At 39.8% G+C, this 72,089-nt stretch overlaps 2 protein-coding genes across 2 annotated transcripts; both read left to right on the forward strand.

The window, feature by feature from the left end:
• Positions 1-11,303: 11,303 nt before the first annotated feature.
• LOC149817665 (hydroxymethylglutaryl-CoA synthase-like) lies at positions 11,304-31,902 on the forward strand. Its single transcript, XM_089986523.1, has 13 exons — positions 11,304-11,451; positions 11,570-11,649; positions 11,723-11,825; positions 14,983-15,115; positions 15,330-15,473; positions 18,502-18,660; positions 19,879-19,952; positions 20,097-20,172; positions 20,299-20,354; positions 27,846-27,933; positions 28,074-28,214; positions 28,302-28,451; positions 31,537-31,902. Exons 2-13 carry the CDS (start codon positions 11,571-11,573, stop codon positions 31,756-31,758), a joined length of 1,425 nt encoding a protein of 474 aa, XP_089842649.1. The 5' UTR covers positions 11,304-11,451; position 11,570; the 3' UTR covers positions 31,759-31,902.
• A 23,709-nt stretch (positions 31,903-55,611) lies between these two features.
• Positions 55,612-58,406, forward strand: LOC149817666 (peroxisome biogenesis protein 16-like). The gene is made up of 8 exons (XM_089984519.1): positions 55,612-55,876; positions 55,995-56,052; positions 56,177-56,390; positions 56,604-56,905; positions 57,116-57,381; positions 57,603-57,670; positions 57,753-57,814; positions 57,949-58,406. Exons 1-8 carry the CDS (start codon positions 55,808-55,810, stop codon positions 58,008-58,010), a joined length of 1,101 nt encoding a protein of 366 aa, XP_089840645.1. The 5' UTR covers positions 55,612-55,807; the 3' UTR covers positions 58,011-58,406.
• The last annotated feature ends 13,683 nt before the right edge of the window (positions 58,407-72,089 follow it).

A 72,089-nucleotide genomic window follows, 5' to 3' on the forward strand; every position in this document is an offset into this window, starting at 1 on the left:
GTACGTATTTAACTCAAGGTCATTGTTTTGCGTATTCTTGACTCATTTAAATTACACTATTTAGTTTGCCATCGCGCTATTATGTGCACATGTTCCTGCTTAATATATATGTATTATACATACATATATAATATTTAGAATACACAATTTTGTGTATTCTTGTCTTATTTAAATTATGACTTATTTCAAGTACACAGTTTTGTGTACTTTTACATTATTTATGATGACCTTTTGGCGGATGCTACTTTTTATATATATATATATTTAGAGAACACAGTTTTGCGTACTCTTGCTCTATCTTAATTATGCACACATTTATTTAAAGTACACAGTTTTGCATACTCCTACTTACTTTAAATTACACAAGTATTTATTTAAAATTACTGATTTGTGTAGCTCTGCTTTAATTCAATTTTAAAAGAGTTTTCATGTAAGATTTCAAGATTGTATGCCCCTAATGTTTCATAAAATAGAACAAGGGTTTTACGTTCGTACATTCATGATATTTGGCGTACATATGCAATGCTTATCCTATAAACAAAATAATGCTCGCATGCATCAAAGTTGTTGCGTCTATTTTGATCGGACAATTCTTAAGCGTTAAGAGTATTATTCGAAACACCATTCCAACTTATTTCAAACTTAAAATAAGTTTAGATTGACATGACTCAGGTGTTCACAACTGAGTCTTCTCTTTGAACCAATACAATGCAAAGACTTCGACTATGGAGACTTTAGTCATACTTACATCAGGTCCTTCCTTTCTACATTCGGAATGACCCGGATATGCCCCGAGCCTAAGGTGCAAGAACTTGTGATTTTTTAGAGTTGTAATTGATCTTCTTTCTGAGAAACAAATATTGTTCTCATCGTTGATGTACTATCAGACATGCTTGTACGAAGATGAATAGTTTTGAGGTTTATGACAAACCTTATTATGCGATAATGCATCGTATTATAAAAAAATCACCTAAACATATATGATTGTCTTCACAGGCAAGATGCTCGATTTAGTTTGAAAGACCATAGCATATTGAATGAGTTGTTGGATAAAAGAAGACTCAACACACCCATTCATCCTTTAGTTTTGTCAAGATAGTGGATATGAGGTACAAACTCTGATAGACAATGTTGTTAAGAACTGGGCTCCTCGAGTGGCAATGACTCAGCGTCTCCAGGCATCGAAGTTAGGAGACAAAGCTACTAAATATTATCCTATGTGGTAGATCCTATAAACTTCTTCAAAATTTTGGATGCATCCCCAGTTTATTCCTGCCTCTAAAAATTTTTCTCTCAATATCTGAAAACATCCCCATTGGTGTAGACTCAGCTAGTCATTAGAGTTATAAATTTGCATAAAATAATAAACCCCTCGAACAATATCAGTTGTTTTTACGTTTTGTCCTGTGAGTACCCACAAATTAATAATTATCGAAACAAGATGATGATGTTCACTTTACTTCTTTTAAAAATTGAATGTTGTGAAATACGACAATGCATATGTTAGTTTTGTTCTCTGGTCTGTTGTTGCACCTAATAGACTTTCACGAGTCTGACTTGTTTTAGAAGATACAGGTGATGAATAGATGGATGTTGCAGATGATGGCACAATGATGCAATGAAATAAAAAATTCACTCTCTCTGTTGTTCGCTCCTGAGCATATTTTGTAATTTTATATAAAAACTTTTGTATATAACTATTTCTATCTAAAACCTTGTTTTGAATCTTTATGGTTTTGAATGGATGTATGAAAATATGGACCCAAATTTGAGACATTTAGGGACCCAATTTGTTGGTTGAAAATTTCGCCTGTAATCCGCTTAAGGTTTGTGGACATGTTTTTTTTCAAATATTGTTTCTGTTGAACGATTATTTTAACTTTGAAAAAGGATTAGTTATTAAAATTTCAAAATTTTCCAAAAATTCACAAGTTCAGGATTTTGGAGTGTTACAATTATGCTCCGAGGATACAATCAAGATTCGTCTACTTGTGAAATATTGGACCACACCCTACACTGGGTGAGCCCGATAACCTCGACATGAAACACCTTGAACAACCTCTGGATTATGAATCTTGGGTCTAGATAACTTTGGTTATTCAGATCTAGGCTAAACGGATTTGGGTCAAACTAACTGATTCTAGATCTGGGCAGAATAAGATCAGGATCTCTCTAAGAGGATTGGATTGCTACCTAGATTTGGGTCTAAGACAAGAGAAAGAGAATAAAAATCGAGAGAGAGAAGGGTCAGAGCTCAAGATAGAGAGGAGAAGAGAGCAGTGAGGGATGATAAATGAGGAGGTGTTGGGTTTATTGGCCCCATGCCCCCATTAAAGGGCCATTAAGTGGACCAAAGAGTCTACCATAAATGTTAAAATGGTCCAGCAGGTAAGGTCAAAAATCTTAAATAAAAAGGGTATTGGTTGTGTCCAAAATGACCCTGCAGACCCTTAATTGTTCCTAGACTAGTCAAAGTCAATAGTCAACAGGTCGAGGGATAACAACAGTGGATCTTGGAACGTTTGGGTCTTAATAGCCATGCAAATCAGTTTAGATAAAATTTAAACATATTCAAATGGGATAATTGCATAATTTTATAGTTTGGTCAACAGACATATATAGACTTGAGGTCAAAACCGTTTAAGTGCCAAAAGGGTCAAAACCTAGCCAAACTAGACCAGACCAAACCGAGTCGCGTCAAGCCGAGTCAGGTCCGAGTCTGAATCCGAATCTAAATCCAAAACTGCACACTAATCGAAATCGAAATCCAAATATAAATATAAACATACATATAATGTTTATGATTCAAGATCCAATTGTAGGTTTATAGGTTTGTTTAAGCTCAAAATCTAATGCTCTTGAGGTTCATGCCCTCTAATGCCCCAAAGTTCACTGGACCTATTACCTTAATTGAAAATCTCCATCGTATCAACCTAAGCCTATGTCTTGCTTTTATTACGTGGTGACAAAAAATTTTCAGTGGACCCACATGGATAATGTCATTGTACCTTTCCATGCTTACCCTATGATGCATCAATGGCACACTTGAACCATTGAGGATAAAATTGACACTAGAGCTATCATGAGTTGGGCTGGACAAGAACCTCCACTAGTCGGCTCCAAAAAACTTATTAAGGTGAGGTTGGATAAAATCCAGGACCTGTAAATGTGTCCAAACCAAATTTCGGTCCAACATATAGTAAGAAAGACCAAATCTCTGTCATGCAATTGGTTCCGTATCTCAACCCAGTTCTTTTTTTACCTAAACCGTATCCAATTAACCAGAAAAGGATTTGAACCTAAACCACCTGCCTAACAGCCTAGGTCCCATCCCACTATGCCAAACCCCTTTGGGGCTTACAAGATTTATCCACTCTCAAGACTTTGATTCTCTGAACATTTATTTAGCCAAATCTAGGGGAGCATATTTTTTTTTTTCATTATTTTTTGTTTTAATTTGTTTATTTTTACTATGGCTAACTAACTAAATACATGAAATTTATCTAAACATGGTATTCAGTAAATTAGTAAAATTTTAACCTTTTTTGTAACCGTTTAAACTCCTAATCACCTTTCCCATTTGATTTGGATCCCTCCTATATGGAGGGACCATTTCAATTTGGCTGGCAATTGAAATTGAAGGCTCATTTATTCTGGACATGTTTGGTAGTAGTTGAGGCTTTGGCCCATAATATGCATATCTTTTGATGCCAATTGAAATGAAGGCTCTCATTTATTCTGGTCATGTTTGATAGCAGTTGGGGCTTTGATTTCAGTAACTGCATATCTCTTGCTCCACAAAGGTCTGAAATCATTAGATTTTTGAAGAATGATCAACACTCATCTGGTATGAATAACAGTGTTGTTGGTATCGGATTCGTAAGAAAATCAAATATGAAACTGACCTGAACCGGCGAATTTTTCAAAAAAAAATGGTCAAAATAGTTTTTTTATACTATTTTGACACGTGTCTTTCTGTGGTTAAAAGTTAGGCGATTCAGATCAATTCAGGCCCCAATCCGAGTCGCCTGATTCACCTGAATCGTTGGCCTACCGATTCTATGACTCGAACAACATTGATGAAAAATAATGAATCCCACTAGCAGGCATTTATTCAATGGTTGCTGAAGCTGGTTTTCTCGATGATGTCCGTATCAGTATCTGTATATATAGGCCAAAAAATAATTAAAAATTATTACGTGACTTGCTAAAGTCATTAAAATAATTTTAGAAAATAATTTTAAGTATTTTTTACATTTATTAAAAATAGCCGATTCAGGGGTAAAAGGTATCGATTTAAAGCCGATACGCACCCATACTGTTTTTTGCCGTTATCCAACAAAAAAAATTAGTTGCTCTGAAAGATGTTTTATATCTTATGGTGAATTAATAACCTGCAGGCCCCATAAGCGCAAGTTGGGTGCAATATCACTATTTAAAGAGATAGTCATGGACCATTCACGTGCATGACAGCATCTGTGATGCTAATTTGCCATTTATTTCACGCTAAAAACAAATCCCCTCAAACCCTAAAAAAAATAGAAATAATATTGGAATTTGTGTCAAGTATCATACTTGTAAATTACTTTGATACAAGTGTTATTGTTATTTCCTACGATATGAACAGACGACAAATGTCCAAGAGAGAGAGAGAGAGAGAGAATACGTAGGGATGTAAACTGTTCGGATTTGGGTCGGATCTAGGTATTATTAAGTCTTACTTAATCGGCTTTGGATTTGGATGAAAAAAAAGATAAAACCAAACTCTGATCTGACTAAATTAAAAACCGGTATTTGCACTTAATCGGGTTGGGATTTTAGTCGGGTTCGGGTTTGAATGCAAAACTTAATATCAAACCTGGATTTGATTATGAATCAGATCCAGATTTGGTTACCAAGTTCGCTTAATGAACTCGGATTTGGGTCAGGTATCGGGTTGCACCTGAGCGGTTTATCTCCCTATGCATATGTGTACTAGCTTGCCATAATCTTTTGCAGATCTAGTGATGGAACCCAAGCACTTTACATTTTACAAAGTAGGGAGCCACACAAAACACAGAAAATTGCTGCACTTGTAGTAGATCTCTCTCACCATGCCAGTATGCCACTTGAGGCTTGATGCAAGAGCAGAGTTGGATCTGATAAATCCAAATAGAAGAAAGGCAAGAAGAAGCTGGAAGATTAATATCTTTATGATTCAGTTTAAGTTTATTAGTTTTAGGTTGTATTTGGATTTTTAGATTTATCCAAAATTCAACTTAGGGCTAGGCTTTTTCTTTTCAAGTATAAATATGTTATTTTGAGATATTTGTAATTAGCTTCATTGATTAATTATTCTAAACTTGGTTTCTACTCTCTTTTCTTTCTTCCAACTCTAGTTTCTACTTTTAGTAGCTTAGATCTTCACGAATCAAACAACTGATTTGCATCACAGTAAATGAGTGGTTGATCATTGATTGGTCCGACCATGCATTCAATTCTTAACAACATCCATCCATACATACAAATGTCTAAACAGACGATGAAAATTTAATGCTTCTGAGATAGTTGCAACGCTGAAATTTTAATGCTTCAGAGATAGTTGCAAAAGGGGTTATATAGTCGTTCATCTTTTTCTACCTTCTTTTTTTTGTTTATTTTAAAGACAAGTTTGTTTTTTACTTATCGCATAATAAACAAATATATCCTATTAGAATTGCTGAGTCAAGCAAACATAAACTAGAGATGCAAATGAATCGGATCGGGAACAGCTAAATACATGGGAAAGTCGGACCCGGTCCAATCCGAAACAGTAAAAAAATTGCAAAATCTCCATCGTGGATCCGACCCATTTGCATCCTTAGTAAACCAAGACCTACTCGATCGGCAGACTTTGGGAGAGACTACAAGTATATATTTCTAAAGTAGGCTTCACAGCAGAAGAACTCATCTGGACTCCCACATAACTCAGCTGCACTAAATAGCGAAACAAGTCGCTTGACGTGGTTGTGTGTTCTGTCCGAACACTTGGACAAGTGTTCTACCTTCTAAGAGGAGGGGGGGCAGTGTTCTGCCCAGATCACTGGATCTGCTTCCGTGAGATTGCACATAAGATTTGAACAAAGAATGACGTGTGTGTGTGTGTGTGTGGGGGGGGGGGGGTGTTAGTAAAGAAATATTATTTTTAATATTTGGTTTGAAAAGGTTTATTTTGCCTATTTTACTGCACAATCACGCCCATTTAGTGATTTTTATTATATAACTCATGGTTAACCTGTGCTACTCCAACTGGAGTCTCTGTTTGACAGAGCAGGTAAAAGTTAGGTCCTGCAATGTCCCTTCAAAAAACATGAGACTCTGTTTTGAATATCAGGCAAATGGCCACACTCTATATGAAAATTTCTCCATAATTCTCTCTTTGGTATGATGCATAAAACCTGATACCATTAACATAAATTTTTCTTAAATTTTTTTTTTGAGAAAAAAAGCACGCCATCTTTGAATGATAGGTGAATTCTTTTCGTGTGTAGTAGTTTAGGTAGGAGGCATAAACTTGGCATGCAAGATAAAAATTGGTGTACAAGTAGGTGAAAGAAAAATAACTTCTTCTTTTTTTAATTTGAGAGATCTAGCTTTATTTAGGTGGTTGTTGCTAGATGACTGACCAACACCACGTGAAACCAAAGAAGTAGCCATGCAAATTTCAGATGGACGGCTGACAAAGAGTTGGTGTCTTTGGATGTTATGATAAATGTCAATGAAACAGGTAAATATACCTTAATATGACCTGTTTTGAGAGTTTTACTTTGCTTGGAGGCCTGAATTGGAGGATGAGAGTGGAAATGAAAATGGGTGATGTGAGTGGAGTTGTCAACTGCATCTCTGTTTGGAAACTGGTAGTCCAAGGGAGCTTATGCTTATGCATTTGGAAAAGTGGTAGCTGCCAAATCTACTCTTTAGTGCAAAAAAAAAAGAAAAGGAGACAATCTCACTTCCTCTCTCAAATGCAAAAACTCGATCTCATCCCCAACTACCAGGTTCCAAACACCCACTCACATCCCAGTTGCCACTTTCCAAACAGAGAGTTCAAAAGGAGAGATAGGAGACCACCTCCACTCTCATCTCAACTTCCATCTTTCAAATCCCGACTCGCAAACAGCGACCATACTCTGTTAATCTCCATCTAAAATCCGACTTCCAAACAGAGCCTAGAGTTGATAGAAACGTTTCTATTTTCTAATGATCTCATTAACAGAAACCTTGAATCTCACTACCTTGTTGCAGCCTACACTCGCCATATAATTTGTCATAGAATGTGATGATTGTGATCAAAGGCCAAAAGCCATTGAACCTTCTTCAACCACAAAGGGTCAAATGCATCATCACACTGTAGGCCTCCCTTTTAATGGATTTAATTAGGTTTAGTTGTAAATGCTCTCACCATCCCCAACAGGCCCATATGGTCCATGGTCCCACTACCATACGTCTCAACACCGATCGACCCTGTTAATGATCAGGGGCAGAGCCATATTGTGGGGAGGGCCAACTGACAAATATCGCGAGATTTATGAAAATCTCGGCGATAATATCGCGAGAAATTGCCTGAAAGTTTAAAATGGCAATTTCTCGCGAGATTTATGAAAAAACATAAATACCGTTATTTAAACACGATATTTACGTTTTGAACGGCTATTTATCACGAAAAAATGTGTATTTTTATTTTAAAATAAATTTTATTAATATTTTCTTATAAAAAATAAATTATATATTTTTTAATTTAGTTTTTTATTGCCGAGAACTTGCCAAAAAAATGCAAGATTTATGAAAATTTTTCAATTTCTCACAAGTTTTTGAAAAACGAGAAATTGCCGTTTAAAACTTTTGTCACTATGGGGGAGGGTGGGCACGTGCCCACCCTGACCCACAAAAGCTGGTGCCCACCCTGACGCATATTTTATGTGGGTAGTGCCCACCCTGAACTGGGTCTATGTGTTGTCAATGCGGGAGTTGGGGGTCTAAGTGTTGTCTTATGACAGAACCTGGTTATTTTGGGTTTTCAAATGACATCAATATCTATGTTATTTTTTTCAATCAACGTTACATGATTTCATGAATGCATTCCTGATTTTGGTTAGAATTTTGTAAGGTTTTTTGCTTTTTTTTAATAGCATATCTATAAATGATATTTGTTAGGATTTAAGGTTTTAATTTGGGTTTTGTAGAATGACATTAATGTTTAGCTATGGTTTTAGCCTTTTAGTTTTTTTTGTGTTTTGTTTTCTAATTGCTATTAGTCGTGAATCCATTAATAATGAATACTTTATTTTGGTTAAAATATTAAGTTTTTTTTATCAAATAGCTTAAGTGTTTTAGGAATTAGGGTTTCGATTTGTTTTTTTTTTAAATGGCATTAATGTAATTATGGTTTTAGGATTTGTAAGTGTTTTGATTTTTTTAATTAGTATTAATCATGAAAATTAATGTTTAATATTAATATTTTTTTTATCAATTAGCATAGATGAAAGATCTATGATTTTTGTTAGGATTTAGGTTATTGATTTGCATTATTTCAAATGATATAAATGTCTAATTAGGGTTTTGATCGTTTTCTCTATTTTTTTTCTTTTCAATTAGCAATAATAATCATTCTATATTTGATTTCTATTAAGATTTTAGGATTTTCTTTGTATGTTTTGCAATTAGCATTAATCATGATCATTTTATTATAATTTTAGGTTTGTTGTGTTTTTTTTTGCATGATTTTTTTTATTATGCGTTTGTGCCAACCCTAATTTAAATTCCTGGCCCTGTTAATTATCATAAACTGTTTTGGCTATCTAATAGTGACCGAAAAACCAATCAAGTTCTAGAAATTATGCAGATATTTTGAGACTAGCGACTTTTAAACATTCAAGTAGGCCTGGGTCAACACAAGGCACCAGTCTTTTGGATTTGTCCGTACCGGTCTAAGTAATTATGGTGTTTGACTAGGGTTCGGCCTCACGTTGTTTGTACCAGTGCAACTAATTTCCGGGTGTAGGTAGGTTTGGATGGAGTGATGGTTGGTTGGTTCCAGTTATTCCTGTCCGAATCAAGTCAAATCCGTTTTTTTTATATGCTTGTGTTATTATAGCTAAGAAGTCAAAAGTTGTCATCATCTCAAGATTTTTTTTTTTAAGGTAAGCTGGGGTATCCCTACCAGTAATACAACTATATCATTGGGTTTTGAATCTGCAATGTCTCAATACAAGGTGACGTGCACTAGCTACTCCTACCAGACAAGCGGAGTCCCTATTGGTTGTCATCATCCCAAAGAGTGAAAGCAAACACTTGAAGGGCATGTTTGCTTGATATCTCCTTTGATTTAAAATCACATGTGATTCCATCTCATGATTCAAAAACACAGATTCATAGGGTGGAGGACATGATATAGAATCATGCATGTTTGCAATTTTTATAATCTCCTATGATTCTTGGATTTTCTCGAGACCATGTGACTGTAAATCGCAATCGCAACACTTTCTCAAAGTCGGTGAAACATGAGAAAGTGCAAGTCATGATATAGAATCATGCATGTTTGCAATTTTTACAATCTCCTATGATTCTTGGATTTTCTCGAGACCATGTGACTGTAAATCGCAATCGCAACACTTTCTCAAAGTCGGTGAAACATGAGAAAGTGCAAGTCATGATTGTGATTTCCAGCTGTGATTATTTCTGCCTTAAAACTTGTGAAAGTTGGTCATGACTCGCAAGGTTTACCTTAAGACCAACAATCCCAGCTTCAACTTTCTCAGCTGTGATTGTTCATTGTACTCGTCCCAAGGGATTTAGAGAGTTCAAGTCTTATTGGATTCAAGTTTTAAACAATTATTTATTTTGTAAAATGAACTGATCAGTGTTTGGACTCAGTAGGTTTAGGGTCCAAACTCTATTATTTTCAACCCCGTTCAGTTAGCTTACCAGCTCTAGATTTAAGTCAATGTTACCAAATACTAAATCAATCCATTTTCCTATGTTACTATGACACAGACATTGACACTAATCAGACACACTATGACACGATTATTTTGATTTTAAATAATTTTAATATTATTTTAGTAAAATTATATTTTATATTTCAAAAATTACAAAGCAGTTTTTTATAGAATAAAAAAAATATTTGCCCTCATATTTCAAGTTCTTTAGCAGATGGATCATTGTCACGCCATCAAACGGGAAGATTTCCGTCATTTTCTTTTCCTTAAAGAGAGAGAGAGAGAGAGAGAGAGCTGTCAACGAATAGCATAACAATGTCCTCCAAACCAGTATCGAATTGGAGCTGTATGTTTGGCCAACCGATTCAGGTGGATCCGATTCTCAAGTGGATCGTTATGAATAGGCTAAAAAATAATTAAAAATTATTGTGTCAATCATACCATGACACGTGTTAAAGCCATTAAAATAATATTTAAAATTAATTATAAGCTATTTTTTATATTTATTAAAAAATAGCCAATTCAGGTCAGTATCGTATCGATTTTGTGATGATATGATAGGTATCGGTTGACTCAGGCCGATACACACCCATACTGACAACACTGCTCCAAACTAGGTGTGTTAACTGGTTGGGTTTTCCCGGACCTCACCCAAAGCAAACCCGAACCAAACCCTATAGGGTTCGGGTATGATGACAAATAGAAAGACCTGATTAAGACCCTGGTCCGGACCATAAAGGTCCGATTAATACATGGATTCATGTATAGTTTGTGAAATTTTATACCAGACCCGGGCCCGACTCGAGTTCTGATTAAGACCAACAAATTTTCAATGTAAAAATGATACAAAATATTATTTTATTGGGTATGGTCCGGGTGTGGTTTATGCAGTTCTTATTGGGTTCAGGTATGATTTCTCTTATAGTAGACTCGAGTTCGAACACCATACCATACCCGGAAATCTGGTCTAAGTCCACTTTCACCTAGGTCCGAACCAAACCTGACCCGCTACTCCAAACCCGCCCAAACAACAAAGCGTTGAGTTCAGCTTTTGCCGGGTCATGATAATGAAATCTCAAACTAGAATCCATGTAATTTCAAAAGTTCATTTTTACTTAAGATCCATATAAAACATTCAAGTCGGGTCGGCTTGTCGAATACTTGGGAAAAAAAAAACTGAGTTAGGTACCCCCACAAAAATCACAACCCAAACCCAACCTGAATGTTATTCGAATCGGCCGGTTCGGCACCTTTTGCGCTTACATGGATAATTCGGCTTCATGTCGGATCAGGATACAAACCCGACCCGTTGACGAGGCCTTTGGTAGATGGGTGGGTGGGTACTCCGAACGCGCGGGCTGCCACTCCTCTTTTTAAGGACAGCCCCAACCGCACTGTGTGTTCTCTCTCTCTCTGACCTCACTCCGCCGCTTTGAGGGAGATAACGTTTGAAGAAGAAGTGAGAGAGAGGGAGAGACCCCCAAGGTCTTCCCGGGTAATTCCCTGCACACAATCTCTCTCTCTCTCTCTCTTTTTCTCTATACCTTCCTTCTTTCTCTCCTCTTTTCTTTTTGCTTCTCTTTTTATTTTTGCGTCTGAATATCTGGAGGAAGAATGGAGTCGCAGCAGAGGCAGAATGTGGGGATCCTCGCTATGGACATATACTTCCCTCCTTCCTGCGTTCATCAGGCACGTCTCTCTCTCTCTCTCGCTTGTGTATTGAGATTTCTTGATGATAATCCGACGGATGGACGGTGTACAGGAAGCTCTGGAGGCGTACGATGGGGCGAGCAAGGGCAAGTACACGATTGGGCTGGGCCAGGACGTCATGGCATTTTGCACCGAGCTGGAGGATGTCATTTCCATGAGGTTTTTTTTTTTTAACACCTTCTCTCCTTTCTTGCTTTTCATATAGGATCTGTTGTTCATTGAGTGAAATGAAAAGGATGGAGAAGAAAAAAATGTTTTTTTTTAGTTTGGTATATGTAAAGCAAATTTGCCTTGGCTTTGAAGATCGAGTTTGGTGTATGTCGCTACTGCAAAATAATAATTACTATTATTTTGTTTCCATCATTTTCTTGTTACTTAATGTATGAATACATGTCGTTTCATGTGCCTTTTCTTTTTTTTCATTCCCTCAAGTGTTTTGATTCGGTTGATATCTGCGTTACGACTCTAGAATTGGGAATTTTGGGACTAGCTTTGATGCTCTTCCAGTTCAGGAGTGCATGTTTTGAATATTGAACTTGGATCGTTCATATCAAGGATTCACATCTTCATTATACTCTTGGAGGTTGAAAACTGGTGTCTAACTTGATGGCTGTTGGTATCAGTGTGCCATTCCGTGAAGTTGGTCTTTGATCATTTAAATTTTGAAGCTCTATTTATAATCAGTTTACCTTTTTTTTTAAAAATTTCTTTTGAGAAATTTCAGTCTAAATCTTCTCAAATGTAATTAATTCAACATCTTTTGATTATAATTTTAAACTGAAAGGGTTAACAATCGGTTCAGGTCCTGGGAAAGGAAAAAAAAGGTTAAACAGTCATGGATTACTTCATGCCAATAATTTAGCTGGCTCTTGGTTTGTTAGGTGGATTAAATTGGTTATTGTTCTGTCCATGGGTACGGTTTGAATCACTGTCAGAGATATGACCGATACTTTGAAAATATCACTATTTTATCGCCGTTTTCAGCTAGGCAGATAATATCGCAAAATATCATGATGTTTTCCAAATATAGCCAAAATGAAAATATCACGATATTTCTGTGATATTTTTAAAAAATGCTTATTTTTATATATTTTAAGTTCAGTTTTTCTATTTTTTTGGTTTCTTTTGTATTTTAAAATTTTACAACTTTTTCTTTGAATTTTTTCTAGAAAAATAATCGAAAACCTATTATTCTCATATCTTTCTTATTATTATTTATATTTTTAAAATTTTTAAGGCTTTCATGATTTTCCCAAGAAAAATCACTTTTTGAAAATATCTCTGAGAAAACCCTCACCGAGAAATTACCTTGAATGATACAGGTGACTATGGTTTGAATTATTCACATATAATGGGTTAGTTAGATCCAATATCTGTGCCATTTCCTTAATTAGTTTATTTTGAGGTTCTAAATGCTTGCTTCTAGTTGCCATCTTGTAAACCTAACTTAGTCTATACTTTTATCAATCTTTTTCCTCATCTGTTGCATATTCCTCAAATGAGTTCTACACTTGAATTGATGTCTTTCAGAGGATCTTGTCCTCCTATTCCTGTTCAGCTTTGAAATTTATAAACAGCCAAGTCTCTTGTGCCATCGGTATTTAGTTTGTTTCTTGAAATTTACGGTATTCCATATTGTGATATTGGTCATTGTTCTGCATAGCATTTTTAATGTTTTAATCACATGATTTTGTTTCTGAAACTGTTCACTGAACTAAATGTCCACTTGGGCATCACAAAAGCATGTCCACGATGTGGACTCTAGTGTCTCCACTGTCCACTACGTTGTTCATATCTTCTTGATCATTGGACATACTTTAATTGCCTATTTCTTCCATTGAATCAAAGTGATTCCGTGTAAGGAGTTAGGTCTATTCTTGGTCATGCTGCATTGCTTGGTACTGCAAAATCCAGTGGTACCAAGATTTCCTATTAACGAGGAAGACACTCATAAAATACTAAAAGGAATGCCCTCTCCATGAGTCCATTCCACGTGTCATTCATGCTTGAATAGGTTTTTTCCTAGACCTGGTTCACCAGAATGCTGATCAGGATCCATTGTTAGATCCATGTGGGCCTAGAGTTGGAACCAAACCCAGGAACATAATTTGACCCAAACCTGGAACTGGAGCTGGACATGTACCTGTTTCACAGAATCCCCATGACCTTTAGCCAAATCTGGGTGTGAACCCTTACATGTGTGAAGTTAGACCAATTTCTGCATTTATATGTTGATCTGGGTTTTCTTCAGATCATGATGCAGTTCTGGGCTCATATCTAAGTGATCCTGGGTCAAATCACCAGGACCCTGATCTGTATGTATGAGAGCCTGGGTTAAACCACCAGGAGCCTGATCAGTGATCAGGAATCATCAAGACCTCTTTGGAGTCTGGAGCCACTAGGATTACATTTGCACCGGCTAGGATTCAGACATGAGGCCAAAATCGAGGAGGGCCCCAGTTGACATAGATGGCCCACAAAGACCTAACTAGAGCCAGGAATTGGACACATACCCAGTTTACTACTTCATGAACTCTGACCATGATCCAAGCCCATTGTGCGGATTTTGTTCTCAGGTTTTTCTCAGTCTTGGAAAAGCTTGCAAAAAAAAATATCATACTTTTGGGAAAATATTGGGAAATCTTGGTATATGTAATTTTTAAAAGTATAATAAAAATAAGACATATACAAACACAGAAACTCGAATGATATTGCAATAAAATCACCATAATATCACAATATGTTTGATATAGGCAGATTTTGAATATCTCAGATTCTCATGACATTGTTGGTTTTTTCATGGTTTTGTGCATTTCACATGATATTATTGCATGAATTTCAACATCTCAGTGATATTTGTTACATAGCCTAAACCCATCTGTGTGCTAAAACCTTGATATTGATATACTCTCAGACCTAGTTTTGGTACAAATATGCGTGGATTGCTAAACTCATTCCAGTTCTAGGACCATATCTAGGGCTACATTGGAACTAATTGTCCTGGAGCCAATACAGATATAAGGTAGGTCTAGCTTTAATTTAATTTCTTAGTTTTAGATTGAGAACCTTTTCTGTCAACTAAAAACAGAATTGTACTTCAGGGGTATGGAATCCACAGCATGTGGATTCTTTGAAAGGACAAATTCCTACCACCAGTGTTTAAGATTTTGTAATTAAATAAGCTGCAAGAAACTGCTTTCAGTGTTATTATTTTATCATCTTAGTCTTAACATTGTCCATTGGTTAGTATGTTTTTAGTTATTTTCTTCCAAACTTAATGCATGTTGATTTCTAACTGCAACACAACCATTTTCAGCTTGACAGTTGTCACATCTCTTCTTCAGAAGTATGGGGTTGATCCTAGACAAATTGGCCGTCTAGAGGTAGGCAGTGAAACTGTGATAGACAAGAGCAAATCTATCAAAACCTGGCTTATGCGCATATTTGAGGTTGGATCTCAATCCCTTTGCAAGTGTCTCTATCTATCCTCAATATCCTTTTCTCAATTTTGCATTCATGCAACAGAAGGTTACCTCTTTTGGGGCCATGTTGTACCTTATGCTTTGTTGACTACATTATGTTTGTACAAATATATGCTAACAAAACAAACATATGGTTTCAATTTTGGAGGCTAAGTGCTTATTATCCATATGAAATTGATAGGAATGTGGTAACAGCGATGTTGAAGGAGTTGACTCCACGAATGCATGTTATGGAGGAACTGCAGCTTTATTCAATTGTGTGAACTGGGTGGAGAGTAGCTCATGGGATGGACGCTATGGTCTTGTTGTTTGCACAGATAGTGCGGTATGAACTTTGTCTAACATGCGTATTCCTCTTAACTGATATTGCTTGTTGATCGAAAGCTTGTATACGAGTGTTCAATTTCAAAACATTCTGTCAATGGAAAAAGGGATCTGATGTTGCCTTTGTTTACTTTGTGGTATGCCATTTCTTGTCTATTGTAAGTTAAATGAAAATTTGTTAATGCAAGGTAAATATCCATTCATGCACGTAAGTAGAAATTTTTTCCAATGGAACTTGCATCATGCCAGCAGAAAAGAAGTTCAAGTTGAGGTGTAAGAATTAGAAAGACAAATGGGAAACACCTAAGAAGATAAACATGAAGAACTTTAACAGAAATTTATGCGAGTCACTTTATCTTTTTACTTTTAGTATTTAGAAATAAACAAGAAGCCACATGAACAGACTTATCTAAATAAGGTTGAGGTTGTTGATTATCTTATTCCATCAGAAGATTGTAACTTGTATGCATCATATGTTTTGGAACCTTTTGTTTCATTAGTTGTGCTCAATTCTAGCTTCCATTTTGTGTGTCTCAATAAATGTTGTAAAAGGCATAACATATTATGAATTATGTTAGGATATATTATTTTTTAGCAAAATGTGTCTAGTTTTAGGTGTGTATCGGTACCTTACTACATGTATTGTACCATGCACTATGATGCAGGATGTATCTTATGATATTGATGCTACCAGAACTTAAGTTTTCCAAAAGCATCTTCTACATTTTTTTCAAAGGTCTAGCCAGTTTTGACTGAACCTTTTTCACTTATAAGAGGCTATTTTTGACCCCAAACACAGCCTGTCATTTTGGGAGCATTGGGTGTGAGATATATTGTTTTTGCAAGAGCGATCATTTTTGGGGTTTGTAGGATTCCTCCTCTATTTTCACTTTAGCATGAACATGAGGTGGATTTATCAAAGCGAGAAGAGAGAAAACAAGAAAAAGCACATAGAGAGGAAACCCAAAAAGGAATCTGTATTCGGAAATGAAAGAGGTTACGACAATATAAGGGTCAACACCCCCTCACTAACTTCCTAATACAAAATGGATTAAAATGACTATCTACCTTTGATTTTTGCTGACATTACATTTGAATACTAGAATACCTCTATAAATAAGAGTATTTACATGAATGGGTATTACACAATATAGTAATACACTAATATTACAGTTCTCCACAGGATTTACATTCATTAATATGATTTGCACTATTTTTTATCTATTCTTTGAGTTAATAACGCCTCTCTTTTGCTTAGATCTATAAGGTATTTGAGTTAGGTCTATGATAAAAGGCAGGAAGTGGCAGAAGATATGAAAATGCTTCAGCATGGTGCTACTGCAATCTGGCTGAGTTTGCAAAGAGATTGCTTTGGTGTTGTTTCTGTGATCTTGTTATTCGTGTCAGACTACATTAGTTCAGATGTCATCTTGTAGCCAATGCAGCTAATCTTCACGTCTATAAAGGCATCTTTCTAGATATGTCATGCTGTAATAATCCTAATATTCTAGCTAATGTTTGTGCTGAGATTATTGCAAGGTTTGAAAAAATGGATACATGAAGGCACAAGTTGCACAAACACTGCCAGAAACTATCCCAGATTTTCAAGATGAAATATTTGATGAAGATGATCCATCTCTACCATTACCACCAACTTCAGAATTTGGCGAAAGTTTCCATTCTCATTAAGAAGCAATGAAGAGAATTAGGAATAAGAATTTGAAGATTTACATCCCAATCTTTTGGAAATAATTTAGTCTTGGCCTCTTGGGGAGTTTAGAGTTAGAGTTTAGAAAATTAAAATATTAAGATGTTAGATGAAATGTTTTATGCATAATATGACCTTTCACATCAACTTGAATATTAAGACCGTGTTTTAGTCATTTATAATTGCATTTGTTGACTCTACTCTGCTGTATATTTGTTTCATTATTTAGCTTCATTCGTAACAGTCATTATATGATTTTTTTTTCATTTTTTCATTTGTTAATTGTATATTATGACAATTTATGATTTTTACAACACATTATGGTATATTATGATATAATATTATCTTTTGGCAATTATGATTCTTATTTTATAAATATTGCTCTCAAGTTGGCCAAAGACATGAAGAGCAGATGTTGTGCACTCTATTAAGGGTCCTAAATTTTTTATTTTAATCTGCATTTGGCGACATAGATTCAACTGTTAAATGTATATATATAGCTATATATATACCTATATAATATGATTGTATATATATACATATAAATATGTATATATATTTTATGTATTTGTAATCGGCAATTCCCATTAGGGGTATTTTTGTCATTTCACATTACGTAATAGGTTATGCCCCATTAGGGGCACTTTAGACCTTTTCTTATTTTCTTTTTAGCTAAGGGCATTATAGTCTTTATAATGCCTTAGCTTTTGTAGTCGTTGGGAGCTCCCCAATGGCTATATTTATAGCTGTTGGGGGTGCTCCCAATGGCCTTTAGTGCCTTCCTTTGCCTATATAAAGGGGTTGAACCCCTCCTTGTATACTATGCTTTCTCAGGCATATTTGCTTCAATAAAAGTTATTATTTTTACTTGTGTTCTTGGCCCCTAAGTGTCTCTTGTGCATGTATCTTTGTATTGACCCATAAGTGGTCTTGTTGTTTGTGTTCTTATGTTCTTGCAAGCCCATAAGAGGCATCTACTTGCATTGTTTTTTTTTCCTCTTTCATTACACCAATCAATAGTGATCAATCTTCATGCCTTATGGTGACAGTTACACAATGCATTCACTAGTGCACTTATACATGAAAGTCTTCATGTGCCTGATTAAGAATGCTGTAACTTGACTAACTACTTTGATGTATGCAAGCATGCATGCGTGCTTGTATGTCTGAATTCATGTTCACAAGAAGGTATTCATTGGTTACTCACCTACTGATTGTTACTGCTTAGACTTATGTGGTCTGATGAGTGTTTATTTTAATTTTCTGTCGATTTTGGGTTATTTTAAACTTTTAAGCACTCAACAACAGTTCTATTTGGTAGGTTTATGCAGAAGGACCTGCCAGACCTACAGGAGGAGCTGCTACTGTTGCAATGTTAATTGGTCCCAATGCTCCTATTGCCTTTGAAAGTAAATTCAGGGGAACTCACATGGCTCATGTTTATGATTTTTACAAGCCCAATCTTGCAAGTGAATACCCAGTAAGCATCTCTGACTTTCATCTGTGTATTGTTAATTTTTGCTTGGCATATGTCTTCTGTTTGTGATTATGATTCTTCAAATACCTACCTGAAAATTGCCTTCTTTTGGCAATCAGAATATACTTACATACTTAGATTTAGGTTTAGCTTGTTCTATTCACCGGGGAAAGGACACCTTTTAAATCTACCAAGCATCATGTTGACTTCCATGATATCATGTCTTACCTTTTTTTATTTCTTGATGCTGATATGACACACCAAGTATATTTAATTTTCATGTTGTTGCGTCCATCCAAATGAGTCTGTTTGTTGTCAAGCCCATGTTACTGTTCTAGACATGGAGTGATTATGTTGGTTGGTAATTCCAACTGAGGGTTCACTGATGACACACTGGTTTTTCTTAATGGTTGCAAACGATCAGTGCAGGGCTTACTTATTAGACTTTCTTCGGCTTTATGAAACCTCCTCTGGACAGCGAGTGAATGCTTCAAAGAGTTACTTCCTGCTCTCCAAAAAAGCTCCTGAAAGAATCAGATTGATGATTCATTCTGTAATTACGAGTGCTTTGTACCTCGACATAGCACATGTCACTGTTGGGGGTACTCGCCTCCAGTGTTGGATGCTAACATAGTGATTATCATGGAATATAATTGAAAACTCAGGATATTATAGCACATCAATAATCTTAATGAAAGAATTTGACCATTATTGCATGTGGGGCATGGTGGTTGCTTTTGAAATTTTCACTGATTTTGTCCTTGACCTAACTCAACTTTAATTCAAATGTTGTCCTTGAGAGCTGATAAAGAACCCCTTGACTTTATATAGAGGGGTTCCCTCTCGATTTACAGGCATTTCTTATTCCAATGTAGCAATTTGAATGTATTTGATACTTCTTCATTTGCTTTAAACTAGTGAACTGTAGAAGTGTTTTGATATTTAACTAGCTAAATTATGGACAGTTAAACTAGGGAAGGATCAAGTATAGGTGTAACTCAAGCTGATACTTATTTAATTTTATTGAAAGATACACCATCCTCAATGGAGTATGGGTATAGATGGATTTTGTGAATGAATTTGCACCCATAATTTTGTTTTGTTGAATATGATGTTCCCATTTATCATCTATTGTTGTGTATGGAAGCTTCCGCTCCGTTCATTTATTCCACTGCTACTTAACAATGTCAAACAGATGTTAAATCCAAGCTTGTTGTGTAGGTTGTGGATGGGAAGCTTTCACAAACTTGCTACCTTATGGCACTTGACTCTTGTTATAAACGATTTTGTAACAAGTAAGCTAACTGAATACATATGGATTATTCTCTTTTTGGTTTCTTCCCTCATTTTTCTTAATTCTCTTTTGTGGAATCTTTTGTCTCATATTCAAGAGTTGATCATATTTCTAATTAATCATTTCTTGCTTGATTCTATGTCAGGTATGAGAAGTTGGAGGGAAAGCAATTTTCTGTTCTTGATGCAGATTATGTAGCCTTTCATTCTCCATACAATAAGGTGTCTTGTTGCTAATTTGAATGAAGTTCCCTGGCATGTTTCCTGCATTTATTTTTCTATTTTGTTTATTTATTGAAGAATTTTTTAATCTAATTCTATATTATTTGGGTTGAAATTGTAATGCAGCTTGTGCAGAAAAGCTTTGCCCGGATTTTGTTCAATGACTTTTTGCGGAATGCCAGGTTTTCACCATATATTACCTAGAGGCTAAAGTTTTATGATTATATACCCAGCTTACTCATCTATAGCCTGAAGGGTTGGTTGTCATGAGGATTCTTTCAATGTGCTCTAGCTTCTTAAATATCAACCTGATATTGAGCTAAAAATCAGAAACTATGTCACATAGGTGCGGGTGCGGATGCGGCGACGCAGAACATTAAAAAAAACATATATATTAACAGTTTTAAGTTAATACTAATGAAATCAAAATAATTATCATATCATCCGCACCCACACTGAGTTCACCAACAGGCCTGGGTTCGGCCCTTGCACAAAAAAGGGGAGGAGGATGTAAAAATGTCTACAAAGAGACAATACACATACAAGCACAAATACTTTGAAGAAGATGTGCACAAAGGCACTCACACAACACTTGAACAAACGTGCACAAAGGCATGTATCTATTGAAATAGGACAATGCTTGAGACTCTCAAGCTTAAGAATACAATGGGGAAACACCCCTATTTATACAAGAGCTAAAGGAACCACCTTAGGGCTCCCAAAGGAGTCATTGGGAGCCCCCAACAGTCACAATTGTTACCGTTGGGGGCCCCCAAAGACTCTATTGGGAGACCCCAAGGTGATGACAAAGACATAAAAAAAAAAGAAAAATAAAATAGAAAAAGAAAGGAAAAAATAAAGAATGAAAATACAATCATATTCCAAGTGGAATATGCATAAAACTGAAAATTATAGAAATATCCTTTTCGGGTATTATGATATATATATATATATATTTATATATATCTAGAGATATGTATACATATATATATATAATGTATGTATATGTCTCTCTCTCTCTCTCTATATATATAATGGGATCTTTGGGTTTTACATTTTAACACCCCCTCAAACTTATGGTGTGATGACCGCAAGTTTGCCAAGAAGAAAGTGAAATCTGGGTGAACAAAGAGCTTTAGTGAAGAAGTCCGCTAATTGATATTCATACGTCACATACGGGAGATCAATGATCTTCTTCAAGTATTCCTCCCTGACATAATGACAGTCCATCTTTATATATTTTGTTCGCTCATGGAAAGTGTGATTCTTGGCAATAGAAATTGCACTTTTGTTGTCACAGCATAACTTGTTGGTTCTTCAATGTAAATTCTCATATCTTCTAGAAGTCGCCGAATCCATACAATTTTCATGGTGGTAGACGCCATGACTCTATATTCAGTTTCGGTGGAGGACAGAAAGACCTTCTGTTGCTTTTTACATTTCCAAGAAATCAATGACTCACCTAGGAAAACACAGAAACCAGTGGTGTAGTGACGATTATTAGGGTCACCTCCTCAATCTGAGTCAACATAAGTAATTAACTTTAATTCAGAAGAGGAAGACAAAAATACTCTATTATTTATAATTCCCTTTAGATATCTGATGATACGAAGAACAACACTCATGCGAACCGTTGTGGGAGCATGCTGAAACTGACTGACAATGTGGATTGCATGAGATAAATCAGGCCGAGTGATGCTAAGATACATCAACGAGCCTACCAGTTGCCTGTAATGAGTAGGATCGGTCAGGGGAATCCCATCATCAATCTTCATTTTTGAGCCCACTATTTCAGGGGTTTCACAAATTTTGTCATAAGATATTCCTGACCTGTCAATAATCTCACAAGCAAGTTTAGTCTAAGATAGAAAATAACCACGTTGAGAATAAGTAACCTCAATTCCAATAAAATATATCAGAAAACCTAAGTCTGACATTTCAAATTTTGAAGTCAAGACAGATTTAATACCCTTAATTCCTTTGACATCATCACCTGTGATTAACATATCATCAACATAAAGTAATAATATCACAATCCCTGCATCAAATTTTCTAATGAATAATGCAGTATCAGTAAAACAGGAAGAAAATCTATTTTCTAACATTACATTGTTAAATCTATCATACCAGGCTTTGAGACCTCTTTTAATCCATAGAAAGCTTTCCCAAGGCAAAAAACTTTATCTTTAGGAATTTTCATACCTGGTGGGGCATCCATATACACTTTTTTATTAAGATCACCATTTAGAAAAATATTTTTTACTTCTATTTGACTGTAACCATTCGGGCTACGGGAGAAAATGTTTGTTCATAGTCAATGCCATATTCTTTCCCATACCCTTTTGCGACTAAGCGAGCTTTATACCTCTCCAGAGATCCATCACTCTTAATCTTAACTTTAAAAACCCAACGACAACCTATAGTTTTCTTTCCAACAAGTAGAGTTTGAAATTCCCATGTCTCAGCTTTCTTAAGAGCTTTGAGTTCATTTTCTATAGCTTCTTTCCATTCTACACATTTTTTGGCTTCCTCGAAGTTTCTAGGTTCAAAATAAAAATGGATGGCACTAAGACAATCCCTATATTTAGGTGAAAAAGAATCAAATGAAACAAATCGAGATGAAGGTCTCCTATTTCTTTCAGATCGTCTGTGATCATAAGTGGGAACAAACTCACCATACTGCTCAATAGCACTTCTGAAATTATCTCGATTTCTACGAGAGTAGGTTATTGAGTCATTTGAGGTTCTATCTCCTTGAACATTGGGTGAGTTAAATTCATTAATATCTATATCATTATCACTATCATGGTTTGATGATATTTTGTCATCACTAGACAAATCATCATTACTAGACAATAGGTCAAATAAGAAAGAATAATCCATATTTTCATGGTGAAAAGTATTTCTTTCAAAGTCATTTTCATTTTCTAAAAGCGACACATTTCTTGAAACATATAATTTATCGTTCTTAGAATCGTAACATCGAAACCCTTTTTGAGTCTCCGAATATCCAAGAAAAACACAAGGAATAACTTTAGGAAAAAGTTTATCATTCTTATCTGTAAGAACAAAACACTTACAACCAAAGACTCTTAATCTGCTATAATCAGACTCCCTTTTATATAACACTTCAAAAGGGGAGATTTTACCCAAGTTCCTAGATGGTAAACAATTGATAAGGTAAACAGAAGCAAGGGCCGCCTCGGCCCAAAAGTTTTTTGTAATATTTTGAAATATGAGGAGAGTTCAGGTGGTTTCAATGATATGCCTATGTTTTCTTTCAGTCAATCCATTTTGTTGAGGAGTTTTAGGACATGACTTTTGATGAACAATACCATTATCCTCAAGGTACATCTTGAATTCGTTGGAGAGATATTCTCCTCCAGAGTCACTTCTAAATATCTTTAGGTTACTATTAAATTGATTCTTAACCATCACATGAAACGATTTAAAACATGAAAAAACTTCATGCTTATGTCTAAGGAAATATATCCAAGAGTACCTAGAAAAGTCATCTACAAAAATTACATAATAGGAGAACCCTCTTTTTAAAACAACCGGTGCCGGTCCTCAAACATCTGAATGAACAATTTCGAAAGATTTAGAAGTAAACATGGATTTTTGTTCAAAAGGCATACTTATCATTTTTTCAAGAATACAATCATTACAGGAGAATGCATTTTTACAAAGTTTTTTAGCAAAATGCAAATAAGATAACTTGATGATGTTGGGATGACCAAGTCTTGTGTGCCAAACATTTATATCCTTATGTCGGACAACATTACAAAAAGAATTTTTAGGAACTTAAAGAGAGTCCATATAATATAAGTCTCCCTTTCTAGAGCCTTTCCCAATCAATTTCCCTGACCGGCGATCCTGTATTAAACATTTATCAGAAGAAAATTTAATATCACATCCATGGTCCGAGAGTTGAGAAACAGAGAGAAGGTTCAAGTTTAATTTTGGGAATAAAAAAATCTTGAGTTTCAAAATTACCAATACTTTTTATTTCGAGAGAAGTTCCATCCGCAGTAGAAATGAAAGATGTGAAAATATTTTTTGAATAATTGGAAAGAGAATGCATGTTTGGGGACATATGAAAAGACACACTCGAATCCAAAAGCCAAGAAATTTTACCTGGAGGAGAGAAGGTAGACACGGTGGCTCCCTTGAGGAGAGGTTGGAGAGCTTTCACTATTTGGTTTAGTGAAAGAGATCCACTTGAAGGCGTCTCCTCATTTTGCGATTGAGCACTGATAGCCATGGCTAGTAATTTCTTCCATTTGGGATATATGGGTTTGATATGCTCCGGTTCTTTACAAAAATGACACAATCTTGCTATAATCCTTCCTTCCTCGTCCACTATTTCCTCCTTGATTTTGAGTTTTAAAGTGAGGAGGACGATAGGTTCTTACATTATTTTCGGGCCTAAATACCGCATTGACTCCATCATTGTCTTCGGAGTTGGAGGGAACCACAACCACATTTAGCCCTTGCTTATTTATACACATATGGGTTTCTTCACCACTTAATTTGGTGAGAACATCCTCAAGAGAAGGAGTAAAAGATGACAAAAGAGAAGACCTTATTTGCTCAAATTTGGGTCTTAGCTCATTCAAAAAATTGAAGAATCGATCTTCTTCTAGTTGTTTGTAACGAAGTTCAATTGCCTCTCCACTCCATTTTGGTTCGAGCATATAGCAAGCTCATCCCAAATGGAAGAAAGATCAGCGAAATATTTATTAATGGTCATGTCACATTAACAAAGAGTAAGACCCTTCTTTTGAAGGTAGTATTTAGGGGATAAATCTCTTGACGTATACAATTTCTCAAGATAATGCCAAGCTTCCGAAGCTTTCTTAATTTTAATAATGTTGGCATTAATCTTAGTTTCAACAGATGAAAAAAATCCAAGAAAGAATCTTGAAATTCTTCATTTCCCATTTATCGTATTTCTTAGAATAATCCTCAAGGGCTTTGGTTCTTTCGTCCCCTTCAAGGATCTTGATTTCACCTTCGTTTATCATGGTGATTTTTTGTTCCGGTTCCGGGATTGTGCCTTGCACATAACCCCAAAGACCTTTCTCTTTAATATGAGCCTCCATGTTCCCGGCCCAAACATGATACTTGGAGCCATTTAGTTTAAAACTGAGAGTGAAATGACTCTTTTTCACCCATTAGAGAGGAAAGATGTTAGAAAAAATACGTACCACAATACGATTTTTAAGTCTTACTTGTCGCAAATCCCTTCTAAAATATTGAAGAAAGAGTATCTTCCACTTTAATCTTCAAAAATTCAAAGGCATGCTTTTCGAGGCACCAACAAAGCGAAGAATCACACGATCTTCGGTCTTCAACCTTGCTCTGTTACCATGTAAAAATGTCTACAAAGAGACAATACGCATACAAGCACAAATACTTTGAAGAAGATGTGCACAAAGGCACTCACACAACACTTGAACAAACATGCACAAAGGCGTAAAAATAAGCAAACATGCACAAAGGCATGTATCTATTGAAAGAGGGCAATGCCTGAGACTCTCAAGCTTAATAATACAATGGGGAAACACCCCTATTTATACAAGAGCTAAAGGAACCACCTTGGGGCTCCCAAAGGAGTCGTTGGAGCCCCCAACGGTCATAATTGGGAGGCCCCCAAGGTGATGACAAAGACATAAAAAAAAGAAAAATAAATAAACGAAATAGAAAAAGAAAGGAAAAAACAAAGAATGAAAATACAAGCATATTCCAAGTGGAATATGCATAAAACTGGAAATTACAGAAATACCCTTTTTGGGTATTATGATTAAAGTATATATATATATATATATATTTATATATCTAGAGATACATATATAATATATGTATATGTCTCTCTCTCTCTCTATATATATACATACGTATAATGGGATCTTTGGGTTTTACATTTTAACAGAGGAGGAAGGAGGAGAAGGAAGAAGAAGAAAGAGAGGAGGAGGAGGAGAAGGAAGAAGAAAAAAGAAAGAGCGGAGGTGGTGGACGGAGGAGGAGAAGAAGACGAGAGAGAGAGAGAGAGAGAGAGAGAGAGAGAGAGAGAGAGAGAGAGAGAGAGAGAGAGAGAGAGCTATTTCTCTGCGTCGTCGTCACCGTTGGAAGAGGAGGAGCGGGGGAGGAGTCAGGGATGGGGAGGAGTCCAGGAGGGGGAGGGGGGGGGGGAGCATAGTCGTTCCCTAATAGCCCCCTCCCACTTTTTATTTTTTTATTTTAATTTTGGACCAAAATGGACTCGGAAAAAATTGACCGAGTCCATTTTGGACAAATGTAACCCTGGGTGCAGTTTGACTGCACCCGATGCTGCAAATTTTCATATTTGCCGCACTGGGTGCCGCACCCACACCCGTGTCACATCACATTGATGCGGGTGCGGCGGCCACTTAGGCGAGTCCATGTGACATAGATCAGAAACTATTGATCATTTTGTAGCAAAGGGGTTGCACTGCTCTATTTTTTTTCTAGAAAAGACTTTAAACATTAAGCCATTTCAGATGAGGTAGTGGGCTCCACCGTATGTGTATATGTTTATCTTCTTCACATTTTATTATGAAACATTTGATCTGATCATTTTAGAAAATTTGCGTATGCATTCTGTTGGATAGTATGGTGTAAGAAAGTAATCATCGAAGCCTAGTAATTTCAGGCATGGGCATTGTCAGATCGCAATGTTTGTGTCACTTTCTTCTCAGTTCCTTTTGTCCATTACAATAGTGCTCAACTCTGGACCAGTTGGGCATCAAGATCTGATCCTTATGCTTTTAAGTGGCTATCCACATCAGATGTTAGCATGCATAGGTGAATTAACCTGATATTTAATTATTTATTCAACACAGACAACATTAGCATTGGGCTAATGTTTTGGGTCCATAACATTCCGGCCATGTCACCCCAATTAATTTGATCAAAGACATGGTCTCTTAGTTTTCAGCCAGGTGCAATAACTTCAAATGTCAAATCCTTTAGTCTCAGACTGAAAATTTTCCTTTCTGCATTTCATATCATGTGTCGCTTCGTATTTTCGTAATAAAGATGATGTGTGAACTCTACCTGCCATGTCTTACAATCTTGTTTTTAGATGCTATGTTTTTTGTTAGTTTTGGATAATTTGTAGTAACTTTTGTTGAATAAATGAATGGGAACTTGCCTACTAGGTAGAATTGCCTCATAATTTGGTTGACATTTGTCGTTCTATCCCAAAACATGTAGTGTTCCGGTATGCTCATTCAAGTTGAATTTGCCCTGCTTTGTGAACTGCAATTCTGGCAAATACATATCCAATGTATGGAATGTACTACAGTTTTTTCCAAAGCATTTCCAAAATAATAAGATCTTTGAAAATTCGATTACTTCAGAATATCACAGGATCTGAATTTATGGTTGTATTATCTTGTTATCATGCGATTATTTTGACATTATTCCAAAATCTATAGCCAAACTTATATTTTTATCTTATTATTTTCATTTTTTGTCAAAAAATCTGAGATGTTTTTGGGAAATAGATTTTTCTAAATCCCTCTATGTATTGTAGCATGTTGTAATGAGTTTTCCTATGCTTTTCTTTTTCATGCTCCTGGAGACAACTATAGGATGCACTATGGAAATTTGTTTTATTAAGTTCATGCTTGTACATTTCTTCATAGGTCTGTTGATGAGAATGCTAAAGAAAAGTTTGCGCCATTTGCTGCCCTCTCTGGTGATGAAAGTTATCAGAACCGTGATCTTGAAAAGGTCTTGCTAGCCTCCACATGTTTAAGATTATGACTTGGGTCAATTTAAGAATCACATTGTTCTGTGCTTTTTTATCATGCTTGCAAATTTGGTTTCTTGTCATTTCGACTAGCTTATATTCTTCCATGGGATTTTGTTAGGTATCTCAACAACTTGCTAAACAGCTATACGATATGAAAGTACAACCATCAACTTTGTTACCAAAGCAAGTTGGCAACATGTACACCGCATCACTTTATGCAGCTTTTGCATCCATTCTTTATAACAAGCATAAATCATTGGTAAACTTTTTGCTAAATTTTCTGGTTTACATAGGGGACACATCCAGCATATGCTTACTATAGTTTAGCTTCTTGCAACATTTACAGGAAGGTCAAAGAATATTAATGTTCTCCTATGGCAGCGGTTTGGCTTCGACCATGTTCTCCTTGAGATTACATAGTGTTGAACATCCATTCAGTTTATCAAATATTGCTGACGTGCTTAATATCTCTGAAAAACTGGAGTCTAGACATGTGGTAAGTCTGTCATTTTTTGTTACGTGCATGGGAAAACTGCATTTCTTGATACTTTTGTTTCTATATCTGTGTTGCTGCAGGCATGAAGATGCGGTTTAAGATATTTTAATATGGTTGTACTCAAAATACCTTTCTGCTTGGGGTAACAGGGCCTTAGGTTGGCGAATAAATAAACCTATATGGCTTACAGCCAAATGAGAAGATTTTAATATTTCTTTGCCATTGAATGAAGTTAAACCCCTAATTTGGATGTCACTGGTGAAACATGAAAGTTTGTTGCATTAGATGGGACCCTATGGAAAATTAGATGTAATGTTTTACAGAATTGAAGACTTGGTGGAAGCTCACGAGGACAAATTTAGGATTAGCCGTGTAGCCTTTTTCTCCCTCTGTATACCTTGCATCCATTAACTCTGTTTGCCATAAGTCTATTATTTTTTACCAGAAAAATGTTTCAAAGTAGCCCATGTGGCATAGCATCAGTGAAGCAACTTAATGAAAAGCTCGGACTTAGACAATATGTATGAAAATATTTCTCTTCTAGAGTTCCTAGACTACAACATAGACCTACATTCTCCATGTAGGTATGACTAGAAAAGTTGGTGTGCCTATTGAAATTGAGCAAATGTGGTGTCTTGCAGACTTCAAGTGGAGCAGCATTTTACAACTGTCTTTTTACTTAGGGATGTTATAACTGCATTTATTTGATCAGATTTGTGTGTCCATACTAGATCTGGACAGAAAAATCTTCAGATATTGTTTGGATTTTAAATCCATTATGAAATATTTAGAAATATGCAAATCGAGACAAGCTGGTTTACTTGTAAATCAAGACCCTATAAGAGTATAGGATAATTACTTTCGTGGATCTTGTTATTGCATTTAACTTCACAAAGTTTGACCTCGTTACATTGCTGTCTTTACTTGTGTACCTACACTAGGTGCATAACTTTTTGGGTTATAGGCTATGTCACATAGGTGCGGGTGCGAATGCGGGTGTGGGTACGGGTGCGGATGCCGCACTTTAAAAAAACTTGGGTGCGGGGGTGCACGGAGGATATATATATATATATATATATATATATATATATATATAATTTTTAACAGTTTTAAGTTAACACTATGTGTATTTGTGTGCATTTATGTATTTATATATATAATATAGATAAAAATGGACTCGATTAAGGTTAACTGAATCTACTTTTGGATAGAAATGGACCTCAGTGTGGTTGACTTCACTTAACACAAAGGTAGCTGTGTCCAAGTGTCGCACCCGCCTGGGTGCGGGTGCGGTGCCCTGTTAGAAGAGTCCGTGCAACATAGGTTATAGGTTGCGTCAGCAACTGTTTGTGTTAGTGGTAGAACAAAGTTTCAATACTATTTCCCCTGTTGATTGTGAATGATATGTAAAACTAGGATGGTTGGTCCATTGGACTACCTGATTTTCTATTCCAATCATTTTATTGTCATTTTTATAGGAAGACCTAAATGTCTCACTGGAGAAGGAAATGGATCAATGTTAGGAGAAAAGTCTTCTGTTTCATATTTTGACATTTAGTTTGGCTGTTGGAGACTCATTTATGGTTTTTACTTTTTAGCATGTTAGATATGGCAGATTCACGTTTTACCATAGTTACTATTCTTGCAGTCTGTTTCATAGTGGAACTATCCGTATACTCAACTTGGCATACTAGTATTAGTCTGTTTAGTATGTCATATAATGAACTGGCTGAGTAGATCAACATAACCTACAGAAGCCACAAGATTAATTTGGAAACACTTTGCTTGTATTATGTTTTCATACTAGTTGGATTGGTATACTATATATTGTAATGAATTAACATAGATTACAGCAGGCAAAAGACTAGCTCAGAAACGCTGTGTGTTTTTGTTACTGCCTTGTGAACTGTTCTACATTGACGTCTTGTCACTTGGCACATGTTTCATATTGGAACTATCAGTATACTCAACTTGGCATAGTAGTAACAGTCTGTTTAGTATGTCATATAGTGGACTAGCTGAGTCGATCAACATAACCTACAGAAGCCACAAGATTTATTTGGAAACACTCTGCTTGTATTATTTTTTCAGTTAGTACTAGTTGGATTGACATACTATATATTGTAATAAATTAACATAGATTACAGCAGGCAAAAGACTAGCTCAGAAACGCTGTGTTTTTGTTACTGCCTTGTGAACTGTTCTACATCTGACATCTTGTCACTTGGCGCATATTTTGATCTACATGTTTCCTAGGTTTATTGCACCTTAAGCTATTAAAGACCGAAGATCCCTTTAAAAACCACTGAATTAGTCTCTTAATTCTCTTAAGCAATGAGGGTGTCCAGCAAAAGACAGTTTCTTTTTCTTCTCTTTTTTCTTATGTTTTAATTTTCTAATGGGCAAACTAGCTATATATCCTCCCCTGATAAAAACTACACGATACAACCATTCCTTTTGAAAGGTGGACCGTGCAACTTTTCTTATAGTCAGGTGGATCTACTTAAATGGTATTAAGATTATCAGAGGTGGTGTTTTTAAATAGGGAGCACTAAGAGTGCGAGTGGTAGGTTTTAGCTTATGGAAATAAGCACATTTTATTTTATCATCAAAGATGTGGAAGTTTTATGTGCCAGTTTGATCGCTCCTTGTCTGGCTGTCTTTGATCTCCACTTTTGTAGTTTGCCTGCGTTCTTGCTACAGTTGTCACTGACATTAATCAAGCATAATTTATCTGTATCAAGCTATCTTAGGAGGAAGATTATTGTTATTTGCATGTTCCATTTTTCTTTAAGCTTCTTCAATGTTCATGTATTATTTCCCATTGCATTATAGTGTAATCAGACAATTTCTTGCAACACCTAATTTTATTTGTTTTATTTTATCATTGCTTATCTCAAATTGATTTTTCCTTCCATTGGTGCCTATTTTGGGTTCCATGATTCTCGTGCATTTTTGTTATGTTGATGTTGCATTGAAAAGTACCTCTCATTTTATTGTTTTCTGTTTCAAAATTTGGCATTGGTATTTATCATTTTAAAACAGTGATTCATTCCATGTCTAAAAGTTTAATTTTCTTTTTCAGTTTTCACCGGAAAAGTTTGTAGAAAATATGAATGTGATGGAACATCACTATGGAGCTAAGGAATTTGTGACAACCAACGACAGGAGCTTGCTGTCTAACGAAACATTCTATCTCACAGAGGTTGATTCCATGTACCGGAGGTTTTATGCCAAGAAGTCAGGAAGTGAAGATGCTGATGGAACGAAGGTCAGCTGTGAAAATGGTGTACTGAATGCCCATTGATCCGATGTGATCCCCACAGTCAGCTGTGAGAAATTGGTAGTTTGCAGGTAGGATGTACTGCAGGTGGTCTGTAGCTCAAGATGATCTTCAGTTTGAACATGGTGTGAATCACTCTCAAGTATGATAATTAATTTATTTTCACAAGCCATTCTTATATTTGTGGGTGTTAACTGCAAAAGTGGTAATCTTCTAATGCAAAACATCTTGGGATTGGATGACTTGGGCTTAAGACAGGTATAACTATAGGTTGGAGGGTCATGTTTCCTTTTCAAAGATACCAGGTAGGGCTGATGAAAAGAGTCAGGCTTATGTCAAGTTGTCCAGTGCTATGTTTGGAGTTGGTATGCTATGACCTATATTCCTTTTACTGGGTGCCAATGTGTGTATACGTTTAGATACACCAGATAGACATCAATTGAAAAGGAAAAACACACTTAAAAAGAGATAAAAAGAGATCACACACTCACAAGAACACAATTTTAACGTGGTTCGGTGAGGCATGACCTACGTCTACTATGAACCCTCTCTTTTTCTATCTCACGCAGAGAGGAGGGGATCTCTCTTCATTTAAATAGGCATCATGAGTACATCCATGTTTAGAAGGGACTCTATAATTTTCAATCACCTTGGAGTCCATATTGAATTAATTTTCCATATTAGTTACAATTGAAAGGAGTCCTTTCAAGAGCTGACATCTTCACATTGGGAACCTCTTGATAGTGGAAAACCTTGAGAGGTCACAAACTTCACTTGGGACTAGTCTATTTACACTTGGACTCATCTTGAATTGACAAAGGAGCTTATTGGGACTCTAGTCTTGGATCTAGGACACTTATATTAACATGCCCTTCAAGCCAATTGTCATCAGGTTTAGTTCGAGCATGAAACACAAGATTTGCAGCGAGCTATGTGGTACTTAAGTTGTCACACCATAGAGTTGGTACTTCATAGGCAATGACGTCCATCTTTGTTAACAATTGTTTGAGTCAAATAAGCTCAGAAACAGTACCTACAATTGCTTTATATTTTGCTTCAATCTGACAATAGTGTATTGTTTGATTGAGTTATAGGATAACAAATTGGTTTACATAAAGGTTAAATAACCACTTGTATACTTTTGATCATCTGGGCATCCCACTAAATTGATGTGAACCCATATTTACGTTTCTTTTGATATATCTCAAGAATTTTTACATGAGCCCAATGATTCTGATTTAGTTTATGCATGAATTACTATGCTTTGTTAAACGAATAGGCTATATCGAGTATGATAAAAATGACACTTCAGAGCCCCCAACAACATTTTTGTATTGAATGACATTTTCTAACAGTGTTCTCCCAAGTGTGGATGGCACAATATTTGGCATAGGAGGAGTAACGTGTTTACAATGTCATACCCTTTTTATCAAAAGATCCACAATATATTTTGTGTCATAATACAATTTCTGAGGACTCATGAACCACTCCAATTCCAAGAAAATAATGTAGAGGTACACAGGTTTTTGATAAAAATTTGCAGCCAAAATCTTGAATAATTTATCTAATATTATTACATGAAATTCATATAATAATAATGTCCTCAACATATACCAGAACATATGTAAACCATTGTTATGGCAGATGAATAGTGATGGATAAACCTTCGATTCAGTAAAACCTAACTTTTCTAAATAAGCATGAAGTCTCTCAAACCATGTTTGGGGAGTGAGCTTTAACCCTTAGAGAGCATGATTAAAAGTTTATGCACAAAATTGGGATTACTCTTATCTTTAAAGTTCGGTGGTCGACTTATATAAACTTCTTCTTTCAAAACACCATGAAGAAATACATTATTTACATTCAATTAATGAATTAGCCAACCTAAACTGACAACAATTTATAACATCATCTTGACTGACATGAATTTGATAACAGGACTGAACATTTTAAAATTGTCAACCCTGACCTACCGACTATAACCCTTGACAACTAGACGGGTTTTATATTTGGATATGGTTTTATTGGCATGCTTCTTAATCTTATGGATCCACTTACACACAACAAGATTAGTAGTTTTATTGGGAGAGACAAGGGTCTAAGTTCGGTTTTGGTAAAGGGCTTTAATTTCCTCTTCCATGGCTTGACGTCATTTAAGTTCGGTGAAGGCTTGGTCAAAGGAATATGATTTTTTTTCTTCTTTTCAAACTTCACTCAAAAGAACAATGAAATATTTAGATAAAAAAATTAGTCTTGGTTTTAATGTTCCATCTTGGGATCTTGTGATCATGTGATGGGTTCTGTAAGGTGTTTGATTGGTTAGGTCAACAATTAGGTTCAAACCCGAGGATGAAGACTTGGACAATATGTCATGCTCATCAACATCACTTGGTTGATCAGATTGGGTGGGCATTGGGATTTCTTGTTCGACATTGGTTTCATTATCCAATTCATGATGTGATGATTTAGGAAGAGGATTATGGGACAGTTCAGTAAGTTGACTAGGTGAAAAGGTTTCGTGATGAGTCACAGGGTTAGGCAAGAGTATTGAATTTGTGGAATGACTTTTTATAGTAGTTTCAAGTAAGGTTGGACTCATAAGTTGATTGAGTTTTGACTTTGGAGTTAACTAGACACTTCTTTGAATGTAACAAGCTCTTTCTTTTCAGCATAAAGATTTTTTTTTTCATAAAAAATAATATGCCTTGAGATAAAGGTTTTCTTGGTCAATGAATCATAATATATCATTTATAGTTAGAGTCATATCATAAAAAAATGCAAGACTTGGATCTTAGGAAAAGTTTAGACTTGACATAAATAACCAAATATGGATAACATGCACACCTTAAAATCTTAAGATGCTCATAACTAGGTACACTTTCCAAAATGAGCTCATATGAGAATTTTTTGCTAAGGTTTGAAGTAGGAAGCTGATTGATAAGACATATGATAGTTTTGAAGGCATCTACCTAAAAATTGTGATTCAAAGAAGTATGAAATAATAAGGTGAACCCAGTTTCAACTATATGTTTGTGTTTTCTCTGTACTACATTTTTTCAGGGGATTTAAGGATAAAGCAATCAACGTTTGATGCCATAATCATTTTAAAAAATTATAAAATTATCACTGACAAATTCTCTACCATTATCACTATGAAATATCCTAATTTGGCCACCAATTTACTTTTCAACAATATTTTTGAAATGTATGAAACATTGAAAAACATCATATTTCTTTACCAGTGGGAATATCCATGAAAAATTTGAAAAATCATTAGCAAACAACAAATAAAACCAATACCCATCGCGAGATGGCGCATATGAGGGTACCCAAAGATCTACATGTATTAGTTTTAATGGAGCTTGGGCAGAAAATTTTGCTTTAGAAAAAGACTTGTGAATTTTATTGATGGCACAAGATGAACATAACTTAGAATCATTATTGCTCATAAATAAAATGGATTTGTTTTTCTCTAGATTTTTCAAAACCTTAAAGTCAGGATGTCCTAATTGACAGTGTCAAACTTTATAGAAAAATCTAAAATTATTATTACTAACTTTAGCAGAACTAACTTCAGGAGATCGATTCTCTTTTCTATGTTGTCCAACCGACCATGGGTAAAGTATTCTCTTAATCGGTTCTCTTAAGAGAGTAGTCTTGCTTCATAGATCCTTCACACAAATTTTATTAGAATCGAATTGAAACAAACAATGGTCATCTCTTGAGAACATAACTAGTGATAAAAGATTTCATTTAATAGAAGACACATGTAGAATTTCTTTTAACATAAAAGTCTTATTCTTATGTTTTAAAGAGAAATTACCTATATTGGAAATAGGTAAATGCAAGCCACTCCCAACTATGATGCCATCTAATCTATGATATTCACTCTTGTTGGTCATGCCTTGGTCTTCATATGTAACCTGATGTGTGGCCCTTGTGTTTGGGTACCACAACGAATCTTGCATACTATTGAGTGTCATGACTGCAAGCACTCTTGGAATATCATAGCATGTGCGAGCGGTATGATTACGACGCCCACAAAACTAACAAGCTACTTGTCTCTCTCCTCTCTGTGGGGAACATGAAGATTGAGATTAATCACCCTGATTATCCTTATTAAAATTTTAAAAGTTTTAAAAAACTCGCCCAACTCCTCTGGAGCAACTTCTACCTTGCACACCACCTCTCCCACACCCTCTTTAGAAAAAGAAGTGGTGAAACGGTTTTTCTTGAGAAGATTACTTATTAATCATTTGCAATATCTAAATCTCCACAAAAGTGGGTAAAGACTCGCGAGTAAAAACATAAGTAGTAAAACTCTGTCTTTTGAGAGTCGATTATACATGTAGTGAACCAAATTTTCAAATATGCTCATTAACTCCAGGTAAAGAATCAGCAAGAAATTTAATATGGTTTAAGTATTTTACTATACTTTTCTTCTCCTTTGTGAGATCTTGGAGATCTTTCTTCAATTACAAGATTCCTAAATTGGATTGAGATGAATAGGATCATTCCAATGTGACCCATGCTTCATGAGTAATAGAGATACAAATAATTTGCCCTAGAGCAAGCTCTGTAACGGTGGTACTAATCCAACTTAGGGTTGATTGTTTAACCCGCTTCTATACCATGTATTATAGATTTGGTTTCATCTCTTTTGTAATATTTTGACATAGAACAGGGAATGACCCATCGACATACTTGATGAGGTCCCAAGAAAACATTATGTATTCTATTTTTGATCTCCATGAGAGGTAGTTGTGTCTATAGAGTTTGATTGACACCAATGAAGAGAATGCATTCCATTGGATCGCCAGATTAGGCACGAATGAAGAGAGACTTGATGAAGACAATGTTGAACTGGATGCCATGAAGATAAAATTAAGTACGTTAGGAGTTCGTATAGCCGTTTGGCTCTGGTACTAAAAGGAAACACACATACAAGAACACACAATTTTAACATGGTTCAGTCAGGTGTGACCTACGATGAAACCTCTTTTATATTTTATGTAGAATAGAGGGGATTTCTCTTCATTTAAATAAGCATCATGAGTACATCCAAGCTTAGAAAAGACTATAATTTCCAATCACCTCCATATTGAATTGGTTTTCTACATTAGAGTTACAAATGGAACGACTCATTCCAGGAGAAAACTTCTTAACGTTGGGTTGAGTCCTTTCAGGAGATGATTTCACATTGAGAGTCCTCTCATTGTGGGGAAACCTTGAGACGTGGGAGTTCACAGACTTTCACGATTGGGATGAGTATCTTTACACTTGAACTCATCCTGAATTGATGCAGGAGCCTAGTCCTGGATCTAGAAGAGCTGTCTTAACATCAACATCAATATGATATGAGACATACTCATGACATCATTGGTGATCTTCCAACGATTTTTCAGTCGGCTGGTGGCTGGTCAGAGAATGGCTAAGAATAGTTTTTTTTTTTTGTCAAAAAACTGCTTTTATTGTTATTTTTCGTCCATCAATCAGTCAAAAAAATAGTTTGTTATTTTATCCCCAAAAACTTGCCTTTCCAGCCATTTTCACAGTCTTGGTTGTTACTGAGCATGTGTGAACAAGAACATCAACCTGAAGTGGATTGTGCAAGGTGTTTAAGTAGTTCATACTATCCTGAAATATGATCTTGCATGGCTAAATGGGACCCTTATAAGCTCAACAAGTTCCTCTGTGAATGATTTGGGATTCACTTGACTTGATTGCCTGGATCCAAAGGATCTAGTTTTTGCATTGGGTCCAAGATATATATTCAAATGTTGAATCTCAGATGTCCCCCAAGATAGAGATTTTGGATTCATATTTTATCTGAAATCTACATTTTCTCACAAAAAAAAAATGCAGGGGGATGGGGTGTCAAGGCAGAGATACTCTCTAATACATGCATTTCAAGGTCGGATCCTTTAAATTTGAGATCCAAGGGGTTCAAGTGCACCCTATTTGAATCGAGGGCAGATCAGGTAAAATGTGATTGTGCAAGAAACATGTGGCCCCATCTCTCTGAGTGACAACTGTCCCTTTCAGCCCAAAAATGCATCGTGAATTAATAGGTGTCATTCAAAGAGATGGAGTGGCACATGTTTTTGGTGCAATCACATTGAACCTAATCCATTGTTATTTGAATCCTTTGGATCTCGGATCTGAGTACAGGAGGTGCCATGAGGCATGCTAACGTAGCACGAGACCCACACCAAGATCTAAGGTGATTCAAAGATTGGATCCTTCACAAAGAGAGAGTAAGGGAGGAAATTCAAGGATTTATTGTTCGATTGAGGGAGGGGCAGACCTCAAATCCTTAGATCTGAGATGCGCAGGGTTCAATACACCTTAATAGTCTTCGACATGTACTACAACTAGGGGTGTCAACGGGTTGGGTTTACCCAACCCGAACCAAATCCCTATAGGGTTTGGGTATGGTGATAAATAAGAAGACCCTATTAAGACCCGGGCTTGGACCCGAAGGTCCGATTAATACATGGACCCGGGTATAGTTTGTGAAATTTTATACCAGACCCGGGCCCAACCCAAGTTCTGATTAAGACCCAGAAATTTTCAATGTAAAAATGATAAAAAAATATAGTTTTACGGGGTATGGCTAAGGTCTGGTTCATGTAGTTCTTATTGGGTCCCGATATGGTTTTTCTTATGGTGGGTCCGATTAGACCTGAGTTCGTACCCGATACTATACCCAAAAATCAAGGCCAGGTCTAGTTTCACCGGGGTCTGAACCAAACCCAACCCGTTGACACCCCTAACTACAACATAGCACCCATTGCAACTTCCTTTTTGTTTAGGTGTGTATGGGTAGCACTGACCATTGGACTCCAAACAACATACCATATTGGACCAACTCATATTTAATTTTAAGAGTAAAGTCTGATAACTTGTTTTTAAAATTTAAGATTGAGATAATTGACTAAGTTTACAAACTGAGGGTTACGTTTCAATAGCCTTGGATCTCAAATCCTAGGAGGTTCTTCGTATTTGTGGACCAAGGAAGTCGTGCCGGATAACCGTGAATAAAGATTAAAATTTTGTGCTTTTGATCTTATTTGGTTTTTCCATACCAGAGCTGGGGGATTAAGCCCCCCTGCTTTTTATATTGGGTAGAGATCAATTATTCAACACACTATACCTGTTCCCTTGCGACTTACAGTGTACAGTTGCGCTTAGAGTCTGTTTTGCTTTTGTTGAGTCTGATGTAAGCTGCCCGGTTCAGGTGAATTAATACCCCGAAGGGGCAGCCCGTATACTTGAACTGTAATAGCCTGCGGGCAAAATTGTGAATGAATCAAATGCGTTGAGCTTTCTTTTGTTCACCCTCGTTGTGATTGCTTCTTGTGATTGCAACTTCTCTCCCTCTATTCTCTCTTGCTCTCTTGCACTCTGATCATAAGCTTCCGCGACCGGCAAGCGAGCTGACGAGTAGGCTTGCGGCGGTAAGGAAGGACCGTCGCGCCGCGCTGGCCCATTGAAGGAAATAGGCCCGTGACAAGTGGTACCAGAGCCCGTTCTCGTGCTGGGGAAGGGACTCCGGAGTCGGTGTCGACAGACACGCCGACAGGCTGCGATTTGTGAGCAAGACATCGTGGCGCCTTATCAACACTTGCGCAACACCAGAGGCAAGGCAGTTGCCGAAGCTGAGGAGATGGGTTCACCTCAGGGCCAAGAAGAGTTTGCTGCAACTGTTAACAAGCTGGTGGAAGATGTGACTTCGCATGATGAAGCGATTTCACGTGCATGTGATTCATTCAATGGATTGAATGATGTGGTGGCGAGCCTGCAAGAGCAGGTGAACTTACTAATGGGGCAGGTCACTTCGTTGACGACTACAGTGGCCGATCTTGAGTTGAGAAACCGTACGTTACAGCGGACGGTGACCCTGAATGGCGGAAATGGTGAGAGATCGTCAAGGATTGATGTACCTAGACCCGCAAAATTCAATGGTTCTCGCGACAGCAAGGCCATTGAGAACTTCTTGTTCCAAGTAGAAGACTACTTGGATATCCAAAATGTGACCCTTGAAGATCTGAGGATCAAGGCTGCAGCGGCCTTACTTGATGGTGATGCTATCGCTTGGTGGAGGCGGAAGCGCAATGACATGGAGAGGGGTCAATGTGTGATAGACACCTTTGACGACTTCAAAGTAGAGTTGCGCAACTACTTCATGCCAAGAAATGCGCAGAGACAGGCTTACCGGATGGTTCGTGAACTCAAACATACTGGTTCGTTGCAAGACTATGTCCGAACGTTCCAGAAGCTTATGCTGGAGATACCTAACATGCCAGAAGACGACATGCTCAACTGGTTCATTGTGGGACTTCAACCATGGGCACAGTCCGAAGTGGAAAGGAGCAACCCCCGTATTTTGGAAGATGCATATGTGGCGGCAGAGCGCTTAGTTGATACTCAGCGCAAACCTTTCACCCCATCAACCAAAGTTGGGAAGAAGCCTGACCACGGAGGCAAGAAGGATGAGCAGCGCAACGATAAAGGCGAGGCGTCGACACGCCATCAACCCGAAAAGAAACAGAACTACACGAAGCATAACAACAGCAACAAGGGTGCGGTTGTGACATGTTGGTTCTGTGGTGATAGACATATCGCCCGGCAATGCCCAAAGCGCCTTGTAAAGGACGACGGGCAAGCCAATGCTGCACAGGAAGAATGCAGCGATACTGAAGGCAGTGACGCTGAGACCATGCAACCGAGGATGGGCGCCATGCGATCGATTAACGCAGCTAGAAGTTGCGCAGCTAAGAACATGCAGGTCAGTAAGGAACTTATGTACGTAGAAGTCATCATGAATGGAAAGTCTACTTCGGCAATGGTAGACTCCGGGGCCACACACAACTTTGTCTCGCGGGAAGAGGCAGAGCGGTTGGGCTTGAAAACTGGGCCAAAGCAGAGGACTATCAAAACAGTAAACTCTGAGGCCAAGCCCATTCTTGGTGAAGCAAGAGATGTGGCTACTCAAGTGGGGAGTTGGGTCGGCAAAGCCAACTTCTCTGTGGTGCCCCTGGACGATTTCAAGGTGATTCTGGGTATGGAGTTTCTGCGAAGCCAGAATGTGATGATGCTGCCAAAGTTTAACACGTTGACGATCATGGGATCGGACCTGTCCTACACAGTGCAGTGTCTTACGCAGAAAGGCAAGTCTTCAGTGTTATCAGCCATGCAACTGAAGAAGGGTGTCAAGCATGGGGAGCAGACATTCCTAGTTGCAGTGCGTGCAGATGAAGGGAAGGTAGAAGCAGCAGTGCCGCCGACCCTAGCCCCTCTATTGGAGGAGTTTCGGGGGGTGATGCCTCCGGAATTGCCAAAGCGTCTTCCGCCAAGACGCGAGGTCGACCACAAGATTGAGTTGACCCCGGGAGCAAAGCCTCCCGCAATGGTTCCATACCGTATGGGGCCAGCAGAGTTGAAGGAGCTGCGCAGGCAGCTAGACGAGATGTTGGACGCAGGCATTGTTCGTCCATCAAAAGCCCCATTTGGTGCCCCGGTCCTTTTTCAGATGAAACATGATGGCTCTAAACGGTTATGTGTGGATTACCGGGCCTTGAACAAGGTCACGGTGAAGAACAAGTACCCATTGCCATTGATAGCAGACTTGTTCGATCAGCTAGGCAGTGCCCGTATCTTTTCCAAGCTAGATCTGCGATCGGGTTACTGGCAGGTGAGGATTGCCGAAGGTGATGAGCCGAAAACAACTTGTGTCACCCGCTATGGTGCTTACGAATTTCTAGTAATGCCATTCGGGTTGACAAATGCTCCAGCCACGTTCACGACTTTAATGAACCAGATTTTCTACCCTTACTTAGACAAGTTTGTGGTAGTCTATCTGGATGATATCGTGATCTACAGCAGTAACATGGAGGAACATGTCGGGCACTTGCGAACAGTGTTTCAGGTGCTGAAGGAGAATGACCTCTGTGTTAAACGAGAGAAGTGTCTCTTCGGGCAGGAAGAGATCAGCTTCCTTGGCCACGTTGTGGGGCGTGGTGTGTTGCGTATGGATGGGCAGAAGATAAGGGCCATCCAGGAATGGGTTCCGCCAAGCAAAGTGCCAGAATTGCGGTCATTCCTCGGCTTGGCAAATTATTATCGGCGTTTCATCGAAGGTTATTCCCTCATTGCTGCGCCCCTCACAGATTTGTTGAAGAAGAATCGGGTATGGCTCTGGACAGGAGCGTGCCAAGATGCCTTCGAGGGCTTGAAGAAAGCCTTAGTGAGAGAGCCAGTGCTGCGACTGCCTGATCATTCGAGACCCTTCGAAGTCCACACTGATGCCTCAGACTTTGCCATTGGCGGAGTTATTATGCAAGACGGGCATCCGATCGCATATGAGAGTCGTAAGCTGAAGGATGCAGAGAGGCGGTACACAGTGCACGAACGTGAGATGACCGCCATTGTGTATTGCCTCAGGACCTGGCGGCACTACCTTTTGTGTGCCATGTTCGTCGTCAAGACGGACAATGTGGCCACGAGCTATTTTCAGACGCAAAAGAAGCTGACGCCCAAGCAAGCTCGATGGCAGATGTTTTTGGCTGAGTTCGACTTTGCCTTGGAGTACAAGGTTGGGAAGACCAATGTTGTGGCGGATGCCCTGAGCCGTAGGGCTGAACTGGCAGCTGTGCGTGCGGAGTCTTCTGAAGTGCATTTGGAGGGTGCATTGTTGAGCCGCATCCGCGAGGGTACGCAGCAAGATCCGACCGCACAACACCTTGTTTCTCTGGCGCAGGCAGGGAAGACTCGGCGATTTTGGCTACAAGACGGTCTCCTCGTAACAAAAGGGGGGCGCATCTTTGTACCACGGTGGGGAAGCCTCCGCCGAGAGCTACTCAAGGAGTGCCATGATACACTATGGGCCGGCCATCCTGGTCAGGAGCGGACCTTAGCACTCCTTGAGCGCGGCTACTATTGGCCGCAGATGAGAGACGATGTTGAGGGGTATGTGCGGACATGCCTCATCTGCCAGCAAGATAAGGGGACAAATCAGAAGGCTGCCGGTCTCCTTGAGCCTCTACCAATTCCAGAACGTCCTTGGGATAGCATCTCCATGGACTTTATTGTTAGTCTGCCAAAGGTAGAGGGCCTCAGTTCTATTTTGGTCGTGGTGGATCGTTTCTCAAAGTATGCCACCTTCATTTCAGCTTCTAAGGAGTGCCCTGCAGAGAAGACTGCAGAGTTGTTCGTAAAGCATGTGGTGAAGCACTGGGGCATACCAAAGAGCATTGTGAGTGATCGTGATGCTCGCTTCACGGGCAAGTTCTGGCGTGAAGTATTTCGGCTACTTGGCTCTGAGTTGCTGTTCTCAACTAGCTTTCATCCGCAGACTGATGGGCAGACAGAGCGTATCAACGGGATCCTGGAGCAGTATCTCAGGCACTTTGTTAGTGCCAATCAGAAAAATTGGGTGAAGCTCCTTGATGTGGCACAGTTTTGCTATAATCTGCAGAAGAGCGAGTCTTCAGGCCACAGCCCGTTCGAGATAGCCACGGGGCAGCAGCCACTGACCCCGCACACGCTTGCCGCACAGGAAAAGGGAAGGCCATCCTTTGCCTATCAGTTTGTTCGCGACTGGCACGAGCAGAATGAGTTGGCGAAGGCATTCCTACTCAAAGCGGCAAAGAGAATGAAGAAGTGGGCGGACAAACACCGTCGGCCCGCAGGGTTCCAAGTTGGGGACCAAGTGTTGGTGAAGTTATATCCTGGTCGCACAGGCATCTTCCGCGGGCGGCACCGCGGACTACTCAGAAAGTATGAGGGACCCTTCACCATCACAAAGAAGGTGGGTAAGCTAGCCTATAAGCTGGAGTTGCCCCCAGACTTCAAGGTGCACCCCGTGTTTCACGTGTGCAACCTCAAGCAGTTCCATCCAGATGATGGATACCCGAAACGCAATGTGCCGCAACGCGCTCCCATCATGCAGAGGGCCCCGGCAGCACAACGGGCCGAGAAGCACCTCAGTCAGATCCTTCGCCACAAGGTCAACTACTTGGGGCAAGCGAAGAAATACTTGGTGCAGTGGGAGGAAACAGCGGAACCAACGTGGGAGCCTGCATTTCGAATGAACAGCCGCTACCCGGCTGAAGTCAGGGCTTACCACGAAACAGATGGCGCCGAGGACGGCGCATGATTTGAAGGGGGGAGCATGTTCCCTTGCGACTTACAGTATACAGTTGCGCTTAGAGTCTGTTTTGCTTTTGTTGAGTCTGATGTAAGCTGCCCGGTTCAGGTGAATTAATACCCCGAAGGGGCAGCCCGTATACTTGAACTGTAATAGCCTGCGGGCAAAATTGTGAATGAATCAAATGCGTTGAGCTTTCTTTTGTTCACCCTCGTTGTGATTGCTTCTTGTGATTGCAACTTCTCTCCCTCTATTCTCTCTTGCTCTCTTGCACTCTGATCATAAGCTTCCGCGACCGGCAAGCGAGCTGACGAGTAGGCTTGCGGCGGTAAGGAAGGACCGTCGCGCCGCGCTGGCCCATTGAAGGAAATAGGCCCGTGACAATACCTGTCACGAGCTAAATTTCAAGGCCAAAGCAGCACTAGAACTCGCGGCCTAGTCAGCCTCACAACACGTGTTTTCTCCACACGTAATCTCCTTACACAATGAAACTTCAACTTAGCAAACTTTCCTTTCAAGAAATCCTTTCAAATATGGTCATCGTGCATCCAATAGCCACTTATGTGCATAGTTGTCTCATACTGACTAGCACCTCCAACCGAAGGGCCAAACATGCCTTGCCGCTCACACATGCAAGCGTACACTGACATAGGTTGAAACGTGCCTTCGCATTACTACCGATTTAACCAACATGCAACGTGGGTCATGAGGAGCATGGCACATCCCTTAGCCTTTTCCGACGAATGCCAAGCCTCCAAGTATCATTCTGAGCCATCTTTCCTTAATTTTGGTCAACGAAAGCCAATAATGCATGGATGCCTTAGCCTCACATGCCATGGAGTGGATAGCGACCCCATGGGCACGTCTCCAGCAGAACCTTACCACCAAATGGATAAGGTCTTTCGACCCCCAGTTTGAAGACCAATTGATAATTACATGTCATAGTGAACTGCACCACCCAAACTCGTTCGTTGGTGCCGTGCACTCACTTGCATGATCCCGTGCCACCATGCATGGTTAGGACCGCACCGCCGCATAAAGGGCCGCCTACCCACACACCCAAAGTTTTTGCCTACATCCTATGGGGGATTTGCACTACACATAGATACCCCCATGCGCTCCTAGTGCTGCCCATGCGATAGGAGGTGCCTATACCAAAGCTGATGTCAAGATGTGCCAAACAACTCAATTAGGAGGTTCCCTATATAGGTGTTTTGGGAGCTGAGCCCCCACCAGTAGGAGGAACCCAAAAAACCATAAAATTTTCAACTTTAAAATTCTTCGAATCTGCCTTCACCCACGCATTCCACATAGTCCATTTATACAGTGAATCTTTGATCTTGGCCCCAAATAACTCCAAATGCATGTTGGATTATCGCCTCAAAAGATCGTGCACGCATTCGTGCGTGCGCCATGCATGATGCTGCACGTGCCATGCCCATGCCATGCTCATCGCAACCGCATGCTCGTGCGTGCTGCAACATGCTGTCACATGCCAATGCATGCGACAACATGCAGCCACGTGCATTGCATACCACGCACTATGTACCATGCATCACATGCAGTGCATGCGATGTGCTGTGCCCCGCATGCCGCACGAGCGAGTGTCGGCATGCACGGTAGTGGCTCATGCCATGCGCGATGCCACTGTTGTACACATGCACCAAGCTATGCACACCTGCTAATGCACCCAGCAGGTCGTGCACAACTTTTGCATATACGGGCAGGCCCACTTTGGGCCTACTTGCTATGGGGCTAGCCCAGCTACCCCGTGCACGCCACGGCCAAGCAATCCATTTCTCCTAGGGAAATTCCACTGCACTTCACACACATCCGAGCATCCGTTGCCGCATCTACGCTGCACTACGTAAGTGCACATGCCATGCCCCTTGCATAGCCCAATGTCAAACCTAGGCACAAGACACACTTTGTGGCATGTACACACCTCTTTCGCATCGGGCACCGCACCAAATCACATACCACTGGCACGCTGCAAGGCTCTCTGAGACTTTGTGTGCAACACTCTCCCCCACTCAAGTCATCGTCGTCCTCGATGATATCTTTGCCAACATCTGTGGAGTTTCCTTCGACAATGCAACCCATCTAGGCATTGTGCCCCTTCATCTTATTCAGTTTCATTTATTTTCTTGCAATCACGGGACCCCAACATAGTCTCAATTCTCAAGCGGGTCTCCCATGCCCGCACAACATTTTTCTGTTTGAGTTTGCTTTGTACGTGCAACTTCCTTGCGCATAACCACTTTCCTCACTCGGGCGCCCCTTTCACCCCAACTTCACTACTCAACCATGCAGCCCATGCACAGGCTGCAAAAACAAAGTGAAACCCATTCTAGGGGTTCTCCTCACTTGACTCCTCTGTAAGCCCTCATTGCTCATTCATTGGTTCAGTCACTTTAGGTTCCGTCACTTCAGCCATAGTCGACTTCACACCACTTGTCCTCCTAACTGTGGTCCGTGGAGAGTATGCCGACACACATGAGTGACAACCGAGACACTCCTTCTTGTGTTGTTCTCAACTCAGAGCGATAGTCGAGGCAATCTTTCTCGCGCTACCCTCAACCACAAGTGACAGTCAAACTTCTTCTCGCGTCGTCGTCAACATAGAGCAACAATCAAGGCAATCCTTCTCGCGTTGTCCTCAACCACAAGCGATAGTCGAGCTTCTCCTTGCGCTGCCCTCAACACACAAGGCACCCTCGAACCCAAAGGCGTGCTTACACATTGGCTTCAATCCGCAGCTAAGTCGCATACCTTAGCATGCCTCTAGCAACTTAAACAATAGTCTATTGCATTCCACAATGACCTTCTTTTGAGCATAAGCCTTGACTCTTAGGGCACTTTCTTGGTGGTTAGTGAGCTCGTAACAAGCGAACACTACCTTCTTCAGTGCTGCCCTAACTCAAAGGATCCATCATCTTTAAATGCATATTCTATATGTCATTGTGCCTCGCAAAACTTTCGAGGCATGTAGAGAAACAAAATTGCTTTTCTAATCACACAAGAACTACACATCACTGTCCCAAGTCGACTACGTAGTTGGCTTCCAACATAGCCAAACCCAACTCAAACAAACCAGCCTTCATGCTAACTCCACCATGAAGCGTCACACTCTAACTTTAGTGCTTTGAACATACCTTAGCAACGTGAAGAGAAACTTGGCCAAAGGCTCTCCAACACATCCACTACTTAGACATTCGTGTGCTTCTGTTCAAAATAAACTCGACAATCAATGCCATACTTACGCCAAATCTGCTTTGATATCAGTTGTTAAGGGCTATTTTTTTGCCTTTCAAGCCAAGGAACGCCTGTGCGGCACTAGGCATCGCGACCTAGACAACCTCATAGCACGTATTTTTTCCACACGTAATCTCCTTATATAACGAAACTTTAACTTAGCAAACTTTTTTTTCAATAAATCCTCTCAAACATGATCGTCGCACATCCGATAGCTACTTATGCGCATAGTCATCCCATACCGACTAGCACCTCTAACTGAAGGGTCAAACATGCATTGTCGCTCACACAGGCAAGAGTACGCTGACATAGGCTGAAACGTGCCTTCGCGACATTGCCGACTTAACCAACATCTAACATGGGTCATGAGGAGCATGGTGTATCCCTTAGCCTTTACCGGCACATGCCAAGCCTCCAAGTATCATTTTGAGCCATATTTCCTTAATTTCGGTCACCCAAAGCCAACAACGCACGGATGCCTTAGCCTCACGTGCCATGGAGCGAATAACGCCCCCATGGGCAGGCCCCCAGTAGAACCTCACTACCAAAAGGTACAAGGTCTTTCGACTCTCTGTTTGAAGCCCAGTTGATGATTACATGTCAGTACCACTATGCACGGTTGGGACTACACCACCACACCAAGGGCCACCTAACCGCACACCCAAAGCCTTTGCCTATGTCCCATGGGAGATTTGCACTACACACGAACACCCACATGTACTCCCAGTGCTGCTCGTGCGATATAGGGGGTTCATATGCCAAGTTTATGCCATGACGTGCCAAACAGCTCAAACAGGAAGTCTCCTATATAAGTGTTTTGAGAGCTAAGACTCCACCAATAGGAGGAACCAGAAAAATACTTGGTAAACTATAAATATTTCAACTTCAAAATTCTTTGAATCCGCCTTCACCCACGCATTCCCCATAATCTATTTACACAGTGAATCTTCGATCTTGACCCAAACAACTCCAAATGCACGCTGGATTATTGCCTCAAAAGATCGTGCACGCAGTCGTGCACATGTTATTGCACGTGCCACACCCATGTCGTGATCACTACAGCTATATGCCCACGCGTGCTGCATCACGCTGTTGCATGCCAATGCATGCGGCAACATGGAGTCATGCGCATTGCGCAACATGCACCACACACAGTGCGTGCGACACGTTGTGCCTCGTGCACTCGCGCACCACACTCATGGGTGTTGTATGCGTGCACACCAAGCTATGCACGCATGATAATGCACCCAACAAGCCTTGCATAGCTTTTGCACATATGGGCATACCCACTTTGAGCCTGCTTGCTACGGGGCTGACCCGACTGCCCCATGCACGCTGCGGCCAGTCAATCCGTCGCTCCTAAGGAAATTCTACCGCACTTCACACATCCGAGCATCCGTTGCCGCACCTACACTACACCACGTTCGTGCACATGCCATGCTCCTTGCACAGCTCAGTGTTGAACCTAGGCACAAGACACACATGCACACACATCTTTCGCATCAGACACTGCACCAAGTCACATACCATTGACACATTGCAAGGCTCTTAGAAACTTCGTGTGCAACAATACCTGTGGGGTATTAAATTTGCTACATCCTTGCACTTGGTGACGCTCCTACCAGATGAGTGGAGCCGCCATGAGTTTGTATTAGGGACACAAACAGTTGGAATCCGGAACAGCTAAATACATTCGGGGTCCGATCCCGACAACCAAAAATTGCAAAACCTCTGTCCTAGATCCAACCCATTTGCATCCTTACTCTATGCATGAAATAATGATTTGAAACTGAAAGCATTGATTTTTACTTGAGGGTGGCATCACATCAATGCTTTTCCACGCCACATCAAGTCCTGGGATCTTAGATCCGACATTCAAACTGTTCCCTTGCGACTTACAGTGTACAGTTGCGCTAGAGTCTGTTTTGCTTTTGTTGAGTCTGATGTAAGCTGCCCGGTTCAGGTGAATTAATACCCCGAAGGGGCAGCCCGTATACTTGAACTGTAATAGCCTGCGGGCAAAATTGTGAATGAATTAAATGCGTTGAGCTTTCTTTTGTTCACCCTCGTTGTGATTGCTTCTTGTGATTGCAACTTCTCTCCCTCTATTCTCTCTTGCTCTCTTGCACTCTGATCATAAGCTTCCGCGACCGGCAAGCGAGCTGACGAGTAGGCTTGCGGCGGTAAGGAAGGACCGTCGCGCCGCGCTGGCCCATTGAAGGAAATAGGCCCGTGACAAGTGGTACCAGAGCCCGTTCTCGTGCTGGGGAAGGGACTCCGGAGTCGGTGTCGACAGACACGCCGACAGGCTGCGATTTGTGAGCAAGACATTGTGGCGCCTTATCAACACTTGCGTAACACCAGAGGCAAGGCAGTTGCCGAAGCTGAGGAGATGGGTTCACCTCGGAGCCAAGAAGAGTTGGCTGCAACTGTTAACAAGTTGGTGGAAGATGTGACTTCGCATGATGAAGCGATTTCACGCGCATGTGAATCATTCAATGGATTGAATGATGTGGTGGCGAGCCTGCAAGAGCAGGTGAACTTACTAATGGGGCAGGTCACTTCGTTGACGACTACAGTGACCGATCTTGAGTTGAGGAACCGTACGTTGCAGCGGACGGTGACCCTGAATGGCGGAAATGGTGAGAGACCATCAAGGATTGATGTACCTAGACCCGCCAAATTCAATGGTTCTCGCGACAGCAAGGCCATTGAGAACTTCTTGTTCCAAGTAGAAGACTACTTGGATATCCAAAATGTGACCCTTGAAGATCTGAGGATCAAGGCTGCAGCGACCTTACTTGATGGTGATGCTATCGCTTGGTGGAGGCGGAAGCGCAATGACAAGGAGAGGGGTCAATGTGTGATAGACACCTTCGACGACTTCAAAGTAGAGTTGCGCAACTACTTCATGCCAAGAAATGCGCAGAGACAGGCTTACCGAATGGTTCGTGAACTCAAACATACTGGTTCGTTGCAGGACTATGTCTGAACGTTCCAGAAGCTTATGCTGGAGATACCTAACATGCCAGAAGACGACATGCTCAACTGGTTCATTGTGGGACTTCAACCATGGGCACAGTCCGAAGTGGAAAGGAGCAACCCCCGTATTTTGGAAGATGCATACGTGGCGGCTGAGCGCTTAGTTGATACTCAGCGCAAACCTTTCACCCCATCAACCAAAGTTGGGAAGAAGCCTGACCACGGAGGCAAAAAGGATGAGCAGCGCAACGATAAAGGTGAGGCGTCGACACGCCATCAATCCGAAAAGAAACAGAACTACACAAAGCATAACAACAGCAACAAGGGTGCGGTTGTGACATGTTGGTTCTGTGGTGATAGACATATCGCCCGGCAATGCCCAAAGCGCCTTGTAAAGGACGACGGGCAAGCCAATGCTGCACAGAAAGAATGCAGCGATACTGAAGGCAGTGACACTGAGACCATGCAACCGAGGATGGGCGCCATGCGATCGATTAACGCAGCTAGAAGTTGCGCAGCTAAGAACATGCAGGTCAGTAAGGAACTTATGTACGTAGAAGTCATTATGAATGGAAAGTCTACTTCGGCAATGGTAGACTCCGGGGCCACACACAACTTTGTCTCGCGGGAAGAGGCAGAGCGGTTGGGCTTGAAAACAGGGCCAAAGCAGAGGACTATCAAAACAGTAAACTCTGAGGCCAAGCCCATTCTTGGTGAAACAAGAGATGTGGCTACTCAAGTGGGGAGTTGGGTCGGCAAAGCCAACTTCTCTGTGGTGCCCCTGGACGATTTCAAGGTGATTCTGGGTATGAAGTTTCTGCGAAGCCAGAATGTGATGATGCTGCCAAAGTTTAACACGTTGACGATCATGGGATCGGACCTGTCCCACACAGTGCAGTGCCTTACGCAGAAAGGCAAGTCTTCAGTGTTATTAGCAATGCAACTGAAGAAGGGTGTCAAGCATGGGGAGCAGACATTCTTAGTTGCAGTGCGTGCAGATGAAGGGAAGGTAGAAGCAGCAGTGCCGCCGACCCTAACCCCTCTATTGGAGGAGTTTCGGGGGGTGATGCCTCCGGAATTGCCAAAGCGTCTTCCGCCAAGACGCGAGGTCGACCACAAGATTGAGTTGACCCCGGGAGCAAAGCCTCCCGCAATGGTTCCATACCGTATGGGGCCAGCAGAGTTGAAGGAGCTGCGCAGGCAGCTAGACGAGATGTTGGACGCAGGCATTGTTCGTCCATCAAAAGCCCCATTTGGTGCCCCGGTCCTTTTTCAGATGAAACATGATGGCTCTAAACAGTTATGTGTGGATTACCGGGCCTTGAACAAGGTCACGGTGAAGAACAAGTACCCATTGCCATTGATAGCAGACTTGTTCGATCAGCTAGGCAGTGCCCGTATCTTTTTCAAGCTAGATCTGCGATCGGGTTACTGGCAGGTGAGGATTGCCGAAGGTGATGAGCCGAAAACAACTTGTGTCACCCGCTATGGTGCTTACGAATTTCTAGTAATGCCATTCGGGTTGACAAATGCTCCAGCCACGTTCACGACTTTAATGAACCAGATTTTCTACCCTTACTTAGACAAGTTTGTGGTAGTCTATCTGGATGATATCGTGATCTACAGCAGTAACATGGAGGAACATGTCGGGCACTTGCGAACAGTGTTTCAGGTGCTGAAGGAGAATGACCTCTGTGTTAAACGAGAGAAGTGTCTCTTCGGGCAGGAAGAGATCAGCTTCCTTGGCCACGTTGTGGGGCGTGGTGTGTTGCGTATGGATGGGCAGAAGATAAGGGCCATCCAGGAATGGGTTCCGCCAAGCAAAGTGCCAGAATTGCGGTCATTCCTCGGCTTGGCAAATTATTATCGGCGTTTCATCGAAGGTTATTCCCTCATTGCTGCGCCCCTCACAGATTTGTTGAAGAAGAATCGGGTATGGCTCTGGACAGGAGCGTGCCAAGATGCCTTCGAGGGCTTGAAGAAAGCCTTAGTGAGAGAGCCAGTGCTGCGACTGCCTGATCATTCGAGACCCTTCGAAGTCCACACTGATGCCTCAGACTTTGCCATTGGCGGGGTTATTATGCAAGACGGGCATCCGATCGCATATGAGAGTCGTAAGCTGAAGGATGCAGAGAGGCGGTACACAGTGCACGAACGTGAGATGACCACCATTGTGTATTGCCTCAGGACCTGGCGGCACTACCTTTTGGGTGCCGAGTTCGTCGTCAAAACGGACAATGTGGCCACGAGCTATTTTCAGACGCAAAAGAAGTTGACGCCCAAGCAAGCTCGATGGCAGATGTTTTTGGCTGAGTTCGACTTTGCCTTAGAGTACAAGGTTGGAAAAACCAATGTTGTGGCGGATGCTTTGAGCCGTAGGGCTGAATTAGCTGCTGCGCGCGCAGAGCCTTCTGAAGTGCATTTGGAGGGTGCATTGCTGATTCGCATCCGCGAGGGTACACAGCAGGATCCGACCGCACAACACCTTGTTTCTCTGGCGCAGGCAGAGAAGACTCGACGATTTTGGCTACAGGATGGCATCCTGGTAACAAAAGGGGGACGCATCTTTGTACCACGGTGGAGAAGCCTTCGCCGAGAGCTACTCAAGGAGTGCCATGATACACTATGGGCCGGCCATCCTGGTCAGGAGCGGACCTTAGCACTCCTTGAGCGCGGCTACTATTGGCCACAGATGAGAGACGATGTTGAGGTGTATGTGCGGACATGCCTCATCTGCCAGCAAGATAAGGGGACAAACCAGAAGGCTGCCGGTCTCCTTGAGCCTCTACCGATTCCAGAACGTCCTTGGGAAAGCATCTCTATGGACTTCATCGTTAGTCTGCCAAAGGTAGAGGGCCTCAGTTCTATTTTAGTCGTGGTGGATCGTTTCTCAAAGTATGCCACCTTTATCTCAGCTTCCAAGGAGTGCCCTGCAGAGAAGACTGCAGAGTTGTTCGTAAAGCATGTGGTGAAGCACTGGGGCATACCAAAGAGCATTGTGAGCGATCGCGATGCTCGCTTCACGGGCAAGTTCTGGCGTGAAGTATTTCGGTTACTTGGCTCTGATTTGCTGTTTTCAACAAGCTTCCATCCGCAGACAGATGGGCAGACAGAGCGCATCAACGGGATATTGGAGCAGTACCTTAGGCACTTTGTTAGTGCCAATCAGAAAAATTGGGTGAAGCTCCTTGATGTGGCACAGTTTTGTTATAATCTGCAGAAGAGCGAATCTTCAGGCCACAACCCGTTTGAGATAGCCACGGGGCAGCAGCCACTGACCCCGCACACTCTTGCCGCACAAGAAAAAGGAAGACCATCCTTCGCCTATCAGTTTGTTCGCGACTGGCACGAGCAAAATGAGTTGGCGAAGGCATTCTTACACAAAGCGGCGAAGAGAATGAAGAAGTGGGCGGACAAACACCGTCGGCCCGCAGGGTTCCAAGTTGGGGACCAAGTGTTGGTGAAGTTATATCCTGGTCGCACAGGCATCTTCCGCGGACGGCACCGCGGACTACTCAGAAAGTATAAGGGACCCTTCACCATCACAAAGAAGGTGGGCAAGCTGGCATATAAGCTGGAGTTGCCCCCAGACTTCAAGGTACACCCGGTGTTCCACGTGTGCAACCTCAAGCAGTTCCATCCAGATGATGGAGACCCGGAACGCAATGTGCCGCAACGCGCTCCCATCATGCAGAGGGCCCCGGCAGCACAACGGGTCGAGAAGCACCTCAGTCAGATCCTTCGCCACAAGGTCAACTACTTGGGACAAGCGAAGAAATACTTGGTGCAGTGGGAGGAAACAACGGAACCAACGTGGGAGCCTGCATTTCGAATGAACAGCCGCTACCCGGCTGAAGTCAGGGCTTACCACGAAACAGATGGCACCGAGGACGGCGCATGATTTGAAGGGGGGAGCATGTTCCCTTGCGACTTACAGTGTACAGTTGCACTAGAGTCTGTTTTGCTTTTGTTGAGTCTGATGTAAGCTGCCCGGTTCAGGTGAATTAATACCCCGAAGGGGCAGCCCGTATACTTGAACTGTAATAGCCTGCGGGCAAAATTGTGAATGAATTAAATGCGTTGAGCTTTCTTTTGTTCACCCTCGTTGTGATTGCTTCTTGTGATTGCAACTTCTCTCCCTCTATTCTCTCTTGCTCTCTTGCACTCTGATCATAAGCTTCCGCGACCGGCAAGCGAGCTGACGAGTAGGCTTGCGGCGGTAAGGAAGGACCGTCGCGCCGCGCTGGCCCATTGAAGGAAATAGGCCCGTGACACAAACGCAACCTAAGTTTAAAAAGAATTTTTTTTTATGGCGAAAAACCCTGGGTGGGACCCACATCCACCCTGCCTGCCTTCTGAAAGCTACGGATGCACCGCCAATGGAGTTTGACCCAATGCCTTCATCTCAGCACCTTCACAACCACCCGGCTGGCCATGCGGGTGACCCCACGGTGGTCCTATGTTTCAGAAGCTGTTTTCGTATATTTTTTCCAACTCAGAATACATGAGTTGGGTCAACTTGATTGACGGGTTTGCTTTGATGTAGATGTGTAAATGGTTTGAATTGAGCTCAGCTATCCAATTGAATCCAAACATGTTTAGGTCTGATTGGGCAACCAAAACCAGATCCGATTAATAATCTAATCTGAATTCAGCATTGAATCTGACTACAATCCAAGTCTGAGTGCATGTAAGTGCCAGATTTTAAGCTAGTTGAATCCAAATTTGGTTTTAGCTGATCCTCATCTTACTTTAAATCCGAATCCAGATCTGATTATGCTATATCCGATTAGGCCGGACTTTGTAATGCCTAGATCCGAACCGAGTCCGTCCCGTTCACATCCCTAAGAGAGTCTCATCCCATGATGCATATTGAACATGTAAGGCCTTAAAACCAATCTGGGTTTGTGTCCTTCAGCTAGGTTATAGATGAACTTAGCTTAGAACAATCACAAATCTGGTGGACCAATCTCGCTAATCAAGTAAAATAGTTGAGCCCATGAGGCCTAATAAGGTCCCTGTCCTGATCCTGGATGTCTGGAACAACATAGTAGGATACCGGTCCCGTCGTAGAGTAGACCCCAACTCCCAGCTTTAAGTTGAAAAAGCAAATATCTCCGACCGTTTTATGTTCGGACCCTCTGTTTTTTATTCGGTGCTCGTAATAAAACAAGCATACTCGATTTCGTTGAGAGCGGATGGTTTTTCATTACCAATTTTCTCGTTTAATGCATAATCCCTGATGAATCATGAAATTCCCCATATTTTTGCTTTGATAATCACTGAGGCATATCCACAAATTTGGGGTTTCCCCTTTGTTTTAGTTAGAATTGGAGAAAAAAAAGCTAGAGCCCATAAAGGCATAAACCACAACTCTCTCTCTCTCTCTCTCTCTCTCTCTCTCTCTCTCTCTCTCTGTTTTGAAGAATCTGAAGAGTATGTACTAACAAACGAATGGTTGAGCTATTTATCTTGGATCATGGAGGCAGCAAAAAAAAAAGCTAGAGCCCATGAAGGCATAAACCACAACTCTCTCTCTCTCTCTCTCTCTCTCTCTCTCTCTCTCTCTCTCTCTCTCTCTCTCTCTCTGTTTTGAAGAATCTGAAGAGTATGTACTAACAAACGAATGGTTGAGCTATTTATCTTGGATCATGGAGGCAGCAATTGGCCCTGATAGTTGATACTATGGAAGCCTACAGGAGATGGGTTTGGAAGAATCGGGAGTTTGTCCATTCGTTGGAAACCTTCATCAATGTAAGTTTCTGAATCACCCATTTTTTTTCTTCTGGGTGTTATCTACTTGTTTATGTTTGAAAGATTGGAGGTTTTCTCTTTAATCTGGGGTTTCATGGTGTTTATGATTCGTGCTCAGGGCTTGACATGGCTTCTTCCTGAACGATTTTCGGAGTCAGAGATCGCTCCCGAAGCAGGTTTTGTAGAATTTTGGTACATTTTTTAATGGGATGTAGTTTTTATGATCTGATTCTCTGCTACCACTCTCTTGGCTTGGATATTATGTGGAATGATTTATTGGGTCTTCGAATTTTTGTGTAGTGACGTCCATTTTGGGCATAATCAGTGGTATCAATCAGCATATTATAGAACAGTCAGTAGCCCAATTTCAATTTGGTGTTCAAGATCATGGGTTCCCTTGGTCTTTATGTTTATCTGCAATCAAAGAGTTTGAGACACTGGTTGAAGTTGTAGCTCAAAGCTTCTATGGAGATGATAAAAAGTGGAATTCAATAGCTGTCATAGAGGCTACTAAGTATGCATCTCTATATTTCCTTTTTTAATTTTAAAATCATCTTAGCCATTTTATGTTTTCTCTCTAGTTCTCCTTGATAAAACAGAAACAGAGAAACAGAAAAGTGCTCTTTTATTTGGGCAACTAATGGTGTCCTTAATGGTTCCTAATTTGAATGTGTAATAGAGAAGGAGTGGTGGTGTTCTAAATGTTAGGCATGTGTACTCGATGTAGGGCGATGATTCGTTTAATCATGCTGCGCGAGAGTGGCTACAAGATGCTTTTCAACGGAGGGGTGTCAATGAACATTGAAGAAGCTGTAGATGCTTCACAGCCTTCTGCTAGGAATGCTCCTGTACAATATGTTACTGGTAGGCCTGGTGGTTATTATGGTCCTGGTAACTTCCACGATTTTAGATACAGCCGTTCTCAATGTCTTGAAGGTAGAGCCTTGGCTGCACTAAGTAGATTTGGGGAGATTTCAAAGATGGATTACAGACCAACGTGGTTGAACAGACCACAGAGTGAACGTTTTGGTAAGTTAGTCTTAAGTTAGCACTACAACCTTACTGCAGAGTTATCCTTTCCCACTCTCCAACATTTGGAAACTGCCTGGTATATTACATTAGTTTGTTACTGTATTATGATAATTTTGTTGGGCTACGTTTTTATCAGTATGGTGATAGAATGGGATGCATATGAGGCACTGTTTTACCTTGATTATAGCTGCTAGTATTTTTTTTCAGGTGCGCCACCAGAAAGACCAACACTTGCGTCAATATGTTCTGAGAAAGGATTATTTGGTGGACTCTTTGTGTTTGGAGAAGTGCTTTACATCATGAGACCTGTCATCTATGTTCTATTTATTAGAAAGTATGGACTGCGATCCTGGATACCATGGTTGTCATCCCTCTCGGTGGACGTTGTGGCTATAAGCTTGCTTTCTTTCATAATGAATCCATCCTGTAAGCGCAATAATTCACTTCCACTTACTGTTGCTGAGAAAGATGAGGTCAGTACTCATCAAGTTCTGAGTCCTAAATATTATATTGTTTGCTAGTGGATCATGCCTCTTAAAGGAAGCAACTTTCAAGTGGTAGTTGCAGATAAGAGTTGTTGAGTATGACCAGTCCTGTATTGTGGAAAGCATTACTCTTGTTAGCGTCTCTCATTTCCTGAACAGTGTTGTGTAATTATGCTAACTTGCTTTGCACATCTTGAATCATGCTGCAGATGAAAAGAAGAAAGCTCTTATTGGCATTTTACATCTTGAGAGATCCTTTTTTCAGCAAATATACTAGGTAAATTGCCTTTCTTTTAAAGTGTAGTCATCATTCTTTTATGCACATCTTCTTTTGACTATTGTTGATTCTGGTGTTTCAGGTACCATCTTGAGAACTCTGAGAAAATATTGGATCCTATACCCTTTATAGGGTTTTTTGCAGGTATAATTTTTATGCTCTTTAACAGTCCATCATATCCTTCCCTGGTGTTCTAAATGTGGAACTTTCTAGCTGGGTACATTTGAGATTCTTAAGTACACTTTCATGATAATATTTTGCGGATATTGTGCATGCAGCTAAACTTGTCGAACTTATTATCGGTGCCCAAACACGGTACACTTACACATCAGCATCATGAGAAGGAATGTGGAATTTCAAATAGGAGTCTTCTATATTTAGATCCTCAAGTAGGGGTTATGTTGTGCAATACAATCCTAATCTGGTAAATCATTCAATTGCCTTCAATTGAATCTATTTTTTTCATTGTAAATGGAAATTCTGTGACTCATTCATCACAAATGAGGAACATTTCTTCATTGTATGGGGTTTTTCCCATGTTCCTCTTTATATATGTATGCTACTACATTTCACCCACTAATTTGCCCTGCTGAACGAAAAAGGTTCATCCATTTACATGCTTGTATCTTCTTACTGCCTTTATTAAACATGTTACAGACTTCATTGGGTATATATTTGACACATATAGTATCTCTGGACTTGGGGTTCTGGAGTTTATGTGTTGTCATAGAAGGCACCAGAATGTTGAATTTGTGACTCAACTGACAAATATAACTATATATTTGTAGCTATTTGCTTGCACCTCTCAAGCTTAAGCTTTGTTTTGTTTCTCGTTTTTCCTTCTTGACCGAACATTAATTTTCATATCCCTTCCCTGATAAAAACGGTAATTCTATCAATAAATTGAAATTATTGTGATGAAGGCAGTGAGAACCCACATGAAAGCTACATCTAAAATCGAGACACAAAATCCATTCTTTTTCTTTCCTGCTGAATTTTTTTCAAGGGAAAAAAATGGCCTACTGCTTGCCGAAGTTTCTCATATTTATATTCTTGCAATTCTAGCAATATCCTCAAAAGGAAAATTCCATGTATCTCCAAATGAGCTTTCTTTTCACCGTTTTTGGTGGCAGAGCTTGTACTTGGATGAAGAGATGACAATAGCAAAACTAGAAATTGCCAAAACTTTCTAAAATGACACTCAAGTGAAGATTAGGTTAGTTCTTCATGCCTAACATAGTTTCCATGTGTATGTGTGAAAAAAATAACAAAAGGAAAAGAAAACTAAGAAAACCTATGCATATAATTGAAGTTGGTTTGGCACTTATGTACTCCAGTGGTGTTCCCAAATGTTTGTGAATATAAGCTTTCCATTACCCTGGCTTATCTCATAAATGCCTTACGAATTACTCACAAACAATGTTCCAAATTATTCAAGTCTTGAAAATTTTGGATGTTGGCGCTATGTTCACATTGGCAGCAGTCAGGGAAAGAATTTGGATATGAAATTATAACCATGCATATTGTTGGTTATTCTGACATTTTCAAAAAGATACAAACATTTTTTATGATGATTGACGAGGAACCCTCACTCAGAACTGGATCACTTAATGGGCCCGCAACCTGTAAGGTAAACCCCAGGTGGGGTCACTGATACCCAAGCCCTTATGGAGCCCACCAGTTAACTATGTAGTCAAAAGCATAGTTGGCAAACCCGGCGAGTCGACTAAGAAATCGCCCGAGTCGACCCGGATTGGACCCCAACTGGGTCACGATTCAGGATTGTCGATTCAACCTATTAAATAAAATTTTTTATCATGTATTTTATTATTTTAATGCATAATTCTTATATAAAGTCACTTGTTATGAAGAATCTAATGTTGTTCAATGAAAAAAGTTAATAATCATGTATAATTATATGTTTTTGTGACTTAGCTATGGACATATTAGCTTGAAGTTTAGTTATTTCTATGTCTTATGCATACGCTTACACTATAAAATATAGAGTCCTGACTCGTCCGAGTCAACCCACTGACTCGGTGACCCAGTAGGGGTCTGATCTGAGTGAAAAGATTATCACGTCAGGATCCAGACCCAATTTGTTTTTAAGTTGTATTTAAACACATGCTCATTAATGGCATGTTGTAAATTCTATACTTTGTGTAAAGGGTGTTTTTGTACCCTAATAAAATGTACGTGTGTATATCTAATACAGAATATAGCAGACCCTAAGTGTGTGGGGTTTTTCTGCAGCCATCGATATCTCTCTTCCTCTCTGCTTCTCTTTCTTCTATGCTGAAGGTGGGATACCATTTCTAACATGGTATCAGAGCAACAGATCCCTTGAAGATCGTGTCTAGCCTCCTTGCTATTCTCTAAGGTATTTTCCTCTTGATTTTCATCACTTCTTCCCTTCTTCTTAATCCAACGATTTCTTCTTATCATGTTTCTTTCCTCTTTCTCTATTCCTCTCTTCATACAGCATATTCTTTTCTAATCCATAAATTTTTTTTTATTTCCCGCAAATCTGAATTCATGTTTGCGTGATTTCAAAGATTGAAATCACGTCAAACCCGTCCCTTATCTTTCCTCATAATTAAGGTCAGAACTGAATCTGATCTATCTACTTTTGTGTGTTCGCTGTAGTTCCTTAATTGATTAAGATCATTCTGCCTACCTCTCAACTTTGGAATTTTCCCTTTTAGAAAGAAAATACGATTAGATAAAACACGTTATTTTCATATTAACGTGCCTTCTTGCTGATTGATCCATATTTCTTTTAGAGCAGTTTCTTTTCTTTCTCACTGCATATTCTGTTTTCTGTCTCGGGTCTGCAGGTCAAAAAAAACAACAACAACCGAGTTTCGAGTTTACTTTGTTTGCTCTAAAAGTGATTTTCCTTTCCGGTCTCTTAATCCTTCTTGTTTTTCACTCATTGACTATGGATTCATTCCCTTCTTCGCACTCTGGTCTATCTTCCAACTTTCTCAGTCAGCTTGTGTCTGAGAAACTGAACAATTCCAACTTTTTAACCTGGAAGAGACAAATCATCCCATTCATAAGGAGTCAGGATCTTTCTGGACATCTGGATGGCTCTGTTCTTGTCCCTTCAGAGTTCTTATCACAAGAAGGCAAGAATGGAGAGGGTGAAACTTCAATTACATTTGTTAGAAATCCAGAGTATGTATCCTGGATGAAGCGAGATCAGGCTTTGGTTGCCTACATCACTTCCACTTTGTCACAGGAGGTGCTTGTGGCAATCCCAGATGACTGCTCAGCTATGCAGTTATGGCATCGTCTTGTTCAGACATATTCTCAAGTTTCTCAGGCTAGAATTTTATTTTTAAAGAAAGAGTTTCAAATGTTGAGGAAGGACTCCATGACGGTCATGGAGTACTTAAACAAAATGAAGACTATCACAGATCAGTTGGCCATCGTGGGTACGCGGTCAGTGACAAAGATATGGTGCAACAGACCTTAAGCGAGATGGGACCCGATTATCACATGATGGTTACTTCCTTGCTGTGTTTGCCAGACTTACCTACTTTTGAAGATCTACGTGCTAAGCTCTTACAATATGAGATAACCTTGAAGGGATTCTCCGAAGGTATTCATAATCCCATTGGAGCACACGAGGTCCTTGCCACAGGTGTTACATATGGTCGAGGACGTGGCAGGTGGGAATCTCAGGAAAGGGGCGGTCAAGAGAAGAATGGACAAGGAGCCCGTGGAATTTTACCTACTCCCAGTATGTCTCCTAATCTGCAAAGGCAAAGGACGATACCTACATGCTTTCTCTACAACAAAAGGGGGCACATCAAAGCAAATTGTTGGTATAACCCGCAAAATCGAGGGAAACAATTGGAGACAAGAAAGGGAACATATACATTGAAGAATACTGGGGAAGTCAAGCAACTGTTGTTATCTGCCTTGGCTGAATTGAACATCAAACAGAATGATCACGGTACTTGGTATGTTGATTCTGGTGCAGCCACCCATGCTACTGGTGATGCTGGTAAGCTCCTAAATCTTGCTCCTTATGTTGGTAGAAATAGTATTGTCACTGGAGATGGGTCTCATCACCATATTTCGCACATTGGAAATTCTGTAATTCTTATGTCCAACTCTTCGCTTGCTCTTTCAAATGTCATTCATGCTCCTAATATCAATAAAAATATTGTTTCAGTCTCTAAACTTGTCGATGACATTAATGCTTCAATCGAGTTTACCCCTTTTTCTGTTCATGTTAAGGATCTTCACACGAGGGAAATGTTCGCTGAAGGAAAACGACAAGGGAATATGTACGTGTTCCAAGAGAATCCTTCCTCTCGTGTTCAACCTGTTGATTCCATCTTGAAGCTCACTTCATCATCATCAGCTTCTCCTGAGTGTTTTTAATCTTTCTGAATGTATTGAGTCGAATCTTTGGCATGGTCATCTGGGTCATTGTAGTAGTCGTTTTATTGATAAGCTTGTTTCAAGCAGTCTTATTCCCAAGTGAAGTTTGAATTTAAATGTCGATAATAAAAAATGTTTCAGTTGTCTTCAGTGTAAGAGTCATGTTCTTCCATTTCATTCCATTAATAAAAGAGCTTCAAGACCATTTGAAATTATATGTTCTGATGTTTGGGGTCCCGCTTCAGTTCCTTCCACGTTTGACACTAGATATTATCTCATTTTTGTTGATAGCTATTCTCAATATACATGGATTTTCTTCATGAAAAATAAATCTGAAACCTTCAAATTGTTTCAGAATTTTCATACCTTTGTTCAAAATAAATTCTCTAAGAATATTACGTGTTTCCAATGTGATGGAGGGGGTGAGTTCTCTTCAAATGACTTTATTAATTTTCTCCAGACAAATGGAATAAGTAGGCAGGTGTCTTGCCCTCATACACCTCAACAGAATGGGATTGCTGAACGGAAGCATCGTCATATTGTTGAAAGTGCAATGAGCATGATGCATGATAGTAATCTTCCAGTTACCTTGTGGGCAGAGGCCTTTCATACAACAGTCTATGTCATAAATCGATTGTCCATGAATATCTTGGAAAACAAATCACCCTATTTTTCTTTGCATTGTGTGCATCCAAATTATCACGATTTGCGTGTATTTGGGTGTGTATGTTATGTTCATGTTGACAGTTCAATGCGACACAAGTTTCAGGATAAAGTCTTACAGTGCAGATTTGTGGGATATGTTGATGATTACAAAGGATATAGATGCTATGATCCCGTGAGCAAACGCATCAAGATATCCAGAAATGTTGTGTTTGATGAATCCAATTTTGGTCATAATGTAGTCACTCCTGAAATTGAAACTTACCACCCTTGGCTCAACTCAAATCTCTTTTCTAGTATTGATGGTGTTGCTCTACAGACTGTAATCGAAGAGATTAGGCAAACGTGTCTACTGCTGTGCAAAGAACTCAGGAAAGTGTGATCTCTGAATCATCATTGGCTCCCGAAAGGTATAAAGGCATTGTTTACTCTCGACGTGAGAAGGAGATCTTCCTCAACCCTAATCAGGAGCTGAATTCTCCTTTTGCTTCCATTCAATCACCTGTACCCGGACTCGGCATCCTATTGATAGGTGGGTTAGTTATGAGAATTTCACAATGGATTTTCAACTTTTCTTAACCGCCTTGGGCAAAGAAGATCAACCCACCACGTTTTATCAAGCAATAAATTTTAAAAGATGGATTGAAGCTACGAACGAAGGAATGGAGGCTCTTCATGAGTGTGGCACTTGGGATATAGTTCCCAGACCACACAATCGAAATGTGGTTGGTTCAAAGTGGGTGTATAAGATAAAGTATAAGCCGGATGGTATTATCGAGCGATACAAGGCTCGACTGGTTGCCAAAGGCTTCACACAGGAGAGGCCTTCAGTCCAGTCGTGAAAATTGGTACTATCGTCATTGGCTATTGAGCACCAATGGACTCTTAGTCAACTTGATGTAAAAAATGCCTTTCTCCATGAAACTCTGAAGGAGGAAGTATATATGGAGCAACCCACTGGGTATGCTGAAAGGAACTCCAAAGAATACGTGTGCAAATTAAAGAGAGCTATATATGGTTTGAAACAAGCATCTCGATCTTGGTTTGATAGTTTCTCTCTTGAAGTAGAAAAATATGGTTTTAGTCGGTCTCTTCTTGACCATTCTCTTTTCATATTCAAATGTGCAAATATAGTTACCCTGTTATTGATATATGTTGATGACATTATCATTACAAGTAACTCTAATGAACATATTGAACAGGTCAAAAAACTTTTGAACCACAGATTTAAGATGAAAGATCTTGGTAAACTGCGATATTTTCTTGGAGTAGAAGTTGATAGGACTCCTGAAGGTATGACACTTACTCAACATAAGTATATTGTTGATGTTCTTAGCAAGGCAGGTATGACAGACTGCAAGCCCCTAAGCACACCCAGTGTACTTCATCAAAAACTAAGTTCTCAATATGGAGATTTGTATTAGGACCCTACAGGATATCGCAGGGTAGTCGGAATGCTTCAGTATCTTACCTTCACTCGACCTGACATTGTCTATTCGGTCAATCAGGTATCCCAGTTCATGCATGAACCACATATTGGACATATGGAAGCTGTTAAACGCATTCTTCGATATTTGAAGGGAACTATTGGCGATGGTCTTCTATACAGAAAGAGTATGCATGACCATTACATGCATGAACTTCTTACTTACACAGATGCAGATTGGGCAGGAGATCCAGATGAGCGTAGATCAGTCTCAGGATATTGTGTTTTCATTGGCCTAAATATGTTATTTATATATGTATGTGCTATTGTGCTTCTATGATTTTTTCTGTGAAAGGCTGAAAGAACGAGTTTTTTTGTATATATATATATATGTATGTATATGTATTCTGATTATGATATATATATATATATATATATATATATATATATATATATATATATATATATATATATATATGTGTGTGTGTGTGTGTGTGTACAATTATATATGTATATTTTGTGAAAGCATGTGTAATTTTGTATTTGCAAGATCAAAACATCTTATTACTAAAAGAATTAAACATATTTTTATGTATATTTTGTATACTTTTTTTTTAAATTGGGGTACCGATTAGTACTAGTCCTCAATGAGTCTTTTTTAGCCAGTTAAAAGCACCCGTACACCAGATGTGAGACAAACCTGCGTTAATGGGGTTAGCACCTTCACCCCAAGCCCGCTGCCACTCAGCCGACCCAGGTGGGTATCAAAAAATACAAATGTTAGCCTCCAAGATTAGTGAAAATATTGACTTAGTAGGCATGTAACCTTTGATGAATATAAATTATTCTCTTCACCAAAGTTAGGCATGTAACCTTTCATGAATATAATTTTTTCTCTCCACCAAAGTTATTTGATGGAAGTAAAAGCAGTGATAAGGTGGAACATATCTTAGATCATGAGTGATGTGGAGGACCTTTCTTCATCAATGGAGTGTTGAATCATGGAGAAAATGTTGCACTATTTAACAACTTGATTTTTTATATTGGTGATGTACCAAGTTATCTAGGAGTAGAATTTGGACTATTTTATAAGACCTATCGGCTCACTACCAAAGTATTAGAATTGATAGAAAAGTAAATGAGATAAAGTTATCACAACAGAAGTGCACTACCAACTTGTTTTGAAAGTTTAACGTGGCCAACTGAAAGCCTTCTTCAATTACATTTCAGCCTTTGTACCCGCAGATTTACAGAATATATATATATATAATATATATATATAATATATATATATATATGTTAGAGAGAGAGAGAGAGAGAGACCCCTCAAACTCCTTTTTTATTCAGCCTCCTAAAATTAGGTACAAACACATGTATGCCCTCTACAAAAAATATCAAAGACACATGTATACATGGGCAAGGAATGACTTTGTTAAGTCAACTATTATTTACCATATTTGACTCTTTAACATTCCCTCTCAAGTTGGGGATGAATATATCTATCATCCTCAACTTGCTGAGTTGCTGGTCATCTCTACATGTTTGGCTTTACAAACTGCCTTAGTGAGTACATCAGCCAACTGACTCTGAGTCTTCCAATATTTTAGAGACAAGCTGAATCTCAAAGAGATTAGCTTGAGGGGGCGTGCGAAGAAAAATCCAGACCACCTATGTTTGGTTTAATCTTATCTTGCATGCTATTCTTCATCACATATTCATTGGAGATTCGGGCGTATTGGACTTAAATTTATTTGATTATATGCCTCTATTTGTTGGAGAATCTCCTCTTCATCGTTATGATCATGACCACCACAATATTTTCTTTCATCTGCTTGGGGTTGCTCTGTGAGCAATAGAACTCATTTCACAGAACTTACAAAAGTTCCCAATCAACTGCACACTGGATTGCAACCCTTCATTTTTTTTTTTTACATTCAAGCTATGGATTGGCATATGCCTAGTTCTTGAAGATTCTCTTATTATTTGGTATTTGGATATTTGAAATTAGGAATCCTGCTATTTCTAGTGCAAAAGCTTTGCAATGGCTTAGTCTATGATTAATGTCATCTATGTACACAACTGACATGATATATCAATGCAAGCATGTTGATATAGCTTCTAACCATGCAATACTTCCATAAAAAAATTGATGCAGCCATTATGTTGGTTTATTCATCAGCTTCCACCTTGTTTTATGCAGTCGTGTTATGTCTTGTTACCATAAACTTTTCCTACCTTTAGTCTCCGGTCATCTGTTAGGGGGAGTCTTGCACTGTTATTAATTAGTGTAATTTAATTCAGCGACAAAAGTATATAAGATCATTTATTGTTGTCGTTCTATGTTGTTTTACTAAGGGTTTTACGTCATAATGCATTAGTTGTTCAACATCCGCTACCTCTCTCCATTATTGATAAGAATTAGCTTTCCCTCACATCAACTAGTTCCACTCTTACAACTTTCAAGAAGGATGTCAAAGGTTCCTTTCAGAGTATCAAAACATTGATATCAGATTGCATTGGGTTTTATGAGTGTTGAATGTTGGGTTGTCTTGGGTGAACTTTATCCTGGTTCATTCCTTTTTGGTCATATCATGAATGGAGATGTTTACTATTTTAAGTGAAGTTTTTTTTTAAAATTTGTTTAGGCCTATGTCACCTGAGTACGGGTGCAGGTACGGGTTCGGGTTCGGAGGGTACGATATGACAATTCCAAAAAATGTGGGTACGGGGCCATGACTATATATATATATATATATATATATATCACATAAGTACAAAATAAACTGAATATAATCTAAATATATATGCTATATCTAAAATATATATTATATACTGAAAATATAAAGTTATAAACTGAAAATATAATTCTAAATTCTAAATTGAATGCAAACTTGTATGTAGGGAGGGTAAAATGCATGTCCAGGTGTTGACGCCTGTCGACACAGGGACACGTGTGTCGACACGGGTACGGGTGGCAAAATGGAGTGTTCAGGTACCATAGGTTTAGGCAGTTGCAAGTTTATTGTGGAAATGACTGGGATGTCAATCATGTCATCATGCATGTTGTGATGGAGAAGTAAAAATATGTTTGGATAAGATCATGTAGGTCAGTGAATAAAAAAAATTGTTTTCATTATTGGCAGAGGTTAGTTGCGTACCTCACTTAAATTTAGGCCATCAAAGTTGCTGTTCCTACAGAAAGCCTTTCCCCTGGGGCTCTATGAATAACTCCAGAGATTCAAAAGGTTTAGACCTTCCCGCTGGAGCTCTACTAATAGCACTAGAGATTCAAAAGGTTTAGGCCTTCCCGTTGGAGCTCTACGAATGGCACTAGCGATGCAAAAGGTTTAGATCTCCAAGGCTATCTACAAATGTGTCGTTAAGTATGAATATTGTTTTGCAGCTAAATGAACACTTTTAGGTCTTGATGAACTTGGACATGATGGGGATGCCAATGGAGCTTTCATTATCCCTGAATAGAGATCTGCATTGACTTGAACCGATTCCTTGGCTAAGAATCCATAGTTTATGAACTTGGCAAACGAGAATCCAGTTATTATTGGAGCATGTGAACAAAGAAAATATCAATGAGGCTACTGTAGTTCTGTTAATTTCAATTTAAAGACCCACCTTTTGCTACCAAAAACATTTTAAAAACCTATTTTTCCCCTAAATCTGTCAAATAAAGACTTTAGTCGGAGTAACTCAGGTCCAGGGTCTGATCCGAGGGGTGATGAGGGGCTTGAGCCCCTCCTCAAGTTTTGAAAAAATTCCTTAAAAACTTATATTGCCCTTTATATTTTAGTTTTATATTTTATTTTATTATAAAAAAATTTTGCCCCCTTTAAGCAAAATATAAAATGTGTTTTGCTGCCTTTTATATTTTATTTTATTATAAAACGTCTTTCCCCCTTTTAAGCAAAATATAAAAATTTATATTTCTCTCTTTTTGGTTATATTCTTGAATTCATTGACTTCAAAAGAGTCAAACAACTGGACGTTTTGTCAAGACGACTTTGTTGTACAATTTCTGGGTGGATATTAGTATTGCAGCTATTTTATATGCTGGAGTTTGTTACCACAATGTCAATGGTTGACGTTTTTGAGATATTATGATAGTTCCAATTAGTTTGTTTCTGCGAATCTTGCATGTAAATATCCTAGTCCACAGGTTGCCTTGAGCATTCTTGTATGATCTTATTGTAGTGATGAGCTATGTCTTGAATATCTTTAATGGTCATGTACCCTTACACCATCTACTACTGTATCGAAAACAGATCCAACATTTTATCATGGTTTTCCTTAAAGTATGTGTGCAATTTTTATTCATATTAGTGGCTGTTCTTGATGAAGATAAACATTGGTCTAACATGGATCCTGACTGGATCCCCCTAATGTAAATTTGTACATATTTTCTGCTAATAAACAGGTAGGGGTCCACCTAACCCCACCTTTCACCGTCGGAAAAACATTATTCATATTAGATGGTTTTGTTATTTTTTCAATAAGATATTAGTGTCATGGGCTTACTTTTTCTAATAAGCTAGTGCGGCTCGACAGTCCTTCTTTACCTCCGCAAGCATTTCTATCGCTCTGTCACGGGCATAAAAGGCTTCGCAAACCCGCGACACGTAAAACTGCCCAAGGTGGCCAGCCTAACAGCCAAAGGTTGTGTACCAATATCATTCTATGTGCTGAATCATTTTTATTAACCCTGCGCACCACTCTGTGCGCAGCTGCTTAGCGGAAGCTAATCAAGCGCATTTTTAAATGTGCATTCCATGTAGTCCATACTTTTTAGTGCATAGCCATCTCATACAAGCTATCACTTTCGAAAAAGGCACAAATTTTGCCTTAGCCTTGCGTGTCATGAAGCGTATTGCAGTTCCATACGCACGATATAGCAAAATCTCATCACTGAAGGAACAAGACCTTGCGGCTTCCAATCCAAAGATCAATTGATGATTGGACACCATAGCGAATAGCACCACCAAGATTCATTCGTCGGTGCCTAGGCATTTACTCGTCTAGTCCCGAGTCACCATACTCGATTGGAAGCACCTAATGTGATCCCTGAAAGAATTAGCCCTAACTCACACGCACCCTCGTGCGTCCAACCGTTATGCGTGGGACACTCTTGCAAGTCGAGAGGTCTTTAACCAAGTCTCCAAAGGCAACATTCTCTGATCTGCTGGCACTGCTTAACTGAACAACGCTCTATGTCTATGCCGTCACACAACGATGCACTAGCGACGATACTGATGCTTATCGCATGTTGTGCTACCACTGCACGTCACCGATCAAGCAAACACATATTGCGCGTTCCTACACTAGATGCATTTTTTATTCAATAGAGTTGCGCACTGCACATATCCTATTTCGAAAGATCGGCTCTGGACATTCCCCCCACCCAAAATCGTTATCGTTTTCGACAATGCTGGTGCAGGTAAAAACACAATTTTCACTGATATGTTAGTTTTCCTTTGTACTTATCTTTGGTTTACTCTTTTTTTTTCAGCTTACTCAACTTGTTCTGGTTTGCATCCACCATTGCCGCAACATTTAACATGTCAAGTCACATACCTTTAACGCATCTTCGATCACTTAGACAATAATTTTTTACTTTATCAATATCGAGAACTTCTCTGCTCGTGAGACCCCAATGTAGTCTCAAACACAAACGAGTCATCCTTGCCCGCACGACAAACTTGTCGTCTTCATGCTCATGGTTGGTGTGCCTTCTAACCCCAACAAAGGCAAATCCAAGCCCTTCGTGGTCCTCACAGAGAAAGACGACCACCAATACGTGCCGCAGGGATATCAACTCTCTTAAGCACCAACTTGCGATTTTTAAATGGTCCAAACAAGTCCTCAAGTGGAGGACGCCTTCTTGCGTATCACCCCAAAGTGATCCTTCAAAGCGTCTTCCTAGGTACTCGTCCTCACATGGGCACCTTTGGCCCAATACTGGAACTTCACTCCCGAAGTCAGCATGTTGTAACTCTCTCTTAGAGTCAGCAAAATGTTTCCGCAGGAACCAATGAGTCACGAACAACAACTTTTTCTTCACACAGTCCATTGAGGATCTACCAACTCAATGCACCAAAACAACGAGCATTCTGCTCAACGTGGGCACTCCGCTAACCTACAATCTTGGGAGAAAATCTATAAGTTTAATTGAGTCTTTCATACACAAAGGTGCAAATTCATTCAGCTAAATCCAACGTGCATTCTCTGCATGCAAAAGGCAAACATCACACTCCACCTGTGAGCCTAACACACAACTGATAGAAATCTTTGGCTTATCTACGTTTTCTTAGCCAACTGAATAGAAACCTTGCGCTTCTGCTTGTCATCAACAAGATGTCCCATACCATCTTACCAATATCTTGATTCTGAGCTCAGTCAATCATACTTCAACTATGCAAAATTACGTAACCAAGATAAACCATCATTGTCCTCTTCTCAGTCACACACAATGAAGACCAATGTCTCCGTGAATCTTTATGCTATGATGCCAATTTGTTACGGGCTTACTTTTTTTAATAAGTCAATGCAGCACGACAGTCCTTCCTTATCGTTGCAAGCCTTTCTATCGCTCTTTCACGGGCATAAAAGGCTTTGCAAACCCACGATGTGTTAAGTTGCTCAAGCTGGTCAGCCTAACGGCCAAAGGCCGCGTACCAACACCATTCTATGTGCTGAATCATTTTCGTTGGCCCTGCGCACCACCCCGTGTACAACTGCCTAGCGGAAGTTGATCAAGCGCATTTTCAAATGCTCCATGCGCACGACATAGGAAAACCTCGCCACTGAAGGAACAAGACCTTGCAACCCCCAATCCGAAGACTAGTTGATAATTGAACACCATAGCGAAGAGCACCACCCAGACTCATTCGCCGACGCCTAGACATTCATTCGCCTAGCCCCGAGTCACCATACTCGGTTGGAATCACCTAATGTGGTCCCTGAAGAAATTAGCCCTAACCCACACGCACTCTCGTGCATCCAACCGCTACGCGTGAAATACTCTTGCAAGCTGAGAGGTCCTTAACCAAGCCTCTAAAGGCAACATCCTCTCTGCTTAACCGAATAATGCTCCATGTCTCTACCGCCATATATTGATGCACTAACGACGATACTGATGCCTATCGCATGCCGTGCTACCACCGCACGTCATCGATCAAGCGAACACATACCGCACGTTTCTACACTCGATGCTTTTTTCACTCAGTAGAGCTCCACACTGCATATGTTCTATTCCGAAAGATCGGCCCGGGACAATTAGATATTTTTGTTCAATTACGAACTTTGCAACATATTAAGTACTGAAAGTGTTACCTCCAAACAAATTGCATGAGATTGTTTTGGGATTCATCAGCGAGTATCAGGATTAGGTTTGTTCACTTATATGCTTCAATAGTCAAAGGTTAGGCACTGTTTTGAGATCACGTATTTTGAAATGCCTTTGGTTTCTTGCATATAACATTCTTGGGAGGTCCCCAAACAATTTCTGTTTGGATCTGTGTGATTTCACTGGTTCCAATTTGAGCTCTGCAAGAAGCTTGTCATTCACTTTGACACATTTAAAAAAGAATGGTGGATCTGCTACAATGAAAGACAGTTACATGTGTTATTGCCGTTGGTTCTAGCGACGAAACAAATAGGTTTTCGGTCTTTCAAGTGTATCCCATGAGATTGCATTAGCTGACCTGAGATTCAAGTACATCACCTGACGACAAGGCGGAAGCTGGGTGTACTCCCGGGTGAGCACAGGGTGGGACCTCAAGGGTTTTACCAGCCGGAGGTCAGGCAATGTGCGGTCAGTGATGGAAGGTTTTTCCCTTGGACTCTCCAATAAAAAAAAAAACTATGCCACCAATCATCGCTATAAGAGCTCTTGTAGGATAATAACTGAGAGGATATTCTTCT

The sequence above is a fragment of the Nuphar pumila genome, chromosome 13, assembly GCF_984573655.1.
Source record: "Nuphar pumila chromosome 13, dmNupPumi1.hap1.1, whole genome shotgun sequence".
Taxonomy (NCBI): domain Eukaryota; kingdom Viridiplantae; phylum Streptophyta; class Magnoliopsida; order Nymphaeales; family Nymphaeaceae; genus Nuphar; species Nuphar pumila.

Bases quoted from the DNA above. Each gene is read 5' to 3' on its own strand.
- LOC149817666 (XM_089984519.1), top strand. From the start codon at position 55,808: ATGGAAGCCTACAGGAGATGGGTTTGGAAGAATCGGGAGTTTGTCCAT. The intron at 56,391-56,603 runs GTATGCATCTCT...TACTCGATGTAG, and splicing joins GCTGTCATAGAGGCTACTAA to GGCGATGATTCGTTTAATCA. The intron at 57,671-57,752 runs GTAAATTGCCTT...CTGGTGTTTCAG, and splicing joins TTTTTCAGCAAATATACTAG to GTACCATCTTGAGAACTCTG.
- LOC149817665 (XM_089986523.1), top strand. From the start codon at position 11,571: ATGGAGTCGCAGCAGAGGCAGAATGTGGGGATCCTCGCTATGGACATA. The intron at 11,650-11,722 runs GTCTCTCTCTCT...GTGTACAGGAAG, and splicing joins TTCCTGCGTTCATCAGGCAC to CTCTGGAGGCGTACGATGGG. The intron at 15,474-18,501 runs GTATGAACTTTG...TCTATTTGGTAG, and splicing joins TTGTTTGCACAGATAGTGCG to GTTTATGCAGAAGGACCTGC.